A 61,707-nucleotide genomic window follows, 5' to 3' on the forward strand; every position below is an offset into this window, starting at 1 on the left:
TATGTGACTATACACATGCAAGTGCCTGCAGATGTCAGCTGGTGATGATTCCCAAGACACTAGAGTTATAGGCAGTTATAAATTGCCTGCTTTGGGGAGCCACAAACTGATATCAGGTACCTATAAGAGCAGAAAGCACTCTTAACCTATGAGTCATCTCTTCAATTCCCAGGCCTTTATTTATTCTTGGACAATTTCATACAATATGTTTTTATCATATCCAGTCCCTTCCCCTAACTTCTCCCAGATCCTCCTGTAGTGGATAGCCATCCCAGCATTGGCCTGGAAGTTCCAACCCCCATTGAGGCTTCGGTAATGGTCACGCCCTCAAGGAGGGCAGAGAAGAAAACAGAAGAGGGAGGATCGAGAGGAGGTCCCGCGCTTGGTTCCAGGACCCTGGACGCTGGAGGGAGACTGAGCAGAGTTCTCCAGAGAACACCACTTGACTGCACTATACCTTTGCCAGACCCTGCAACCTACCCCTTCATTGTAAGTTACCCCACAAAATAAAACCTCCCTTTTAACTAAAATAAAAGCCTGGCTAGCTCAGTTGGTAGAGCATGAGACTCTTAATCTCAGGGTCGTGGGTTCGTGCCCCACGTTGGGTGCCAGATAATGGTGAAATTATTTAGGCCACTCCATGTAGTTAAAAGGGATCCTCTCAATCCTCTGTCTTCCGTTTCCTTCTCCGCCCTCCTTGTGGGAGTGACCATTACCGAAGCCTCAATGGGGGTTGGAACTTCCAGGCCAATGCTGGGATGGCTATCCACTACATCCTCCTTACTTCTCTGTCCACTTAATTTTGAGAGCCCAACTCATGCTCATGTTCCTTCCCCCCTTTCTCTCTCCCCTCTTCCCTTCCTTATTCTCTCTCTCTCTCTCTCTCTCTCTCTCTCTCTCTCTCTCTCTCTCAAATAAAAAACAAACAAAAAAATGGAGTTCAGTTTGTATTGGCCCCAGGAGTGGGGCCTTCCCTAGAGTGTTGTCCTTATAGCAAGTGTCACTCCATTGAAGGAAAGTGACATTCCCTTACCCAGCAGCAATCAAATACCAATGGCTCCTTAGTGAGGAGTGAGACTTCATAGCCATCTCCTCCTACCCATGCTAGTATTTTGTCTAACATGAGCTTCTTCAGGTGTTATACAAGTCGTCACAATCTCTGTAGGTTCGTATGTGCTTCTGCTATGTCCTGTCTGGAAAACACCACCTCGTTGAGGTCATTGGCCACCTCTGACTCCTACAACCTTTCCACTCTCTCTTCCACACAGATATTTATTTAATCCAGGTAGTTAGTAAGGGACTATGGGATACGAGGGGATCTTTCAAGGACTGGAAAATAGACTATCGTGTTATAAAGGGATAAAGGAATAAAATGGATTAGGGGTGATTTAAATAAGGTGGATGATAGGAGAACAAAGTAGAGAAGAGAATCTAGGGATAGATAACTAACACTAAATGCTTTTTAGAAAAACCACATGGAAGTCTACTGTAGCAGGAATCTTAGAGGTCTTATGAATAAAATCAAACCTGAGACAGGTATTGGAGTGAATGCTGGAAGATCAGAGAGACAGAACAAGCTACAGCTTCCTCACCTCGCCAGTTCCTCAGCTGGTCATGTTTCCTCATATTGCAAACTTCTGAGTCCTCATCCAAATGAATCTCAGCTGAACTGTGCTTCTCAAAGCCTAAAGGCTTAACCAGCCAAATGCTTCTAGTCTCTGGTCTTCACGCCTTATATATCTCGCTACTTTCTGCCATCAGTCCCTGGGATTAAAGGCGTGAGGCATCATGCTTGACTGTATCCTTGAACACACAGAGATCCAGGTAAATCTCTGCCTCTGGAATGCTAGGATTAAAGGCGTGTGCTACAACTGCCTATCCCCTATGCTTAATATTGTGGCCGTACTGTTTTCTGACCCCAGATAAGTTTATTAGCGTGCACAATACTTTGGGGAACACAATACCACCACAATCTACTAGTATTATAGGAGCTTCCTAACATATATATGTACACATATCTTAAAATAGTTTAAATGCAGTTGCTTTTAATAGAGGACAATACCCCAAACAGATACCATATGCTATTAAATAAAAACCCCAGTGAAAGGAATGGAGTGTCTCATTTTCAGTTGTTCATCAATGACATCTATAATGCCCTCCAAATACTACAGCTATTGTCAATACTATTTGTTATCCTCAAGAACTTGGCACTAAGACCCTATTGTTGAAGATACCTCATACTTACATAAAAGCACATGGAGAAATCAAACTGGTACACAACTGGAAACCTCATCCTTACTAGACATAACCTCACAGTCCTGAGAGGTGCTGTACATATTTACTGCTAGAGAAGAAATGTAATCATCTCACCCAGCTGTGAACCCTGGAAGCTGCAATAATGAGCTGTTTGGTGAGATATACCCTTTGACAAAATAGTGACATGAATGCTATGGGAGCAAGCAACCACTCTGTTTTTAAGTTTCAATGAGATGGAACCCATACCTAACCCATTCAATGATGCCAAACTTAGGACAAGATATATTGTGAACCTCGGGGAGAAATAAGCTATTATCCTGCTAAATGGAGATAGAATTAAAATTATTCTTAATGGCATATTGCTGAACCCATAGATCAGTGCATTGCTCAACACTCATTAAAGAAGCTTCTTGTAGTAGATAGTAGTTAATGGAGAAATTCACAACTGGCCAACTGGCCAACTGGCCAACATGCAGAGAATAAGAGACCTTGGATTTCTTAACCTTAAATGGGAAGTCTATGTTGTATCCCTCTCTTTAAAGTTTGGTGCTCTAATTATTTCCCAAGAATTCCATACATGAGCACAGTGATAACCTCATTCCTTCCTCTCTTTTCCCAGTTCAACTCCTCCCTTGTCCTTACTCCTTCTCAAATCCTTGACTTATTCTCTAATTCTGTGAGATTAGAAAGATAAATGATAATAAAGAGATAGATAGATAGATAGAGAGAGAGAGAGAGAGAGAGAGAGAGAGTGGAGAGACAGAGAGACAGAGAGAGAGAGCCCCTAAAGTGTTCATTTGATGAACAAGACTGGTTACCCCTCTCTTTAATTTCCTGTGGCTCATAGATAGGACCTTGTGAGATTTTCCCACCCATGTTTACATGTCATCTGTTGTCACTGTTCAGGTTTTCTTTAGGAAGCTATATTGTTGAGATTTCATGGGCGCAGCTTCCCTGTCATATATAGCAAATACTACCTCATAGTATTGTCCTCACACTCAGACTTTTACAATCTTTCCACTCCCTCCTTTAGGATATTCTCTGAGCCTTAGATGTAACAGTATGTTATGAGTGTACCAGTTTGGGTTGGGTACCTCATGGTCAGGTGTTCTCTGAATTTTGAGCAGTTGTAAATTTCTGCGATGGTCCCTATCTGCTTCACCAAGAAGCCTCTTTTTTCGTTTTTAAGGGTTGAGTAAGGAGGGGTGGGTGGGTGTGGGTGTGAGTGCACAGGCATGCTGGGAACCCATAATCAGAAAAGTGTATCAAATCCCCTGGAACTGGGGTAACAGTTGGTTGTGAGCTTCCGTGTAGGTGCGGGAAACAAAGTTCTTTACAGGAATAAAAGTGCCCTTACCCACTGAGCTATCACTCCAGGCAGAAGTAGTTTCTTCTGTGAGAGGTAGGAGCTACACTTATCTGTGGATATAAGAATAAGTATTTGGAGGCCTGTAGCCTTAGCCAACACTTGAGGCTATGTTAGTCTTTGAGGGTCAAGCTGCCACCAGGGCCATACAGATTTGGGTGGCCTGTGCTACCACCCAGGGCCATGGTGTCATCTGAATCCAAACTGCAGCCAAGGACCATGTCTGGATCCATGCCCCTTCTGCAGCAGGTCTTTGTTGTCCCTGGCAGTGTGGATAGGGCTGCATAGAGTTAGTACCACCCCTCACGAGCTGTAGCACTAGAGAAAATTGGCCCTGCGTCTCACCAACTTCAGCACTCTGGAGAGCAGGTCTGAAACAAGCCTGAGCAGCACAGTAGAGCTGCCCTTGTTGGCCCTGAAAGTGGGAGAGTGGGAGAGCTAGCCCTTCTGTCTGTCATGGAATGGCATGGGTGGGGGAGACATAACCTTTCACCTCTTGCCTCTCACGGGTCACCACCTACTGCTGGTGGCAAAAGCTGGTCCCAAGGTCAAGAGAGTAGGAGAGCTGAACCTGCCCATCACAGGCTGTAGCACTTTAGGAAGTGAACCCTGGACCTCACCCATGCATCACAGTAAAGACCATAGCAAAGAACACTTGCAAAGAAAGATATATGGACTAAAGGGTACAGTGTGTGACTCACTGGGCCACACTACACATTCCATGCTGAGAATTTTTTGGTTGGTTTTTTTTTTTTTTGGGGGGGGGGTCTTTTAAATTTTGTTTTGTTTTGGTGGGGAAATTGCAAGGGCAGAGGGCAGATGCAAGGTGATGTGGAAATAAGTAGGGTCAGGATGCATGATGTGAAATCTACAAAGAATCAATAAAAAGTTAAAAAATATGTATATAGAATGCTGTTAGAAATTGTGTTGGTTTAGAAAAGTGGCCCCAGTAGGATTTTTTCTAGGGTCCATGACTTACCAGCCACTGGTAGTTGGCTAAGTTTATAGTGTCCGGCATGAAATCCTTCCTACTGAGTGGGTATTAAGTTGAATTAGGCAGCTGTTGGTTACCCCCAACATAATAATGCCATTATTACACCAATTGGTATATCTTGGCAGGCTGGTCATTATTGTACTTCATAGGCTTTATAACTGGGTAGGGCTATTGATTGCTTTTCTCTCATGGCATCTCACACAGTAATTTCAAACACGATGAGTGCCAGTCCTCAGGGGGGGAGACTTCCATGTCAATTCTAGCATGATCCCTCCAAGTCCTGTGTCCAAAGCGTGCAGTGTCTTCAGCAATGAGGTCTTACCTTCAAGTTATTTGAGGAAACTAGTGGCAACAGCAACAGCCTGTATTATCTGTTCATTTTCACTGACCAATAGCTCAAGAAGAAGTTTATCATGCCGGGCTCTGGTACTAGAGTTTTTGTTAAATAGTACATTGTTCTTGGTGAGGGCATTATCATCCCAAGAGGCACAATTTCAATCAAACTTCATAGGCATGTGTGCACACACATACTAATATAAGTGGTTTTTAAGTAACTACAAAATAATGTGTTTCCTATGGCTTTTTAAACATCCTTACTATTATTTATCCCTCCCTCTACCTCTCCCTATGTATTTCCCTCTTTGCCCAACTCCCATTAAACCCCAACCCATTTTCCCCCTCATAATACTATGCCCCTCTCTAATGCTCCTTCTCTTCCTCTCCTTTGTGATCCCTTTTTAACTAACCAGTTTCTGTGGCTACTCCAGTTTTTTTTTTATTTTTTTATTATTATGTGTTTTAATTCTATACATCAGCCATGGGTTCCCCTGTCCTCCCCCCTCCCACCCCTACCACCATCTTCCCCCCAGCCCCTCCCCTCCATTCCCATGTCCTGCAGGACCAAGACACCCCTGGGGATTCATTAAAACCTGGTGGATTCAGTACAGGCAGGTGCTGTCCCCTCCTTCCAGGCTGAGCATGTGTCCCTGTGTATGCCGAAGGTTCCAAAGAGCCAGCTCATACACTAAGGACAGGTCCTGGTCCCACAGTCTGGGTGCCTCCCAAACAGATCAAGCTATTCAATTGTCTTAATTATCCAGAGGGACTGATCCAGCTGAGGGCTCCACAGTCGTTGATTCATAATTCATGTGCTTTCTTTCGATTGGCTGTTTATCCCTGTGCTTTTTGCAATCTTGGATTCAACAATTCACGTTCTTGCAGTCCCTCCTCTTTCTCAACAGTTGGACACCTGGAGCTCCACCTGGGGCCTGGCTGAGGATCTCTGCATCCACTTCCATCAGTGATTGGATAAGAGTTCCAAGACGACTGTTAGGGTGTTTGGCCATATGATCACCAGACTAGGTCAGGTCAGGCTTTCTCTCGACCATTTCCAGCAGTCTACAGAGGATATCATTGTGGATTTCTGGGGACCTCTAGAGCACTCTGCCTATTCCTGTTCTCACGTGGTCTGCATTTATCATGATCTGTTATTCCTTGTTCTCCCTTTCTGTTCTTGATCCAGCTGGGATCTCCTGCTCCCCTAAGCTTTCTTTCCCTCATGTCTTGCCCTTCATTACTCCCACTGTCATCCAGGTTGTTCATGTATATTTCATCCATTTCTCTGTCATTGGGTGATCCTTGGGTCTTTCCTAGGGTCCCGTTTTCTAGGTAGCCTCCCTGGAGTTGTGTAGCAGTCTAGTCATCTTTGTTTTAGATCTAGTATCCTCCTATGAGTCAGTACAAACCATGTTTGTCCTTCTGAGTCTGGGTTACCTCACTCAGGATGATTTTTTCTAGATCCATCCATTTGCCTGCAAACCTCATAATGTCATTGTTTTTCTCTGCTGAGTAGTACTCCATTGTGTATATGTACCATATTTTCTTTATCAATTCTTCAGTTGAAGGGCATCTAGGTTGTTTCCAGGTTCGGACTATTACAAACAAAGCTGATATGAACATAGCTGAGCAAATGCCCTTGTGGTATGATTGAGCATTCCAACACCCATTAATGATAAAGGTCTTGGAGCAATCAGGAATACAGGGAACATACCTAAACATAATAAAGGCAATCTACAGCAAGCCAACAGCCAACATCAAATTAAATGGAGAGAAACTCAAAGCAATACCACTAGAATCAGGAACAAGGCAAGGCTGTCCCTCTCCCCATACTTATTCAATATAATACATGAAGTTCTAGCCAGAGCTATAAAAAAACACATGGAGATTAAGGGGATACAAATTGGAAAGGAAGAAGTCAAGCTTTCCCTATTTGCAGATGACATGATAGTATACATGAGTGACCCCAAAAATTCAACCAAGGAACTGATACAGCTAATAAAAACCTTCAGCAACATAGCAGGATACAAGATCAACTCAAAAATATCAGTAGCCCTCCTATATATAATAGAGAAACAGGCTGAGAAGGAAATCAGAGAGACATCACCATTTACAATAGCAACAAATGATATAAAATACCTTGGAGTTACTCTAACTAAGCATGTGAAGGACCTATATGACACTAACTTTAAGTCCCTGAAAAAAGAAATTGAAGAAGATGTCAGAAAATAGAAAGATCTCCCATGATCATGGATAGGCAGGATTAACTTAGTAAAAATGGCGATCTTACCAAAGCAATCTACAGATTCAACACAATTCCCATCAAATTACCAACACAATTCTTCACAGGTCTGGAAAGAATAATACTCAACTTCATATGGGAAAACAAAAAACCCAGGATAGCCAAAAAAATCCTGTACAATAAAACAACCTTGGGAGGCATCACAATCCCGACCTCAAGCTCTACTACAGAGCTACTGTAATAAAAAAAGCTTGGTACTGACATAAAAACCAACATGTGGACCAATGGAATCGAACTAAAGACCCTGACATTTACCCGCACACCTGTGAATATATAATTCTTGACAAAGAAGCCAAAAATGTACAATGGAAAAAAGAAAGCATCTTCAACAAATGGTACTGGCATAACTGGATGTCAATGTGTAGAAGGCTGCAAATAGATCCATATCTGTCACCATGCACAAAACTTAAGTCCAAGTGGATCAAAGACCTCAACATAAATCCAGTTACTCTGAACCTGATAGTAGAGAAAGTACGAAGTACTCTTGAATGCATTGGCACCAGAGATCACTTTCTAAATATAACACTAGTAGCACAGACACTGAGAGAAACAATCAATCAATGGGACCTGTAGAAACTGAGAAGGTTTTGTAGAGCAAAGGACATGGTCAACAAGACAAAGCGACAGCCTACAGAATGGGAAAAGTTCTTCACAAACCCCACATCTGACAGAGGGCTGATATCCAGAATATATAAAGAACTCAAGAAATTAGACATCAAAATGACCAACAGTCCAATTAAGAAATGGGCAGTAGAAGTAAACAGAGAATTCTCCACAGAGGAAGTTCAAATGGCTGAAAGACATTTAAGGAATTGATCAACATCCCTAATTATCCAGGAAATGCAAATCAAAATGACTCTTAGATACCACCTTACACCTGTCAGAGTGGCTAAGATCAAAAACACAGAAGACAGCTTATGCTGGAGAGGATGTGGAGCAAGGGGAACTCTCCTCCACTACTGGTGGGAATGCAAGCTTGTACAGCCACTTTGGAAATCAATATGACACTTCCTTAGAAAATTGGGAATCCATCTCCCCCAATACCCAGCTGTAGCACTCTTGGACATATACCCAAGGAATGCTCAATCATACCACAAGGGCATTTGCTCAGCTATGTTCATATCGGCTTCTCCAGTTTATACACTTATATCTAAAGATTCAGAGCTAGGATATGCAAAGAAGAGAGACCATGGGGTAGTGACTTTCTGAGTTAGAATTATCTCACTAGTTTTAATATTTTCTAGTTCCATACATTTACCTACAAATTCCATTATGACATTTTTCTTTAAAGATGAATAGAATTACATTGTGCATATATACTACACCTTTATTACCATTCCACCAGTTGAAGGAAATTTAAGTTGTTTTCATTTCCCAGTTATGTAAATAAAATAGCAATGAACATGGCTGAGCAGGTGTCTGTGAAATGGGCTATTGAGTCCATAGGATACATGCTAAGGAGTGGTATATCTGGCTCACATGGTAGATCTAGCTTTTTGAGGATATTCCACACTGACTTCTAAAGTGTTTTCAGAAGTTTACAATCCCACCAACAGTTAAGAGTTCCCTCTTTCCCACATTCTTGCTGGCATTTTTTCAGATTTTTTTTTATTTTTTTATTGAAAATAAAATTGCTTTCATACAGATATTCTGATCACAGTTTCTCCTCTCAGATCCTCCCTACTTCCCTACCCTTCCAACACCAGGCCTTCTTTCTCTTTCAAAAAAAACAGGTAAATAAAGATAAACAAACAAGGATTAAAAAAGAACAAATAAAAACAATTAATGAAAGGAAACAAAAAACAAAGGAAGACATACAGGAAATGAATATAGAGGTAAATACACACAAAATCTGTAGACACAAAATTGAGAACCATAATATACAAGCAAAAGACAAGTAAGGCTGATTTTTAAAAAAATGCCCCCCAAAAAACAAAAACAAGCCAGGAGGTGGTGGCATACACCTTTAATCCCAGCACTCGGGAAGCAGAGGCAGGAGGATCTCTGTGAGTTCAAGGCCAGCCTGGTCTACAGACTGAAGTTCCAAGAAAGGCACAAAACAACACAGAAAAACCCTGTCTGGAAAAAAAAAGTAAAATGAAATATACATAATCTCCAAAATACTGCTGAGTTAATTTTGAGTTGATCATCCCACTGCTGAGCATGGGACCTGCTCTTAAGTGTGTTTTGTGTGCCCAGTGAGAATCCCTTGGAGAAACTAATATTTCTTTTCATGAGCAGTTGTTAATTAGAGATATCTTCTTGGTGGGGAATGGGAACTCATATTGACTTCCCCATATGAATGCTGAGATTCTATCTGGTTTGTACTTGTGTTGGTCATGCATGTGCTGTCACAGTCTCTGTGAGTTCATATGTGATCTGCACTTTTGTATGTGAAAGACACTGTTTCCCTGATATTATCCATCCCCTCTGGCTCTAACAGTCTTCCTGCCTCTTCACTGCAGTTCCCTGAATCCTGAAGGGATGGGCTTCATGAAGGCATTGCATTTAGGACTGGGTGTTCCAAGGTCTCTCATTCTTTGTACATTGTCCAGTTGTGGGCCTCTGTGTTAGTTCCCACCTATTGCAGGAGGAAGCTTCTCTTATAATGGGTGAGTAAGGCATAGGACTATGGGTATAGCACAATGGCATTGGGAATCACTTTTATTGCTATATTCCTTTAGTAGAAGAATAGTATTGGTTTCCTATAGGCTAATGGAGTCCTGGGATTTTTGTTTAACAAACTGTGGCCTCTGAGAGCAGCATTATCCACTTGTTAAACTGTAAAAATTATGTTAATTGTATGCATGATTTTAAGACTACAATTTGGTATTGGATAATCAGTTGATGTGCTCTTCCCTGGATAAGACTACTTCTCCTGCTTCCAGTATTCCTTCATTGCTTGTGGTTCTTCATTGAGTCCTCTGGGCCTTTTCCCTGTCCATTTAGCTCATGTTTCAGCAGTCATGTTGATGAGAAAGCATTGGCTTAGCTTCTTTGGCTCTTACTAATTTTTTTGTTGACTCATCATTATATAGACTGAGCAGCTTGTATTTATGTATGTAAGAACATATGCATATAAATATATATATATATGTAAAAATTAATAACAAAAAAGAGGTCATGGATTTGAAAGAGAGTAAGGAGGATTATATGGGAGGATTTAGAGGAAGGAAAGAGAGGAGGAAATGGTATAGTTATAGTTTCAAAAAACAAAATTAATAATTTTTAAAAAGCAAACAAAAATAAAAATAAAATTAAGCAAAAAAAAATTGTGGCTTTGACCCTGGTAGACTAATTGTCCCCTTTATTTCATTCATAAAGACATAGGTTTCTATATCATTTTTTGTTTATCCCTCCCCATCACTAACATTTTCCCTCATCCTGCCCCAATGGCCATTCAAACATTTCAACCCTAGTATTTGTACCCCTATTTCTGCATCATGTGTGTTTCATGCTTCCTCCTCTGCAAGTCCTTTCCTTTCTCACACCTTATCTGATTCCTCTCTTGCTATAGGGGCTCTAAAGAGATTTTAACTTAAATACAGAAATGTGAAAATTTAAAGCTAGGACCTACATGGGAAAGAGAACATACAGAATTTGTCATTCTGCACCTGGGTTGCCTTAATCAGTAGTCTAGACTCACCCATTTTTATAAAATTGTTTGGTTTCATTTTTCTTTATCATGAAATAAAATTATGTGTATTAACATATTTCATTTTACATTTACCAGTCAATAAAATCATTAGAGAATTCCATTTCTTAGCTAGTGTGAAGAGAGAAGCAACCAACACAAATAAACAGATATCTCTGTTGTAGATTAGAATCCATTGAGTAGATGCCCAGGAGTGGGTCATATTGTTCTATTTTTAGAATTTTTTAAACCCTTATTTCCACAGTAACTATATTAGTTTACCCTTCCACAGATGAATAAGGGTCCCCTTTCTCTGGATCCTCATCAGTGTTTGTTGTCATTATCTCACTAAAGTTGAACGATAGAGTAAAGATCACTGCAGTTTAGAAAGAGTGAGAAAGGGGAGGAACAGAGATACTTGGGATAAAAAAAACTTCCAAAATATGGTTCAATAGGACAAATACATTCTAAACAGAATAGAGTGACCATAGTTCATAATAACTTATTTTAGATACTATAAAAAATTAGAACAGGATTTAAAGATTCTAAGCACCAAAAAAATGATGAATCTATAATGTCACAGAAATCCTTATTACACTGATGTTATCATACACATTGTCTACATTTTTTATTACACTGCATCCATTTCATTGATATATAAATATGCTAATTCTGATACAGAGTATAATTGGCTATCTCAATTTAAATCACTTAGAGAAAAGAAATCTACATGAACTATCACTAGCTATTCCTGTCTAAAAATAGAAAATTGTAAGACTTCTTTAACCATTGTTTGACCATATTTGACCCAGGAGCTTTCTAATAACCCTTTTGACCTCTTCATATATATTATTTTCTTATATGTATTATCTACATGCATGGTACATTGTACTCCACTCAGAGATATAATTACAATTCAATGAAAATTTGGTGCAAATAGGATATAATTCACTATCATCATTTTAACCATTTAAAAAGGAGAACAAGTGTCCATGAAACAGCACTATACATTGTTTTTAAAAACACAAATCACCAGGTTTATGCATCACCAGCTTTACACATTTGACCCCAGAGCTTCTTCATAACCTTTTTGACCTCCTCATTTCTGAGGGTATAGATTAATGGATTCAACATAGGTGTCACCAGAGTGCAAAACACAGTCACGGCTTTGTCAGTGGGTAAGGAGGTCATAGGCCTTAGGTATAGATATGAACAAGGTACAAAGAATAAGACAACAACAGTGACATGAGACGCACAGGTGGACAGGGCTTTGCGCCGCCCTTCTGAACTGTGATTCCTCAGGGAGTGAAGGATGACTATATAAGAAGTAACCAGCATAGAGAAAATGAGTAAACACAGTGACCCACTGTTGGCAGCAATCAGTGGCCCTAGAGTGTGAGTGTCAGTGCAGGCCAGCTCCAGGAGTGGTATTAAATCACACATAAAGTGGTCAATGATATTTGGACCACAGAAAGGTAACTGGGCCATAAATAAAATCTGTATTCCTCCATGGATGAATCCCAAGACTATAGCAGCCCCCACAAGAAATACACACACAGGACGGCTCATGATGGTCATGTAGTGCAAAGGCTTGCAGATGGCTACATAGCGATCATAGGCCATGGAAATCAACAAGATGATTTCAGCTGCAGCAAAAAAATGTTCAGCAAAAAGCTGAGTCATGCAGCCATTGAAGGATATTCTGCTCTTCTCAGAGATCAAGTCATAGATCATTTTGGGTGCTATGGAAGAAGAGTAGAAACCATCTATGATGGATAAGTAGGACAGAAAAAAGTACATGGGAGTAGCGAGGGCTGGGCTGATGAAGATGGTGACTGAGATGAGCGTGTTACCTGCCAGTGTGATCAAATAGATTATTAAGCACACAATAAATAAGAATTTCTGCAGATCTGGGTCTTGAGTCAAGCCTAGGAGGATGAATTCTGTGACATTGTTCATTCTTTCGAACAGTTTAGTTCAGGCTGTGGTCATAAAGTCATCTAAAAAAAAGATAGACTGTCCCATTAATAATATTTTAAATACTAAATTGAAATAGTTTGTCATCTCATTGTTGTAACTGCTAAAATGGAAAAGCTACATTTTTACTTTTACACTTAAGATAACTTTGCAGATAATTTTTAAGATGAAAAGTAGGTTAGCTTGATACTAATACTTTATTATAACACTACAACAAAGCAAAGTCTAATTATAGTTGTTGGCTGAAGGTTAACAATCAACCTTTAAAAAGAAAATCCTGGGAATAATCTCAAAGGTGGCCTTTATTTCGTGTTTTTTTTTTCTTGTGGGACAAATAGCATGAATCTCAATTTATTTGAAATTAGATTTGTGCATGAACGTGAATGTTAGAGGTCTATGAACACAGTGTTTGTGAAATTCATTATTACACTAAAGAACTAAAGCATGAAGCCTTGCTGGATGTAAGGATCCTGTGTTCTGTAGGTATGATTTCTCTTTATCATATGATACACATGAACTCAGGGACAGAACTACAGGGAGAGTTTCTTATTTTCTTGATGACAAAAGGATTTTTTTTACAGCTCATTAATATAATTAATTCTAGAACAGCAACTTTTATTTTAGACTTCCCACTGCCCCTTCTTTCGTGTTCTCTGACTTTGTATCATTGGATGCATACATGAAAAGACTCCAAAGTCCTTCTAAGTCCTCACAGCATTTTATAAATTTACTCAGATGTTTAACTATTTCCTCATTTAGGATTATGTTCAGGGTTAAGTAAAATTCTCCTGGGCACTCACTGTAAATGGAGTTACATGCGGTGAGGGCACCTGTGAGAGGCCTGGCTAAGAAAATATACTTTCTGTTTTTGGTATACATCCAATCAAACTAGATGAATTTATAGTTTTCACTGACAACTGGTGCAAATGTTGATGCTATACAAAAATGTTTTCTTCCAATTTCTGTCCATGTGGACTTTTACTAGCACATCAGTGTTTTTACAAAAGAGGAGAGGTTTTATTCTTTTTCTTCCCCTTTCTGCCTATTTCCACAACACCTGTCAAAAACCAAGCAACATAATTTCCTTCCCATAACATCCAAATTCTTGACAGAGTCAGCTTCAAGACCCCTAGTTACAATACAAGTGAGGAGAAATACATTTGGTTTTTACAGTGGCTTAGTCTCTGAGTACTTCTCTTTTATTCATTGAATCTGAATATGAGGACTATATGGTTAATCATTCTTAATGTATTTAACTTAAAGTTCTAACTTCAATCAAGCTGTTAAAAACCAGAGTTCAGAATCAGTGTATTTAGTGAGACTATTGGACATAGCATTTTAAAAGTGACTTCAGTCATTCAATATCACCTGACTTGGGAATTCCTACCAATTATTTAATTTTATGTGTTTCATGCATTCATTTCCATAGCAAAACTTTACACTCTGAGCCCAATATAAGACTACAAGGTCCACTTCAGTGAGAACAAATTGTGCAAATCAAGTGAATCTGATTAAAAGTTTTAAACAGTGTTCACCAACCTGGGTGTAGTTGAGTGTAGAGATGTCTCTGTCTGTTGTTTAGTGCAGTTATTGTTTCTTCCCCTCTAGGCACATGCAGCACAGCTTTTGACAGACTCTGTGAGCTGACGTCTCTCTAAATAGTTCTCCAGTGTGCATGCTTTCATTTTTTTGATTCTCATTGTCACAATTTACTCAGAAATTAGCTATTTTAGCCATGGGTCCTATGTACTTTACCACTCTCCTGAGATATATTTATAGCCATATGTTTCCATAATATGGAATATTAAACTTCAAGTTAAAAGCACTTGAAATAAAGCCAAATATCTCAAAGTGGAAAGCACTGTAAAATGTAAAAATGTGTAAATGAATAGAATAGCTTAAATGCTCCTGGTTTTCTCTACCACTTTGGGAACGTGTTTTGCTTCCTGGTAGCCCACAAACGTTGTACAGAGAGAATTTCTTTCATTTCTAGGTCAAGTTTTCCTGTAACTAACCTGTGTAGGAACTCACTGAGACCAAGTAATGTCTCTTAAACAAATCTTGTTATGCCAACCATTGGCTCACAAACCCTCTGGACTTCATTCTTCCTTGAATCTATGCCAACATTATAAAAGAACTGTTTAAATAGACTTTAGAAAGAATATAGGCTCTGGTAATGTTTTGGCCTCTCAAGTACCCAAAGGACTGGTAATTCTTTCTGTTGAAATCTTTGCCAAGACAGTAGTCATGGTCTTCTGAGTACTCCCATTTGGTGACTTCAAACTTCATTAGTAATGACTTATTTTAGGCATGCAGTTGGATTGGGATTAAATAAGTGTGTACACTGCAGTTTAGGATAATACCTGTATGATACACTCTTGAAAAATCCTTTATTAAAATTTTATAAAAACTTCTTTTGCTAATTATAGCTTTGTTGATGTTGACATAGTATATGGAGTAATTTTAGATATAGTTTAGAATTTAGAGAATAGATTTCTCTCAAAAAACATGACAAGTCTAAAGGATATTGTTACTTAAGGATTGAAATGACAGTATCCAAGCACTAGAGATGGTGACATTTTCATTAATGGCCCAGTTTAGTCAACAGGGTGCTGCTGGACCCTTAGCTACCACAGAGTGGACAGGAATATTTAAAAAGTCAGAGACACTATTTTCTTCAGTGTGATTGCCTACCTCATGTTGTGTCCTGTGTAACTAAGGAGCCTGGATTTTTTTCTCTACTCCACAAAGATCAGATACTGATTCTTAGGTGCCATGTTCTCAATAAGCAGGCATTGAGAAAGTCACACACAGATAATGATTCATGTATTTATATGCACAGAGTTGGGGAACAGAATCACTCTACAAAAGAGGTTCTAATAGCTCCTGAGATGATGTCAAACTCATTGAACCATCACATTTAATCACATTTCGGTTGATGTTATCAGTCTTTGCATTTAAACAGGGTAATATACTTCTGAATTCAAGTACCAGTGAAGCAAAGCGTATCTTCCAACTCTATTGTGAATAGTCAACATTTATTGCCTTTGTTTACTACCAATCTCAGTCATGGACCTCTCTATATTTAACTAATTTAAGTGCAAATTTAGTTTATTGCCAGTAGGTATATTAACATTATTGTAAACCATCTTCCTCATTAGTATCTATGAAATATTTTGTTCTTCCAAACTGTATTATTTGGTAACTGTCTTAGTGAGGGTTTCTATTGCTGTGAGGAGACACCATGACCATGGCAACTATTATAAAGGAAAACATTTAATTGTAGTAGTGGCTTATAGTACAGAGGGTCAGTCCACCACAATCGTGTGAGCATGGCAGAGTGCAGGCAGATATGGTGCTGGCTAAATCTTGATCAGAAGGAAACAGGAAATAGACTCAGACACTGGGTGGTATCTTGAGCATATATGAGACCTCAAGCCCTCCTCCACTGTGACATACTTCCTCCAACAAGACCACACCTACTCCAATAGGGCCATACCTCCTAATAGTGCCACTCATTGTGTGATTGTGGGGCCAATAACATTCAAACTACCACATTTCACACCTGGCCCTCATAAGCTTGTAACGATATCATCATGCAAAATGCATTTAGTCCAACTTCAAAAGTTTCCATAGTCTATCATAGTTTAAACAATGTTCAAAGTCCAAAGTTCAAAGTCTCTTCTGAGATTCATGTAATCTCTTATAAAATCAAAATCCAAAAACAGATCCAACATATAACGACACAGTCTATATGTTAATTCCTGCTGCAAAAAGTAGAGAAGGGAGCATAGTGAGGAACTACCAGACCAAAGCAAGACTGAAAACCAGCTGTGCAAACTCTGCATCTCCATATCTGATGTCTGTTATGCCTATATCTCAGAGACCCTTCAAAGACCACCATGGAGACCAAATCCATATGTAAAAGCAAAGAACCATTATTCAAGCTTGAGCTTGGGCTCTGTCTGTCTGAAACAGTGGTGAGAGCAGAGAGTACCAAGACCTGTCATATAGGGTTTTTAATCACAGCAGAGGTTGAGGAGAGGGGATTTCCAGGGTTTAGGACCCTGATTGGCTGACATTTATCTAGGGTTATCTTGACAAAAGGGGATAGTTGTGTGCTGGGCTAAAAGATATCTGGCATTCTTATCTATAATGGTTGGAATGTTAGGTTATTTTCCCCCTGGATGGGAATGTTAAGTATTTACCCTTTGGATGCTGATTGCCTTGTTCCTGGGTGGTGGCAATTTGTGGTTTTTCCTGGAACTGGGTGTTGCTTTACAGTAAACTGAAATTTAGGCCTACTCTCTAGCTGGTTTTTATTGAGCCTGTCATGGTAGCAGTGTAGCCAGGCTGCCCTGGGCCCCACAATGTCAAAATGCTCTTCTGATCTCCAACTCTGCTCAGCTTTGTTAGCTACAACACACTTCCTTCTCTTGGGCTGGTTCTACCCCGTTACCAGCTTTACTTGGCAGATATTCCACAATTCTGGCATCTCCAACATTTTGGGGTCTCCAAGGCAATCTGAACTTCAACTTCACATCTTCACAAAATGGCCTACATTCAGGGACACCCCTGACACATGGCTGCCCTCAGTAACTTTCCTTAGATGTGGAGGCAAATTCCATACGCCATTTCTTCTGTCCTTAATTCTAAAGGCAGAACCATATGGCCTAAGCTGCCAAGTTCTGCTGCTTTGTGGTCCTTAATTCTAAAGGCAGAACCATATGGCCTAAGCTGCCAAGTTCTGCTGCTTTGTGGGGCTAGAACATGGCCCCCCTCATTCAATTACATCTTCAACAGCTTTCTGTCCTTTAATGCCTGAAAGCTTGACTGTCCTGAAACTGGATGTCTAGACCAGGCAGGCCTCAAACTCAGAGATTTGCCAGCCTCTGCCTTTTTAGTGCTGGGGTGAAAAATATATACTACCACACCAAGCTCTAAGCTTTTCTTTAGTTCTTTTTCCCAAGTTGTAAACTTAGTTGGGTAGGATCTTGTCCTGTGGTCACCACTCTCTTCATTCCATTTCTTAATCTTTTTATCTCCTTGAACACAGGAGGTAACTCCATTTCACTTACTGGTACTCTTTTTCTCCTCAAAATTTACATTTTGCAATTTACCCTACTCAGCTTGCTCTTACTCATTATAAATCTTCATTAGAGTTACCACTAATAAGCACACAACAGAGTCTATATTAGGCTGTTTTGAGATTTTCTCTGCCAATTGAATAATCCAAAACTCTTCATGATTGCAATAGTTACTTGCTATCCTATTCTGCTCTTAATATCTACAATTTAAAAAAAACTGAGGTTATAGATATTGCAGAATATTTGTTTACACTATGAAGATGTGTCTTTGCCAAGGCACCATCTGACTGGTTTAATAAAGAACTAAATGACCAATAGCTAGGCAGGAAGAGGTTAGGCAAGTTGGAGACAGAGAAGGCTCTGGGAAGAAGAAAGGTAGGGTCTCAAGCCAGACACAGTGAGGAGACAGGAGGTGCAAGATGGAAGTAAGGTAACACCATGTGGCAGAGATTAGAAAACATGCGGGGCGGTGGTAGTGCAAGCCTTTAATCCCAGCACTCGGGAGGCAGAGCCAGGAAGATCTCTGTGAGTTTGAGGATAGCCTGGTCTGCAGAGCAAGATCCAGGACATGCACCAAAACTACACAGAGAAACACTGTTTCAAAAAACAAAACAAAACAAAAAAATGGGTTAAGTTATAACAGCTAGTTGAGACAAGCCTAAGCTAAAGGCCAAGCTTACATAATTAAAAATAAATTTCTTGTTCATTATTGGCAGTTCAAAGATAGTCTTACAAGAACGTTTACTACATATGGCATCCAATGTGGGGTATGTATTTCCACATAGGACATGAGAAAGCTTTTTTGAAAACCCTTCCAAACACACAAACACAGAGCCAGACATGGCTTCCTAGTCCCAAAGTCTCTCAGGTAGGCCCTGATTATGTACAGAAATGTGGCTCCCAGCTGCTGCCTGTGGTCCTGAGCCAAGTGGTGGGTTTAAGGCTTGGCTCACATGGTCAGAGAAGGCTGCAGGTACACAGTAAAGTAGTCTGGAATGAGAAAACATTTAAACGAATACAGTAAAAAAAATAGACATAGTCATAGGAAAAAATAGCTTAGAAATAATAAGGTCTTTAAAGAGAGAGTAAAGTTATATATAAAAAATGAGCCATGTAAAGATGGGAAATACACAGGGAATCTGGATCCTGTATGTTGACTGAATTTTTTTAATGCTGATGAGCAAATGGGAGCTGTTGCAAGATAGGACTATGGAAGGGATTGATAAATTAAACCAGTCTACATACTTTAGGAATGCCTTGGGTCCAAAATAAAAGTTCAGAATGGAAAATGTGTTGCATTGGGGGAGAGGTTATACCTTTGTTTCCACAGGAAACAAAAAGTTACGGTTCTCTTCAAAATTAATAAAGAACAGATTTGATGTGGGGATATCTTCTGAGGTTCTTGGCTACAGACATGAAGGAAAAAGCCAAGAAAGACTACAGGACAGGTGACATATATGCTGATATCTTGACATGGGAGCAGCTTGGAGACTGAATGACATATAATAAATCTTTTGGCTACAGAATCCTCATGACTTGTTTTTACATGCCATTGTTTCATATGGATGGATGGAGATTTATATTATGGTTTGGTTATACAGTCCAGATGAACTTATAAAGTTCATAGACCCCTTTTACCTACTCAAACATAAAACAAAAACAAATTTTACCCAACTTGTGCATACCACACATTCCATACTTATGTTAATGCAGATATATATGTTGCCTTTAAAACTTTATGTGTTTTTAGAAAAAAAAGTACCAGACATTAATAAAAACAAATATCCCAGATGATTCAGCCTCTCAGAATGCCTCTACTATAGTTTCTTAAAAAATTAGCATCCAGAACAACTTCAAAGCTGCTAGCTGAGATAGTCCAGCCTCACAGACTATCCATCCAATACTTCAGATAAGCTCTGCACTTTCCCATCTCCCAGAGACTAAACAGAAAACAATACAATTAGCTCTCCCAGGACTTGACAATTATTCCAAGTTTCTCAGGGTCCCCTAAAGATGTTGTCGCCCCCAGACAAAAGGACACATTCTAAAGAACATGACACCCACAGTTCTAAGAATTGGAGTGAATGGTTTTTGGTCATTTGGTGTGTTATGGCTGCTTGTCATCATTTAGTGGGGGTTGGTTACAAGTGGTTATTGTTCATGGTCAGTAAAAAAAGCTAAACAAAAGAAATTAGATTCAGAAATCTCTTTCTAAAGGGAGAAAGGGGATATAGTATAGAAATGATCAGATAAAGGTTGGATTGGGGAGTATACTTTTGAACAACCACTAGTCTCAAATATTTTACATTGATATGGAATTTTGGATATTGATAAAAACTTAAGTTTTTTTGTTATACTGTATCTATGTTTCTACTTTTATTTAAGGTATTGTACTTATACAGTTCATTTAAAAACATAATGTAAATTTTTAGTCCTTGAAAGCTATTTAGGATGATAAAGAAAGACAGGTTAGTAGTTATCCATCTATAAAAATCAAAGTATGCTGAACATTTTTAAGATATTTCTTCACTTTTTCTTTTCTTTTGAAACTCTATGTTCAAGTGCATAACCATTTTTAACTGAGTTGTTTTTTTTTTCTTGACTCTTTATGGTTTTATTTGGTTTTGTTTTGGGTATTTTTCTGTAGTCTCAATATTAATCCTCTGTCAGTTGTAGAGTTGTCAAGGATTCTCTCCCTACTGTGAGTTTCCTCTTCATTCATTTTATTCTTTTCCTTTGGACATTTACTGAATTTTATTTTCTAACTTTATCTTATTGGAAATTATTTCTTTAGTTTTTTCTTTTTCTTTTATTCTTTTAAATCTTTTCTAACTCTTTGTCTTTTCTAGAGATTCCATATTTTTTGTGCACTTGATGTCTTCTTCTTTCCATTTACTTAACTTGCTTTTCTGTTTTTCCTCTTTCTCTGACTCCTTGTTTATCTTATTCACTTACTATTTTGACATTTACCCCAAAATAACTCACAACTTCTTAATACAACAAGATATTAACGTGAAACCAAAAACTTTGAAACTGTAAGGGAAAAATACTTTAAGATATAGACATAGAAAAATACTTTCTGAACGTGATTCTAATAGCACAGGAAAAACCCCAAGGACTGACTAATATGATTACAAAGTACCAAAAATCTTCCACAAAGCAACACATACCATCAGCACAGTGAAGGTACAGCCTACAGCAAAGTATGCATCAGAGGAATAATATCTATAATATTTTAAAATGCAAAAATGAAAAAGAAAAAGTTACCTGATCAATAAATGTACTAATGATCTGAATAGACTGTTCTCAAAGAAGAGTTATAAATACCAATAATATTTGAAAACCGTGTTCAACATGCTTAGCCATCAGGAAATGATCCTTTCAGCATCATTCGTAATAGTTGATATATGGAATCAGTTTAATTGTCCATCAAAGTATGAAGGAATAAAAAGTGACACAGAGAGATTGAGAAAAGGGGGTCCGGTGTGTGTGTGTGTGTGTGTGTGAGAGTGAGTGTGTGTGTGTGTGAGTGTGTGTGTGTGAGAGTGAGTGTGTGTGTGTGAGAGAGTGAGTGTGTGTGAGTGTGTGTGTGAGAGTGAGTGTGTGTGCGTGTGTGTGAGTGAGTGTGTGTGTGAGAGTGAGTGTGTGTGTGAGTGTGTGTGTGTGAGTGTGTGTGTGAGAGAGAGTGAGTGTGTGTGTGAGTGTTGTGTGTGTGAGTGTGTGTGTGTGACTGTGTGTGTGTGAGTGTGTGTGTGTGTGAGAGTGTGTGTGTGTGTGAGTGTGTGTGTGTGAGAGTGAGTGTGTGTGTGAGTGTGTGTGTGTGTGTGTGTGAGAGAGTGTGTGTGTGAGTGTGTGTGTGTGTGTGTGTGTGAGTGTGTGTGTGAGTGTTGTGTTGTGTGAGTGTGTGTGTGAGTGTGTGTGTGTGTGAGAGAGTGTGTGTGTGTGAGTGTGTGTGTGAGAGTGAGTGTGTGTGAGTGTGTGTGAGAGAGAGTGTGTGAGTGTGTGTGTGTGAGTGTGAGAGTGAGTGTGTGTGCGTGTGTGTGTGAGTGTGTGTGTGAGTGTGTGTGAGAGTGAGTGTGTGTGTGTGAGAGTGAGTGTGTGTGAGTGTGTGTGTGAGTGTGTGTGTGAGTGTGTGTGTGTGTGTGAGTGTGAGAGTGAGTGTGTGTGCGTGTGTGTGAGAGTGAGTGTGTGTGTGTGAGTGTGTGTGAGTGTGTGTGTGTGAGAGTGTGTGTGTGTGAGTGTGTGTGTGAGTGTGTGTGTGAGTGTGTGTGTGTGTGTGTGTGTGAGAGTGAGTGTGTGTGTGTGTGTGAGTGTGTGTGTGTGTGTGTGAGAGAGTGTGTGAGTGTGTGTGTGTGTGTGTGTAATGCCATTTTGTCTTTAAAATGAAGGAAACATTGCCATTTGAAGCCGTATTTATGGACCTGGAAGGCATTACATTAAGTGAAAGACATCAAATGAAATTCAAATACTATATGATCCCACCTATTAATGGGTGCTAAAAACAGCCATGTCAAAGACGTGAGTAGAAAGGTAATTGCCAAAGACTTAAGACCGATGAATTCTGGAGAGGCAATTTACAGCCACACGATTATACTTAGTGATTCTATATTACACACGTGAAGCTTGCCATGAGGGTAGTTGTTTCTTACCATAAAAAAGCAGTTTGCCCAGATGCTAAATTCTTCACTAAGATTGCTTGTTGTCACTATGTTATATTGTGTACATATAAAAGAACACTAATTAGTAAATCTTAGACTACTTTTATAAAATATATTAAACTATGGTTGGAAAGAATACCAACATTTGGAGGAAAGTAGTTTTAAGGCTCCCATTAGTGCCCCCATTACTTTAGCAAGAAAGAGTGCGTTTTCAGAGAAACTTTAATGCTTCTAAGAAAACTGAAGGTGCTGCGGTGCTGTTGCTCAGCAACAACAAAAGCATCTCCACCTTGAAGTTGTGCCACCTTGATACCCATATGACGTTTGGATTTCTTAGCCCTTGATAACATCGAGAAGGGAATGCCACCAGCTTTCGTTCCAATTCAGAGAATACAATTCCCCACCAAACAACTTTTCCCAATGGTGTCTCTCCAGAATATCTGCTTCCAAGACAAACCCTTTCCATCAAAAGAGATAATTAATCCCAGGAGAAAAACCAACAGCTACAAGACAATGCCTCTGCATCTTCATGGGCCCTCTTTAAATATCTGTCTAGTCCAAGATAAAAACAGCTTTTGCTGTTAATATCTCCAGGTCAGGATTCATCATGAGTGGAGTGATTTGTCTACATATATTTCCTCCACACTATCTGCTTTCTACCCTGCAGGAACAACAGTTTTTCTTTGACTATCATTTCTCTCTATAAATCTATTAAAAATTCCAATCTCAAGTTTTCTGTAACATTGTTATGAGGCTTTAGGCTAGGAGAGATTTGGATTAATAAAGACTCAACTTTTGATTTCATATCAATTTATCTAAGTGAATCTTTTTCTAAGTGTAGTATATGTTTCACATTGAAATAAATTATTCTAATAGAAAGTCAATTTGAAGATGACGTTGCATATGGATATTCCCAGACATTATTAGAACCATCTAAGGTAAGTTTTATAGCGGGATTTATAATTATAAAAGATACTTACTTCCCTTGTATTATGGTAACATTTTTAAAAGTTTTCAAATATATTTATATATTATTTTATCCTCACCTTAAGTCTATGACATTTAAGAATTAAGATCCATTCACATTACAATTGAAATTTAAATTTTTAAATGATTTATAGGACATAGCTTTCTGAAGCAAAATACCACACATTTGTCATTTGTCTGAAAAAAATCAAAACAAATTATGAAAGAAAGTTTCAGTACTTTCCAAATGCACAAAATATTTAAATGCAAATAATATGTGACATAATTACCAAAGATTTACTCCATGCACACAGAAAACCCTTCCTGGAATTACAGCTATAGATAGCATGAGTTTATGGTATCTTGAAAAGTGATATTTGTAATGACTCCCCATGAGCTTATCAGAGGGTTAAATACTTATCTATGGTATTGTTCTACTTTTGATTCTGTGGTACATTTTCCTATCTATTCCTTGCAATAATTCTCATAACAATTTTTAAAATGTATCTTAACATCTTCACTTCATAGGTGAGGAAATAATAACATAACATGCCAACAAATGCACCTAACATAAAAGAAATTTCACAGGGAAGAAGCAGGATTCTAATCTGGAGTTTGGATTCTAAAATATCCCTATAGCTACTGTTGGAGAGCTTTACAACATTTTGAAGGACAATCTTGAAGCCTTCACTTTACAATTATACTAGAGGTGAGTGGGATGATGAAAGAGGCCAAAATGCAAGACTCTATCACTAAATGCAATACCACAGTTTTCTTAATACTTAAGAGTGGGAAGATTGACATTGTGTGAATGGGACAATGTGTTCCATATAAATTTACTCTAAAACAGTATGAAAATAATTATATTATTTTGGTCATGATAAAGAGATTAAATAAAAATAATTAAAGTTTAATTATTATAACAATATAGAGTATAATCAGCAATTTAAAGTAAAATAATAAAAACATAAAAATAACTTGAATTGTAAATTTGACTATTCCTTATTAATTCTTTGACTTTTGGACTCAATTGCTACTTTCTGTAGTTCTATTTTCTAGTATTTTAAATAATGTAAAAATAACTATTGTTACCATTTCATGAGAGTATAATTAGAAAGAATCAGGAAATATCTACAAATTCATAATACACTCAGTGATTAGTCATTTTAGCAATTTTGTTCTTGTTGCTATGACAAATTACATTTAATCTTCATGATTCATGCCTCATTCGAGAAATGGATAAAATGATGTCAACCACATAAATTGTTACAAACATTAAGGAAGGCACATGTGCACAAGAAACTGGATATCATGCCTCATAAAAACTTGATCACATAAAAGTATACACTACTAATGTGAAATTATTAGATTTAATAAGCATAATTTTTAATGTTCTCAATTTTATCAGAATACAGAATATCAGGATTCATTATGTCATTTTTCAAGGAAATAAATTTTTCTGGATGTCCTCTTCTCATCTTCCACATTCTGTCCCCACTTTTTGACTGCCATCACAGTCCTTGTATCCTCCGTTTTCCCAGCAATTACACCCTAGAACTTTTTTGTCACCTACTCTAAATAGGGTCTGAACTCCCCTCTCTGGCTTCCCTTCTAGTACTCAACTTCAGACTTTCTCATTAGTATCCAATATTTCTACTTCTTCAATTTCCTTTTTAGCTTTCCACTCATATTCATATACCTGCTAAGTTTCATTTCATATAAACATAGAAAGCATGCTTCAGCTTTGCATTTGTGGTCTTTTTGCACATCATCTACCTCCTTATTAAAGTTCAGCTTCCACAAGCATAAAATCTACTATAAATTAGACCCTGAGTCATAACAGATGGACAAGTATATTCAGTTGTCTTTGACCATACACACTCATAAAAATTCCTCATATTGATCTCTTAAGAGAGTTATCAGCCAGATGGGGCCCTTCCCTGCTGCACCATTAACTCATTGCTTATATTTAGAGAATTTAGAGCCTAAGTAAATTGTCATTAAACAATAACTTCAGAGGCATGGTGGGGCATAACTGTCATCCTAGCACTTGGGAAGCTGAGGCAGGAGATGAATTACTATGTTACCAAGGGAGTCCTTGTCTCAAAAGACAAAAAATAAATATACCAAAAAATACCCAAACCAGTTTCTCACTGAAAGATCTGTGAAAATGTTTTAGGAAACATAGTATTAGGCAGCTGTGTAAATCAACTATCTCCATTACCATCTGAAGCATCACAAAACATTGGTCTTTCATTTCCATTTTTTCCATCCTCCCACCCTACGTGTTGTTCATCTGATTTAATGTTGCATAAATATGCATTGTCTAATGCCTGTCTGTTTTGGAGGCTGTGTCCTGAGCTGTAACAAAATGTTGCGCTTTTTTTTTTATGGGGTATCTGTATACAGCATCTTGCTTTAAATTAGCAGATTCTGAAATAGCTTTTCTTGCATGTATAAAATAAAGTATTTCATTTAAGAGAGAGAGAGACAGAGAGAGACAGAGAGAGTTATCACCTGAGAAGCAACTTGAAGAGTTCAGAATCTTTTTTAGAACACAAATAAAAATCTCATGAAAATTCACAGATAAACAGAATACAGAGATTTGAGGCTTATTAAGGTGGAAAATTTTAATAGATTTATGGTTGTATTGATATTTTTCAGGTGATATAACCAGGTATCACATGAAATAAAATGGAGAATCAAAACAATGTGACAGAGTTTATTCTTCTGGGGCTCACAGAGAATCCAAAGATGCAGAAAATTGTGTTTGCTGTGTTTTTTCTTATCTACATCACTTCTATAGCAGGCAATGTGCTCATTGTGATCACCATAATTTCTACATCATTATTAGAATCTCCCATGTACTTTTTCCTGGCTTACTTGTCCTTTATTGATGCATGTTATTCCTCTGTTAGCACCCCTAAACTGATAGTAGATTCACTCTGTGAAAAGAAGACCATCCTATTCAATGGATGCATGACTCAAATCTTTGGGGAGCATTTGTTTGGAGGTGCTGAGATCATCCTGCTGACTGTGATGGCCTATGACCGCTATGTAGCCATCTGCAAACCCCTTCATTATGTAACCATTATGAGTCGACGACTATGTAGCCTGCTAGTGGGAGTGTCATGGTTGGGAGGTTTTCTTCATGCCACCATACAGATCCTGTTCATTGTCCAATTACCCTTCTGTGGCCCTAATGTCATAGATCACTTTATGTGTGATCTTAATCCTTTGCTCAAACTTGTCTGCACCGATACTCACACTCTTGGACTCTTCGTTGCTGCTAACAGTGGCTTCATTTGTCTGCTGAACTTCCTCCTTCTATTGGTCTCCTATGTGGCCATCCTGCGCTCCCTAAAGAACCACAGTGCAGAGGGAAGGCGCAAAGCCCTCTCTACCTGTATTTCACACATCACAGTGGTTGTCTTATTCTTTGTTCCTTGCATATTTGTGTACATGAGACCTGTAGCTACCTTACCTATTGATAAAGCAGTTGCTATGTTCTATACTATGATAACTCCTATGTTAAATCCCTTGATCTACACCTTGAGAAATGCTCAGATGAAGGATGCCATTAAGAAATTGGGCAGCACAAAAGTTCTTTCAAGTAATAAATGAACATACCTGGAGCATGGTATGAATCAAATTTAATCATAAAATAAAACAGGTACTTTCTATAATTTTAGCAAGGCACTTTTATTGGACAAGGAGAAAACTAGTTATGCAATTTATTTACAATTTCTTCACTAAAGAGAGTAGAAATAGGTGTAAGAAAAGACAGCATTCACTCCATGCACATTTAGGAAATTCTATTAAATTCAGAGTTTTTTCACTCACTCATCCTTGTATAAGTAGGCACATGATTACCATATGGTAAAAAGTGAAGAAATAATACATCTTAGAGGTGAAATATAATCTCTCTGGCAATCCAAAGGTGGGTACTGATAGTCTTCCCATTTTCAGAGACTGACAGAAGGGAAAGTACCAAAACCTTAAGAATGAGAAATAGTTGCCAGAGTAAGACTGGCTGTCCAGGCCACTCTTCTCCCTATGCACTCTGTGAGCTGATGGCAACAGAAAGGTTAGATAAACGTGGATTCTCAGCAGATGAATGATGATGCTGCCTTAATATTCTCTCTGCTCTCATCGAGATTTCATTTTCTGAAGAACAATTCTCTCTCTTTCAATCACTTCACTCTAAGTAATATTCTATTATTTAAAACTGTTTTTTAGTGATCTTATCCTTGGGGATGATGTGAGGGAGGGAGATATAGAGATTTGGTGGTAATGGACAGATGGATAAAGCTGAATTAGAGGTATAATTTCTTATGTTCTATAGCATGTGGGTGATGCAAGTTTTATGACAATTAACTGAATTGTCTAAAATATCCACTAAAGAGTAATTAAATGTTCCTAGTACAAAGACATGATGTATATCTGTGGTGATAGATATACTGATCTTATATTATACATCATATATATGTAATGAAGTATCATATGGTGCCCCATAAACATGTGCAATTATTGTATGTCAATTACAAATAAGATACATTTAAAATGCATGTGTCGCCTGTGGTGGTTTAAATGAGAAATGTCTTCCATTGGCTCAGATACTTGAACACTTGGTCCCTAGTTGGTTGTGCTGTTGGGGGAAGTGATGCAGCCTTGCTGGAAGAAGCACATTATTGGAGCTGGGATTGAGATTTCATAGCTTTGCCCTACTTCCAGTTTATTCTTTCTGCTTCCAACTTACAGCTGCAGAAGTGAATTCTCAGTTTCCTCTTCCTGTAGCCTTATCTGTCCCTTGTGTCTATGTCACCCACCATAGTGGACTCTTATTCTCGGGAAACATAAAGTAAGTTAAACCATTTCTTCCATGAGTTGCCTTTGGTTATGGTATTTTATCACAACAATAGAAAAGTAATGGATACATACAGCTACAAACACACACACACACACACACACACACACACACACACACACACACACACAAATTCAGAATAAATGCTTTCAGGTTTTTATGTCTTTTATGCACTAATCAACAATTACTCAGAGCCCAGTGAATCTATCAGAAACAGTGACATTTACTACTTTTTTGATGGAAAATAAGGAAAAATCCAGGTCTTCTCTTGACTTAGATTAGTACCTATTAGGACATTTTAAGAATTAGAGAAAATTATAACATAATAATATAAATAACTAGAAAGTAAAAGTGCAATATGCATTAGCACAAAAATAGATAACCCAAGAAATAATTCCTACATAAAGAAATAGCAATATGGGGCAAAACATTACAGATGAAGTCAGGAGCTGGATGATGACCCACTCACAAAAGTGTTTGCTGTGCAAACATGAGGACTTCATTCCAGCGTCCCAGAACCCAATCAGCAACTAAGCAGAGTTAGGAACATGAAAAATGGTCTTCCCCAGAAAAAAAATCACACCCATGGATTGTCCAATACCAAATGGTCATGCCTAAAAACATAGAGCATTATACAGTAGCATTATACAGACTTAGCAGATTGTATTTATATATTTAGGAATATACATGTATACACATAAATGTATGTAACAAAAAATAGTGAAAATTAGAGATGATTAATTTAAAAGAGAAAAAGAAAAGGTATTTGGGAGAGCTTGGAGAAAGGAATGGGAAAGGGGAAATGATGTTTATATATTTTATATGTTTATATATCATATATAAAATAATGAAATTATATTGTAATCTCAAAAATAAAAGAAAAATTTAAAATGTTGGGCATAGGTTGCATGATTCTGTAACCTCAGCACTGGTAGACCAGAGAATCTCAGAGCTCACTGACAGCCAGTCAAGCTAAACAGTGAGCTCAGGGTTCAGTGAGAGACCCTGCCTCAAAAAAAAAAAGATAATGACAGTGGAAGACACTCAATGTCCACCCCTGTCATCCTTACACAGATGCATATATATGCACATGTACCTATATACATTCAAAAACATAAAGACACATACTCTTAACTCACACATACATAAAGGTGTCAGTAGAATGCATAGGCATGATGCTGATCTGAAAGTATTTCATGAAGAAGGAAACATTTAAAAGGCTTTCTATTAGAGATTGTTTCACAGCAGACTTCTTGGTGTTCTGGCTCTTAAAATCAATCTCAGTATCTCCACCTATGTACCTCCACCTAAACTAATTGTCTGAGAAAACTCAAGGAATATGTACTAGTTATAAACAAAAGATCTTGATATAGTATGAATGGTAGAAAAAGTCATAAATAAAACAGTTTTTTGTTTATGTCACTGGAGAATGAGAGTTCTTAAAATGTGTATAAGTCATGAGAATTTTCTTATCTAATAGAAAAAGTCTCATCCAATCAATTAAATGCATGCATATATCAAAAAGACAATAAATAAATTCCTCCATCAGTCTGGCTTCCTATGATCTGAGACATCAGCCGTCTTTCCTGTCTTTAATTTGTACTGTAACAGCAGCTCTTCCTGCCAGCATTCACTATGAAACTGCACTGTTGGCTGTCCTTGTTCTGGTATCAGTTTTGGACCATAACTATACTACAAATTCTGCTAAGTCTCTAGTCATTTGTAGACCATGGAGTTTTTAAGCTTCCATAACTGTATGAAAGATTAGAGATATGACTCCAGGGGACTGCTGTGGAATAACCCTCTTGTATACTGTAAAGATTTGTCATTCAAATTGGTTTAATAAAACACTGATTGGTCAGCAGCCAGGAAGGAAATATAAGCAGAGCGACCAAACTAAGGATGATGGAAAGGAGAAGGGCAGAGTCAGGGAGATTGAGAGAGTTGCCACCAGATGCAGAGGGAACAGGAGATGAATGTGCCATGCTAATAATGGAACAGCCATATGGCAGAGGGTAAATAAGGAATGTATGTTAACTTAAAATGAAGGAACTTGTTAGTAATAAGCCTGAGCTATTGGCCAAGTATTTATAACTTATATTAAGCCTCCAAGTCAATTATTTGATAAGCGGCTGCCAGGTATTTGGGAATGGTCAGGTGGGTGAGAAACATCCATCTACTGGAGACAGCACTTATCTCTCATGCACGAGGCCCTGAATTCAATCCCCAAACCCATAAAGAAAGTTACATAACCACATGACCAAATGTATTATAATAAACATACATTCCTTATAGTAAGTAAATTTCATGTAATTTATTATAATTAATAAATATGCTTTTTTTCAGGGTCTTTTGTTCATCAGTTTTTGCTAGAGTCATGAAATCAATAGGAAGTGATAGATAGATGGATACAGGCATGCATAGACAAAGAGATGAATAGTCTGTGTGTTACTTATATGTATGCTTTCAGGACTGACTGGTATTATATAACCAATTGGTGTGCTCTTCCCTAGAGAACACTTTTTCCCACTCAACATTCTTTAGTTGGCCATAGATCTTTGAGTAGGTTTCAGGCTTTGTGGCCTTTTTCCCATCCATATTGATGTATCTATTCATGTCATCCTTGCTCAGCTTATTCTTGGGTGATCACATTGGTGGGACTTTATGAGTGTAGACTCTTAAATTCATAGGAGCCCAATGTCACAGGAAACTCCCTGATCCTGGCTCTTGCAGTCTTTCTGCACTATCCTCTGCAATGTTCCTTGAGCCTTAGGGGCACAAGTATTTTATAGATGTGTCCTTGGACTAGTCTCCACAACTCTGCATTTTGATTACTTTTAGTAAAAGCCATTTTTAAAGTTAGAAAAGAAAATCTAATTACCAAGAGTACTGGCTAGTTTTATGTTAACTCAACACAAACTAGAATCATCAGAGAAGAGGGAGCCTCAGTTGAAGAAATGCCTCTGTAAGAGTGGACTGTAGGCAAGCTTATTTGTTTAATTAGTGATTGATGAAGAAGGGCCCAGCCCATTATAGGCGGTGCCATCCTTGGGCTGCTGGTCCTGGCTTCTATAAGAAAGCAGCCTGAGCAATCCATGAGGAGAAAGCTAGTAAGCAGCACTCCTCCCAGGCCTCTACATCAGGTCCTGCCTCCAGGTTTCTGTCTTGCTTCTGACTTCCTTTGATGATATACTGTGATGTTGAATAAACCCTTTCCTCCCCAAGTTGCTTTTGTTATAGTGTTTCATCATAGCAATAGTAACCTTAACTAAGACACCAAGACATCAGCAATTCATTTAAAAGTCCCTAGGTAAGGAGCCTTCCAAAGTTAATTCTGAGCCCTTTTCTATCTGTCTTTCTGTCTGTCTTTTAATGTTTTTAAATATGTTTTCATTCCTCAAAATTTCATACTTTTATGTAATATATTGATCATATTCATCCATCACTATCTCCCTCCAACTCCCCCTAGTGTTCCCATCTCATCTCCCTCCCAACTTGATGCCCTTCTCTTTCAAAGCATCTGTTTTAGTGCAGAGAGAGGAATCAAGACAACAAAGGAGAATCTACTTCAAGGAGAAAAACAGAAGAATTCCTGGAGCCAAGAAAAATATGCCAGCAACCTATGAAGCAAACTTAAAAAGAAAAGCCAAAGAAGCACAAAGCAATTCAGCCTCAGTGTTGGGTCTCTGGATTGGGATAAATGGGAGAATGCAAACAACCTTGAAAGCAGCAGCAGATGAATGATTCTAACTGCAGGAAAAAGCCACAGTCCCTACAAACTTTAAGTTTAGTTCAAATCTTTTGTATAAAAGTGATTCCTCCTACATGACAAGCTAGCTTTTGGGAAGTAATGCAAAATGTCACTCATCAGACATTCAGAGTGTGGCAATTGGGAAGAGTCCTATTGTTAAGGACTGAGCTGATCTGAGGACTAGAAAACTCAGAATAAGAACTGTTGTGCATATCTACATCCCAGCTTCTCAGTAGGCTGAGGAAGGGAGACTACAAAATGAAAACTGACCTGTCTCAATGAAGGCTAAGGGTGTTAGATCAGTGGTAAAGATGATCTGGCAGTTTTAGACTCTGGGTTCAATCCCCAATACCAAAAAAGAAATGAACAATCATAGTCCAACATCCCCATGGACATACCACCACATTAGCTGGGTAAAGAAAGCCTCATGGGACAGTTGTGGTTTTGAGAGATATTAGAAATAACTCCTCCCTAATATCTTGGATGGGTATAAAACATTATTCAAACACCATTAAACACTCTTAAAATGACTACAGTGTTAATTATAAATCTTCATTGTATCCATTCCATTTGTGTGTGTTCAATGAATAAGCAAATATGTTGGGAGTATGGGGTAATTTGATTCTCTAATTAACAGATACTAAATTCTTCCCTGGAGCCATGCTTGATATAAGCAAAGGACTGCAAGTCAAGCAGCCAGCCAATTACCATATACTACTAGCACTGACCATAGTAAGATTCATGGATGCCTTGTGGAAACTACACAACAACCACAGCTGTTTTCTGCCAAAGCACTGCTCAGGAGCCTGAAGAAGTGGCTGTCTTAGTTACCTTTCTATTTCTGTGAGGAGATATCATGACCAAGGAAACTTATCCTTCAATACTCCAAAGCCAGAACTCTGTGGCCTATGCTACCAAGTTCTGCTGCCTACTTGGGATAGAATCTGGCCCCCTTCTTGAATCACATTTGTGTAAGCTTTGATTTTTTTTTTGATGCTTTCTATAATTGAATAAATCGTCCTTTGCTTTAAAAGCAGATTTCTTAGGCATTTCCTCTTTATAAGTTGGGAAATTTGCTGGGTAAGATCTTGCCCTAAGGGCATCACTCCTTTTATCCCACTTAGCAGCCGGCCTACTTTAAACTTCTCATCTCTTTGAGCACAAGACTTGGCCCCAACATTACTTTCCCTGGTGTCCTTTTTCTCCCCAATTGTACATTTTATATTTATTTTCCCTGCCTGCTCTTTTTCATTGTATATCTGTGGAAGAGTGATAATAACCACAAGAAAGTCAATACTAGGCTGTCTTGAAATCTCCTTTGCCAATGAAATCAATCCAAACTTTTCAATTTAGTAGATTCTTAGGATGGGGGGGAGCAATTTCTTTGCCAAAATATCACAAGAATGATCTCTAGCCCAGAAGTGAGTGTTGTTCCCCTCTGATACCACTTAAGCTGGGCCTCCACACTGCTCTACTCACTGGTGTTCTCAGCACCTGTCTTCCAAGATCCTATAAAGGGTCATCCTTGTGGATTCCTGGGGATTTCCCTAGCATCTGGTATCTCCCTATCTGCAGGATGTCTCCCTCTATCATGGCATCTCCTTTTCTATATTTATATTCCTCCTCCCTAATTCGTTTTTTTATTTCCTTTTTTCTGATTTCCCAGGTCAGATCTCTTATACCCTGCTATTCCCCTCTCTATTGCTCACAAATGCCCCACTCCAACAATGATCCCTTTTGATTTCCTGGGTTCCAAAGTTACTCCATAATATACACTCATTTCTGAAGATGTGGAGCTAGGAGCCTCCAATGTGAAAGATCATATGATGTTTTTCCATTCAGGGTCTGGGTTTCATCATTCAACATGATCTTTTCTAGTTCCATACATTTACCTGAAATTTTCATTTTTCTTGAATTACCACATTTTGTTATCCATTCATCAGTTGAAGAACAAAAAGGCTATTTCCATTTCCTACATATTGTGAATAGAGAAACAATGAGCATGACTGAGCAAGTACCTGTTGAGTAGGATGCTGAGTCCTTTAAGTGTTTGCCAAGGAGTGGCATACCTGGACCATATGGTAAATTGATTTTTAGCTTTTTGATAATTCTCCAGACTGATTACCATAGGGGTTATACAACTTTGCAATTCCCTTTTCTCACACTTCTTCCTACGTTTGTTGTCAGTTGCATTGTTGACATTTGTCAATCTGACTGGGGTAAGATAAAAAAATCTCAAAGTTGCTTTGATTTGCATTTCCTTAATTGCTAGAGACAATGAATATTTTTGAGATATTTCTCATCTTTTTTTTTCTTCTTTTAAGAACTCTCTGTTGTAAACAGAGGATTTTCTGTCCCACCATGTCCCACTGCCATTTGAAAATAATCATCAGGGACCCTAGCCTTTAGTTTTCTCTTGCTGTTGCTTGCTTTCATATTACCTGATTTTCTTATTAAAGTGATACTGAGCCAGGCGGTGGCACATGCCTTTAATCTCAGCACTAGGGAGGCAAAGCCAGCCGGATCTCTGTGAGTTCGAGGCCAGCCTGGGCTACAAAGTGAGTTCCAGGAAATGAGCAAAGCTACACAGAGAAACCCTGTGTCAAAAAAAAATAAAGTGATACTGGCTTAATTAGAAGAAGTTTGGGAGTGTTACTTTTAAACATAGTTTAAGATTGACTATAGATCTTTTATGAAGATATAATTCTGCTGTGAACTCATCTGTCCCTGGAATTTTTTTAGTTGTAAATCTTTTTATTACAATTTCCATATCCTCATTTGTTGTGGGACTGATTAGTTTATAAATTTCTTCTTGGTTTGGTTTTGGTGGTTTGGCTGGATCTAGAAATTCATCCTTTTTTTTTATGTTTTCCTACTTAATGAAGTACAGGTTTTTTGTGGTGTTTCATTATCTTTATTCTTGTCTCATACAAAACATCCAACCTCAGCCTCCTCTCCCTCTCATCCTTTTATCCCCACCTCCCCTCTCCCCCAGATCCATCTTCCTTCAAAAAAAGAGCAGACCTCCCAGTGATATCAACCAAACATGGCATAACAAGATTCAAGAAGACTAGGCATAAGCATAGCAAGCCTGGACAAGGCAACCCAGCAGGAGGAAAATGGTCCCATAAACAGGCAAGAGAGTCAGAGACACCCCTACTCCTGTTGTTAGGAGTCAAGCTAAAGAACCACAACATGTATGCATTGGGCCTAGCACAGACCTGTGCAGGTTCCATAGTTGCTGCTTCAGTCTGTTAGCCCCAATGAGCTCTGCCTTGTTGATTCTGTGGGCCATGTCCTCCTGGTGTCCTCAACCACACTGGCTCCTACAGATCTTCATCTCCCTCTTCTGCAGCATTCTCAGAGCTGTGGGCCTCTGTATTTGCTCCTTTCAGTGCTAGAAAGAGCCTCCCTGATGACGACTGGGCTAAGCACTGGTCTTTGGCTATAGTGGAATATCATTAGGAATCATTTCATTAACTTTTTTGTTGTATTTATCAGTCATGTTTGGTTCTACCCTAGGTCTCTGAGCCATCATCCAGCTTCTGGTTCTGGCTGTCCAGGCAGTGTCAGGAACAGGATCTCTCTTGTGTCTTGTACCTCGAGTGAGACCAGTCATTGGTTGGTCACTCCCACAAGTTCTGGGTCACCATTGTCCCAGTTTTTAGATATTCCCTTATAATAATCTGAGTTTATTTGATGTCTATTGTAATGTTCCACGTTCATTTTGATCCTTTCAACTTGGGTCCTACCTTTCTTTCTTCTGACAAGTTGAAACAAGAAATTGATTATTTTGTCTATCTTCTCAGAGAAGCAACTTTACAGTCATTAATTCTTAGTATTGTTTTCTTTTGTTTTTATTTCATTGACTTTGATTCTGATTTTTATTATTTCTTGCTGTTGTGTGGGTTTAAGTGTGGTGTGTTCTTGTTTTTCTGACTTTTTGAGTTGCACCATTAGGTCATTTATTGGTGCTTTCATGATTTTTAATGTAGGCACTTAAAGCTATAAATTTCCCACAGAGGACTGCTTTCAATGTGTCCCAGAGGATTTGTTGTATTGTGTTTTCATTTTCATTTAGTTCCAGGAAATTTAAAACACACACACACAAACACACACACACACACACACACACACACACACACACACACACACACAGTTTTATTGGATATTCTGCTTCACACAAGTCTTTACTTTTGTTTATTTATTTATTTGATTGTTTTTTGTTTGTTTGTGGTTTTTATTATTGTTGTTTTTGAGACAAGGCTTCTCTGTGTAGCCCTAGCTATCCTGCAACTTGCTCTGTAGACCAGACTAGCCTCAAACACAAAGATCCACCAGCCTCTGCCTCTGCCTCCCAAATGCTGGGATTAAAGGCTTTCACCACCATACCAGGCTACAGGAAATTTTTGTCTGGGTTTTTTTGTATATTTATTTAGATTGTTCCCCTCCCTCCTTTTCTCCCAGTCACCCATACACACCATAACTCTTCATCCCCCATCCACTCCTCCTCATTTCTCTTCAGAAAAGGGACTTCTCCCATGAAGAACAATCAGCCATGGTATATCAAACTGCAGTTAAACTAGGCACCTCCTCTCCTATTCAGGCTAGACAAGGCAACTCAGTAGGAGGAAAGGGTCATAAAAACAGGTAGAAGAATCAGAAACAGTCCCTGCTCCAACTATTAGAAGTACCACAAAAAGACTAAGATACACAACTGTAACATATATGCAGAGGGCCTCACTCCCATGCAGGCATCTTGGTTTTCAGTTCAATCTCTGTGAGCTCCTATTGGCCCAAGTTAGTTGCTTCTGTGGGTTTTCCTGTGGTATCTTTGAATCCTCTGGTTTGTACAACCCTTCCTCCCCCTCCTCCATGGGTTTCCCTAAGCTCTGCCTAATGATTGGCTGTGGGCCTCTGCATATGTCTCCATCAATTGCTGGATAAAGCATCTCTGGTGATGATTGGGCTAGGTACCAACCCACAAGTATAGCAAAATATCACTAAGAATCATTTCTTTTTTTTTTATTTTTGCCAGTCATGTTTGGTTCTATCCTAGATCCCTGGGCTATCTTGCTTCATAGTCCTGGCCCTCCTGGCAATGCCAGGGGTGGGCTCTCTCTCATGGTATGAGTCTCAAGCTGGACCAGTCATTTAGTTGTCCACCCCTACAATTTCTGTGCCATCTTACTCTGGTACATCTTGTAGGCAGGACAAATTGTAGGGCAATGGTTTGGGGGCTAGGTTGGGGTTCCAATCCCTCAACTGGAAGTCTTTCCTGGTTACAGGAGGTGGCCTGTTCAGGTTTTATAGCTATCATTCCTAGGGGTCTTAGCTATGGTCACTCTCATAGATTCCTGGGAATTTCCATTGCACTAGGTTTCTAGCTCATCCCAGAGATGCTCCCCAGTTAGAGTTGTCTCTCCTAGTACTCTCCATGCTCCATCACGTGATCCCTTCTGTTCCCATACTCAGCCCCCCCCATTCATAGCCCTGCCCACTAGCCCTCCCACCCAATCTACTAGTCCACTAGTGATGTCTATTCTAGTTCCCCTTCATAGTGATTCTATTTCCTTTTCACAGTGAAACAGGATCCTTGTTACTTAGCTTCTCTGGGTCTGTGGAATGTAGTACGGTTATCCTTTACTACTAAAATTCTCTTATAAGTGAGTACATACTATGTTTTATTTTCTGTATCTGGGATACCTCACTCAGGATATTTTCTAGTTCCATCCATTTGTCATCAAATTTCATAATGTCAATGTTATTAACAGCTGAGTAATACTCCATTATGAAATTGTACCACATTTTCTTTATCCCTTCTTTGGTTGGAGAACATCTAGGTTGTTTCCAAGTTCTGGCTATAATGAATAAAGCTGCTATGAACATAGTTGTGCAAGTTTCCTTTAGGTATGGTGGAGGGTCCTATGAGTATATGCCCAGGAATGGCATAGCTGGGTCTTGAGGCAGATTGATTCCCAATTTTTTGAGAAACAGCCATATTGATTTCCAAAGTGTCTGTACAAGTTTGCACTCCAACCAGCAATGGAGAAGTATTCTCCTTGCTCTACATCCTAGCCAACATGAGCTGGTTCTTGTGTTTTTGATCTTAGCCATTCAGATAGTGTAAGATGGAATCTCAGACTCATTTTAATTTGCATTTCCCTGATGGCTAAGGATGATGAACATTTCTTTAAGTGATTCTCATCCATTTGAGATTCCTTTGTTGAGAAGTTTTTGTTTATATCTGCACTGCATGTTTTAATTGGAATATTGGTGGTTTTGATGTTTAGTTATTTAAGTTCTTTATATATTTTGGATATCAGCCCTCTGTCAAATGTGAGGTTGGTGAAGGTCTTCTCCCATTCTGTACAATACCATTTCATCCTATTGACAGTGTCCTTTCACTTACAGAAGCTTTTCAGTTTCATGAGGTCCCATTTATTATCAGTACCTGCATTATTTGTGCTATTTTCAGGAAGTTGTCTCCTGTGCCAATGTGTTCAAGGCTACTCCCAATTTCTCTTCTATCAGGTTCAGTGTATCTGGTTTTATATTGAGGTCTTTGATCCACTTGAACTTGAGTTTTATACAGGATGATAAATTTCAATCTATTTGCATTCTTCTACATGACAACATCCAGTTATGCCAACACCATTTGTTAAAGATAGTTTCTTTTTTCCATTGTATAATTTTGGCTTCTTTGTCAAAAATTAGGTGTCCATAGGTGTATGGATTCATTCTGTGTTTTTACTCAATTCTATTGAGCCACCTGTCTGTTTTTATGCCCATACCATGTGGTTTTTATTACTATATCTCTGTAGTAGACATTGAAATCAAGGATGGTATACCTCCATCAGTTCTTTTATTGTACAAGATTGTTTTAGCTGTTTTTTTTTGTTTTGTTTTGTTTTTCCATGTGAAGATGAGTATTGTTCTTTAAATGTCTGTAAAGAATTGTGTTGGAATTTTTTATGGGAATTTCATTGAAATTGTAGAGTGCTTTTTGTAAAATAGCCAGTTTTACTATGTTAATCCTACTGGTCCATGAGCATGTGAGATCTTTGCATCTTCTGGTATCTTCTCCAATTATTTTCTTCAAAGACTTGAAATTCTTGTCATGCAGGTCTTTCACTTGATTACAGTTACCCCAAGATATTTTATATTGTTTGTGGCTATTGTGAAGGGTTTTGGTTCCTTGATTTTATTCTCATCCCAGTTATCCTTCATATATAGGAGAGCTACTGATTTTTTTTTTTAAGTAAATTTGTATCCAGCAACTTGACTGAAGGTGTTTTTTGGCTGTAGGAGTTTCCTGGTAGAATCCTTGGGGTCACTTATGTACACTATCATATCATCTGCAAATAATGATACTTTGATGTCTTCATTTCCAATTTGTATCTCCTTGATCTCCTTACGTTGTCTTACTGCTCTGGCTAGAACATCAAGTACTATATTGAATAGATATGGAGAGAGTGCATAGCCTTGTCTTGTTCCTGATTTTAGTGGAATTGCTTTGAGTTTCCCTCCACTTAATATGATGTTGACCATCAGCTTGCTGTATATTGCTTTCATTATATTTAGGTATGTCCCTTATATCCCTGATCTCTCCAAGACTTTTATCAAGAAAAGATGCTGGATTTTGTCAAAGACTTTTTCAGCATCTAGTGAGATGATCATGTAGTTTTCTTCTTTCAGCTTGTTTATATGGTAGGGTACACTGACAGATTTTCATATGTTGAACCATCCTTGCATCTCTGGGCTAAAGCCCATTTGATCATGATATGGTGGATGATCTTTTTTATGTTTTCCTGCATTCAATTTGCCAGTATTTTATTGAGTATTTTGAATCAATGTTCATGAGGAAAATTGGTCTGTAATTCTCTTTCTTTGTTGTATCTTTGTGTGGTATGGGTATCAGTGTAACTATGGCCTCATACAATGAATTGGCAATGTTCTTCTTGTTTCTAGTTTGTGGCATAATTTGAGGATTGGAATTACCTTTTCTTTGAAAGACTGATAGAGGGGCTAGAAAGATGGTTCAGAAGTAAGAGCACTGACTGCTGTTCCAGAAGACCTGGGTTCAATTCCCAGCACCCACATGGCAGCTCACAACTGTCTGTAACTCCAGTTCCAGGGGCCTGGACACCCATGCCAAAACACCAATGCACATAAAAATAAGTAATTTGCTGGGCAGTGGTAGTGCATGCCTTTAATCCTAGCACTCGGAAGGCAGAGGCAGGCAGATCTCTGTGAGTTTGAGGCCAGCCTGGGCTAAAGAGTGAGTTCCAGAAAAGGCACAAAGCTACACAGAAAAGCTCTGTCTTAAAAAACCAAAGAAAAGAAGAGAAAGTCTGATAGAATTCTGCATTAAAATTAACTATCTCTGTGCTTTGTTTGGTTGGGAGACTTTTAATGGCTATTTTTGTTTCCTTAGGGGTTATTGGTCTATTTAAATTGTTTATGTCTTCTTGATTTAACTTTGGTAAGGGTATCTATCAAGAAATTTGTCCATTTCTTTGAGAATTTCCAATTTTGTGGAGTACAGGTTATTGAAGTATAACCTAATGATTCTCTGGATTTCCTCAGAGTCTATTGTTATATTCCCCATTTCATTTCTGATTTTGTTAATTTGGAAATTCTCTCTATGTTTTAGCTAATTTGGATAAAGGTTTGTCCATCTTGTCTATTTTCTCAAAGAACCAACTATTTGTTTCATTGATTTTTTTGTATTATTCTCTTTGTTTCTATTTTATTGATTTCAGCACTTGGTTTGATTATTTCTTGCCATCTATTACTCTTAGGTATGTCTGCTTCTTTTTCTTCTAGAGCTTTCAGAAGTGCTGTTAAGTTGCTGGTGAAAGAATTCTTTAATTTCTTCATGCAGGCACTTAGTGTTATGAACTTTCCTCTTAGCACTGCTTTCATAGTGTCCCATAAGTTTGGGTATGTTGTACATTCATTTTCCTTGAATTCTAGGAAGTCTTTAATTTCTTATTTCTTCCTTGGCCCATTGGCAATTAAATAGAGAGTTGTTCAGTTTCCATGAGTTTGTAAGCTTTCTGTTGTTTCTATTGTTTTTGAAATCCAACTTTCACTCATGGTGGTTTTATAGGATACAGGGGGTTACTTCAGTTTTCTTTTATCTGTTGAGACTTGCTCTGTGACCTAGAATATGGTCGACATTGGAGAAGGTTCCATGAGGCACTGAGAAAAAGGTATATTTTTTTCTGCTTGGGTGAAATGTTCTGTTGATATCTGTTTGGTCCATTTGAGTCATAATTTCTGGGAAACAGTAGACCTATATCAACATAATAAAGGCAATTAGAAAGACCCCAGCCAGTATGATTCTAAACAGAAGAAAAAAAAACCACAAAACATTTTCACTAAAATCAAGAATAAGACAAATGTGTCCACTCTCCCTCACCCTGTTCAACATAATAGTTGATGTCTTAACTAGAGCAATAGGAAAGTAAAGGAGCTAAAAATAGGAAATGAAGAGTCCAAAGCATACTTAGTTGCAGATGATGTATTTCTATAAATAAAAGACTCCACCAGAAAACTCTTACAGCTGATTAATACACTCATCAAAGTATCAGAATATAAACTCAACACAGAAAAATCAGTAGCTTTACTATATATAAATGACAAGCATGTCAAGGAAAATATTAAAGAAATAACACAATTTACAATTGTCTCAAAAAAATACAGAACACTTAAAGTGAATCTAACCAACAAAGTGAAGGACTTTGAATGGACTTTGAAGGACTTTCATTGGACTTTAAATCCAATGAAAATTTAAAGCACTTTGGATTCAACACAATCCCCATTTTAAAAATCCAATAACAGGAAACACATAAAAACCCAAAATCAAAAGCTATACTATATACTCAAAGGACCTGTAAGATAAAAAAAAAATGCTCTGACAAAACATTATGGGACAAAAAACCCTAAGAATAGTATTGAGTTCATTTTGTGTTGGCCATTTATACTTTATGATAAAAAAACTATTTTCAATAAAAGAAAAAAGAAAAGAAATAAAATAAATTTTAAAATTTCAATATTGTTCTTTGGAGAATTTGAAAATACAATCTTAAATTTAATATGGAAATACAAATGACACAAGAAAATCAAAATAGCCCTGAACAGCAGAAAAGTTGCTGAAGGTATAACCATCTCAAGTTATATTACAGAACTATAGTCATAAAAACTATATGATAGTGGCATAAAAATAAGCTCATTGATCAATGAAGTAGAATTAAGGGCCTTTATATAAACCCACATTCCTACAGCCACCTGTTGTTGTTTTTTTATAAAGATGCCAGCATTATAAAGATAGCATCTTGAATAAATGGTGCTAGTCAAACTTGATAGCTACATATACAAAAATAAAATTATGTCCTCTTCTCTCATCCTGAACAAAACTCAACTCCAAATGGATTAAGGACCTTGACATAAGACTTTTGTAGAGGATAAAGTAGGGAATATGCTTGAACTTATAAATACAATAAGGAAGTGTCTTACAGGACCCCAGTAACACAAGCATGAAGACCAACAATTGATAGAAGGGAACACATGAAACTAAAATCTTTTTGACAGCCAAGGATACCATCATTTGAGTGAAGAGGCAATCCACAGAATAGGAAAATGTCTTTACCAGTTATACATCTAGCAGAGGGTTAATATGCAGAATATACTATTGGAGATATGGGAAAGGGCTGGCAAATTTGAAGACATGGTTGTTCAATGTCCATCAAACAACTATTTATGCTCTCACCTTTCTAGATCTCAAGAAAGCAGTAGTGAGTTTTCAGAAAAGATATAATATTGAAAACAGAACAATTCTCTCAATATAAGTTAACAGAAAAAATACATTACAAATCCACACACTGTATTTATGGCCCTTTGTTATTCACATGGCATCCACTTTCTTAATAATGTGGGTTCATTGAAGACTTAGGTTCTATGTAGGGAATATTAAGTCCCCATTCAAGAATAGGTTCCTCCTTGAACATGTCTCTCCAGAATACATAATTTTAGAAAAACAATAAATAAAACCTTTCCATCAAAAGAGATAATTAATTCCTGGGAGAGAAATAACAATGTCCCTGTACCTTTCTGGAACCTTTGTAACTATCTGTGCAGTGTAAAGTGGAAGTGTTTTGTTGCCATTTAAGATTGATCAGGAATGAGGTGGCTCATACAAAACCTATGCATCCTGTAGACTTTGGTTTCCTACTTAAGAGAACCAGAGCCATATGCAACAGTCCTTTATGTATTACAAGTAAATTCATTCTGATTCAAAGTCTGGATTTGTATTAAAATGTTTTAATGACTAGGCTAGATGGAGTAATTTTTATTTTTAAGAATATTTTACTTTGTATTACACAGATTCACTTCTTATAACTGATCTACAAAAATTAACATGTTTAATGTATATGATTTCTTAATAACTATTTATTTAACATTGAATTTTCTGAATAGATTCTTTCTCAACCATGTGACATCTCTAACAACGAAACTTACAAATTCCAAACAGAGTTTGATTTCAGATGGTATTTGTTCCCAAGGTCCCTAAACAGAATTAGGATCACCATCCAACTACTAAAATGACTAAGGTAAGTGTTTCAATTGTGTTGATCTTATTAAACCTTTCCACTTTTCACACAGTAAACATCATGTTTCAACCCTTTAAATAGAACCTTCCATTTTCATCCAGTTCTTCAAAAGATGGTTGACAAATATTATTAACCTAGTTTTGCAGATAAAAATTTGGTGCTTAGCAAGATTAAGTAATTTGTAGGATGCAGCTTCCTGGCATGTTTTATTTGCCATGAAATATTTCCCTGTTAATCAAGACTAATCATGGGAAGTAAGAAAACATTTAAATATACTTCATACACACAAAAGTTATAAATGTGAATAGTAAATATACTGAATAGCCAAGTTTTAGGAATAAACACAGGCAACCCTTCCAGGGATTCGCTGTTGCAGATGGGTTTCTGTGCCTTCTGTGAAAGCAATTGTGAAGATGATGCTTCCTGAATCCATTAACTCTTTAGCTCCTATTGCTGATTCTTCATATTTTAGGAATAGACAGCTCATAAAAATAAACAAAAATTTCATATGTGTCAATAGCACTATGTTATGTATTCTCATATATATTCTATTAATTCCTCTAACAATTTTTAAGGTTGTGTTGATATTTTTACTTTGTAAAAGGCAGGATGAAAGATACCACAAAATATTTCTTAGGAAAAATCAAGACTGTAGCAAATATACTTACAATTCTAAATCCAGTATACTTGGGTACTGTGCAAAAATTATTAAACATTTTACCAAAGAATCAGAAGACAACAGTTTGGAAGGGATTTTGAGGAGGGAAAAATAGGGTTTCAGAGAGACAAATATAACAGAGCCCACATTTTCCAAATATTTGGGAATTCAAAGATGTCATTATTAGCATTCATGTGTGTGTACATGCATGGTAATAAAATTTCTCCGTGAACCTATGTCCTGTATAGAATAATAAATGACTACAGGTATTCTGGCTATATTAAAAGGAAATTACTTGCTCAGGATTATTTGTTTATGATAAAGAACCTAAGTTTAGAATTTAGAGGAAAAATTATTAACTAGTATAATATCACCTAATTGGTCTACGAATTTTGTTAGTTGCTTGCTTTCAGACCTGACACTTAGTTGCTTTATGTATTTATTACCTAATATGTAAAATTAAATACAAAAATTATATTATTATCTATTTGATTTCAATAGTGAATGTTTGTAAAGTGTTTGAAACAGTGCCATTCAAAAAGATTGAATTCAGATCACTATTGTTATCATAGCCTTTCATTTCTAAAATTCATAGATAATGATTGTTATTGTGTTCGTACTGTAATTAGTCTCTGAAATCATTGCCTCATCTGCAAACTACATGAAATGCAATCAACCATATGAATTGTTACAAGTGATGAATGAAGCCATAAGTGCAAAACCTTTGCTACAGTGCCCTTCTCAGAGAAATTATTTCTTGAAAGGTATATATTTTAACAATGATTAGGTTAACTGGATTTAAACAATAAATATTATGAACTGTTTCACATTCTCATCACCAATGCCTACTTACCCTTATGTCAAGTGTTTTAAATACCCTCCCCACTGAATTTCACATCAGTTCATCCAAGAGAAAGAAGACTATCCCAACATTCCCACTTGCATCTTGATCCACCTGTTCCTATTCTCAGTAATCTGGCCCTATTTTCCTTTCCTAGAATAAAGAGTATTGAAAGGTGTTTTTAAAGGAGACAAAGTTGGGTGTGCAAAGAAGAGGGGATCTGGAAAGAGATTGGATGAGTGAATATGATACAAATACACTGTAAAAAAATTCTTAAAGAACTAATAAAATATTATTTAAAAAAAAAAAACTATAAAGAGCAAATTCCATACCTTTTCCTCTGTGGACCTCATAGGTCTCCCATTGCAATTTTAACTGATTCTATGTACCTAATCAACTATTTCAAACTACACTCTTAGCCATCCCAAATAATGAAGTGTGTACAAATGACTTCTTACACTGACAGAAGGAATAGAAAACAATTCGAGAAATCTTCAAGATCTCAGAACATTTACTTCCCTCTCAAGAAAAAAATGCTTTAAAAAAATCTCATACCTCAGTACAATTGAAGCATTTGTTACTTGTTTTCATGACCAAGTATACAATATTTTTTCAGGTAATATAATTGAATAACACACAAACTACATGGAAATTAGGAACAACGTGACAGAGTTTGTTCTCCTGGGACTCACCAGAAACCCGAGCATGCAGAAAATTGTGTTTGCTGTATTTGTTGTCATCTACATCATCTCCATGGTAGGCAATGTGCTCATTGTGGTCACTATCACTGCCAGTCCATCACTGGGATCACCTATGTACTTTTTCTTAGCCTATCTCTCTTTCATTGATGCCTGTTATTCTTCTGTCAATACTCCTAAATTGATAATAGACTCACTGCGTGAAAAGAAGACCATTCTCTTCAATGGATGCATGACCCAAGTCTTTGGAGAGCATTTCTTTGGAGGTGCTGAAGGCATCCTGCTTACTGTGATGGCCTATGACCGCTATGTGGCCATCTGCAAGCCCTTACACTACACAACCATCATGAGCAGAAGGGTATGTGGCCTGCTGGTAGCAGTGGTATGGGTAGGAGGTTTTCTTCATGCAACCATACAGATCCTTTTCATCTTTGGATTGCCATTCTGTGGCCCTAATGTCATAGATCACTTTATGTGTGATCTGAACCCTTTGCTCAATCTGGCCTGCACAGATACCCACATCCTGGGGCTCTTTGTTGCTGCCAATAGTGGTTTCATTTGTCTGCTGAACTTCCTCCTTCTATTGGTCTCCTATGTGGTCATCCTTCGTTCACTAAGAAACCACAGTGCAGAGGGAAGGCGCAAAGCCCTCTCAACCTGTGTCTCTCACATAACAGTAGTTGTCCTGTTTTTTGTGCCCTGCATTTTTGTGTACATGAGACCTTCGGCAACTTTATCTATTGATAAAGCAGTTGCTGTGTTCTATACCATGATAACTCCCTTGTTAAATCCTTTAATCTATACCTTGAGAAATGCTCAGATGAAAGATGCCATTAGGAAATTGTGGAGATGAAAAGCTATTTTCATCAAGTAAATATTTCTAAAGTTCAGCATTTGAGGCAACTGTCAAAAAGAGAATAATCAGAATGGCATTGCATTTGAAATCAACAAAAAAAGTTTATGGATAAAATAAAAAATATATTATAATTCATATATTCTGCCTTGGAGTTAAAAATGAGTCTAAGAAATGTGCAAAAAATTAACCCAGGACTTATTCCAAATTCTCTCAGATTAGAAATCAGTTTCACAAGTGTTGATAGGATTTTTTTTATACAAAGAATAACAAAATGTAGTAATATTGAAGAATAATCTCTACAAAATTTTGTACTGTCTCCATTTTACAGATGAGGGGCAAGACAGAAAAAAAAGGTATCAAAATATATATTGATGATCCATTAAACAAAGTGTGACTGATTTTTACAGGCCGTACTCTTAATTGCGATGATGCTCCATCACAGAATAATGATAAGCAGGTCAGAGAAATATACTACTTACCATTTTGTACTAAGAGACTGGGATGATATATATATATATATATATATATATATATATATATATATATATATATATATATATATTAGACCTGATAATTTTTCATTACTATCTCTACTTTTTTTTATAAATAATAATAGATGGCTGTTAATCTTCCTGACCTTTCTAGTATCTAACTAGTATGGGATATAACACCAATGGGCTAATATCTAATAACTAAATATGAAATTTACAAGCATCATCTTTTTAAAATTCCTTGGAAACTTTATAAATGTTTTCTATTATTCCTGTCACCTACATTACACTGATACTCCATCCAAAAAGACTGTTGCTTCACAAGAAAAGAATACTATATATCTAGCAGAAATTTCTATATATTAGTTATACAATTATGTTCTATAAAGTACTTGCAAATACAACTTCTACAAAATAGTACAATGTCTAATGCATAAAAAATAGGGAATAATTGAATGGAAATATTAGAGAAGACTAATTCTACAACATTTAGAGACAAAATAATATAAGCAAGAGAATTTTTTCTTACTTTTGTTTTTGTTTTTCAAGACAGGGTTTCTCTGTGTATCTTTGTGCCTTTCCTGGAACTCACTCTGTAGCCCAGGTTGGCCTTGAACTCACAGAAATCTGCCTGGCTCTGCCTCCCGAGTACTGGGATTAAAGACATGTGGCACCACCATCTGGCTTTTTCTTACCTTTTCAATATTAAAAACATTGGGATAATTCTAGTTAGACTACTTAGAGAAACAATAATTTGGTTAGATTGAAAACTAAAAACAAAATTGAAATAGATCCTCAGCATATGAGAAAATTATTTGCCTTGAAATTTTCTCTGTCCTCAGAAAAATATCATTATCCTGTGATTCTGAGATATTTGGTTATGATTTCCATTCTGTTAATTATTCTGATTTTTGGCAAATCTTATTATAAAAAACTATAAAAATATGTGGCTTAACCTATAATCAAAACCATATCAGAATAAAAAATTATTTTTCCTCTTTGTCCCTCATTCATTTAGCAACAAAGTTTTGGAGATTAAGGACTGTATCAAGCACAGTGTATTTGCAAAGTGTATGTTTCAACACCGCTAGTCACCTAATGATGAGTTCCTTGTATTCAACAAGTTGTTTTTCTTCAGACACATTCATTATTTTTTTTAAATCAGCTTTTGACCACTTGACTATAGTATGTGTTGGTATATGTTGTTTGGAATGATTCTGTTAAGTGCCCATTGAACTTCCTGGATCTTGATTTCTATCTTCTTCTAAAGTATCCTGGAAAAAAATATAAGGTATGCAGGGATTAGACCACAGAGGCTATGTATGACAATCCAAAAGTTAATATCATATACAACAGTAAATGTTGTTTTTCCTCTAAATTTAGGAGCAAAATAAGGATGCTAACTTTCCCCACTTCTGTTCAACATCCTAATGAAAGGAATCAGGCAAAATAAGAAATAAAAGTCATCTAAACTGGAAAAAAATCAAGTTACCTGTTTGCTGATGATCTTGAAAATTGAGAACCCTAATGATTCCACACAAAAACAAACAACAAAAAACTTATAACCAATAAACTTAATGTGATTTCAAAATCATTACATCAAAAATTTCTGCTAAAAAATAAATATTTCAAAAATAAAAATTTTAATTCTATTTATAATAGCGTAGAAAATTAAATGTTTAGGAGTACATTTAATTGGAAAGATAAAAGATAGGAATATGTGTATACTGAAAATTGTAAAACATTGTTGGGTTTCAAAGATGATATCATACACAAATGCAACAATATTATATGTTCATATAGTAGAAGAATAAATATAATCAAAATATGCACATTTTACAATGTAATCTAGAGATTTAACACAATTACTATTAAAATGCCAATATCAATTTCATATAAAAAGAAAACATCCTAAAATATTTATGGAATTATAAAAGATCACAGATAGTCAAAGCAATTTTAAGCAAAAATAATATCTGGAGGCACCACTCTCCTGAATTTCAGCATAACTTACAAAGCTATATGATCAAAATGACATGTTAATAGCATTTACATGTATGTAAAAGCATAAAGTAGATGAAAATGAAATTCCAAAAATGAATTCAAGTGTATAGTTTACTGATGCTTTACAAAGGAGTTAAGAACACGTAATATAATAAATGACGGGACAGTGACTATCCACATGAAGAAGAATGAAACCGAGCACCGTTTTCTATCATGAACAGAAAGAAACTCAAATGTAAAAAAAATAAATAAATAAAAGACTTCAAGGCTTAAATACTGAGTCTTTAAGCTTTAGGCCTACATTGAGCAATATCTTGGTGATACTGATCACCAATTTCATTAAACTAACAATACAAAACCTCTCTCATACACGAAAGGAAAAAGTTAACAGAGTGAAGAAAGCAATGGGCATAATGAGAAAAATAGTTGCAAACAATACATATGACAAGAGACCAATATCACGTATATATGAAACATTCAGACAAACCAATATTTTAAAGTGGGAAAAGGAATTGTATTTATGTATTTCAAAATGACCAACAAGTTTACATGTGTTAGGGGAATAGTTACGACTCTTCATAATATGGGTCATAACATTTGGTTATGGGAAAACAGAACCACAGTGGGCTATCACCTCACACCTGTTAGATGGCTGTCATCAAAAAGACAAAAGATAGTGCATATCTGTAAGGGTATGGTAGTAAAAGAACTTTTCAAAATTTTATGGAACCAGAAATTAGTAGAAACCAGTGAGGAAATTCCTCACAAAATTAAAAACAAAATGACCAAGGAGTGTCAGGCTACATGTCCAAACATACATGAAAACATTTTTTTAAAATAATATTTGTTGCCTCATTTCTATTACATCATTATTCATAATAGTCAAGATAGTGATCAACCTAAGTGTTCAAAATGAATGAATAAATACTGTGGAATCTTGTGTCTTTGCATGCATATAATGAAATACTGTTCAAACATAAAAGGTAAAGGAAACTGTCATTTTCATTAACATAGACAAACCTAGAGGACATTATGTTAAGTGAACTAAACCAAGCTCTTTTAGATGAATATTGTGTGATCTCACTCATTTGTAGAAGCTAAAAATTTCACTTATGAAGGCAGAATGATAGTTGTCAGGGCTTGAGGTATGGGAGTAACAGGGACATTTGATCAAAAGATTAATACCAAATTTTAATTAAACAAGAATAGTATATTCTGGATATCCAATATACAATATGGGGCACATAGCTAATAATAATAGGTCGTGTTTGAAATTTACTCAGAGAACAGATCTTAAATCTTTCCAGAGCAAAAACATAATGTAGGAGGTGATTGGTTTATTAATTATCTTGATTATGCTAATCATTCCAAAATTTATACACACACACACACACACACACACACACACATGAAATATAGTTTTACTTGATAATGATAGCCCAATAATATTTCACATAACGTTATTTTATAGCACATATTTAGATTTTTAGCTTTTAAATATCAATAAGTATGATTATTGTCTTCACAAATCCAATTGTTCATTAAAATACAAATTGAGAATAGTTTGGTTTATCTCTGACAGCTCATCACAATGATTAGCATGAAATCAAAGTACAAAAACATGCTAGATGATCAGGCAATGGAAGCACAGAGGGTTAAAAAGTCTTCACATGGACAAACAAGAAAATGGATATTAGCTGTAAAGTAAAAGATAACCATGCTACAAAGAAGCTAAGAAACATGGAAAGGTCAAGGAGGTGGGGGAGGACACATGAATCTCACTGTAAAGAGGAAATAGAAGAGACATCAAAAGTGGCCAGGGGGAGGAATCTGGATTGGGGTGGGCATGGTAACAGGAGGGATAATGGAGGAAGGATGGGGGACAGAGTACTAGGAAAGACAACTGGAATCGGGCATCTAAGGGATGAGCTAGAAATCTAATGCAAGGAAAATCCCAGGAATCTATGATGGTGACCCCTAGCTAAGAGTCCTAGCAATGAGAGAGATATGGAGCCTGAATCTGCCATCTCCCATAAGCAGGCAAGACTTCCAGTGGAGGACTGGGGTACCAACCCAGCCATATAACCTTTGACCTACAATTTGCCCTGCCTACAAGATATGCTGGCATAGAGGTGATGCAGAAATTATAGGAGTGGCCAACCAATGACTGGTCCAGCTTGAGACCCATGGTAGGCCTAGAGAGAAAGGACCCAGAGGCTACAGAGGCTAGACATCCCAGAGACCTGGGATAGAACCAAACATGACTGGGAAAAAAAAAAGCAAACAGTCAATGAAATGATTCCTAATTATATTCTACAATTCTACTATACTCATAGATCATTGCCTATCCCAGTTGTCATCAGAGAGACTTTACCCAGCAACTGATGGAAACAGATACAAAGAGCCACAGCCAAATATTATGCAGACCTCAGGTAATCCTATGAAAGAGAGGGAGGAAGGATTATGAGGGCCAGAAGGGCCAAAAACACTACAAGAAAACCCACAGATCAACTAATTGTGACTCATATGGGCTCACAGAGACTGAACCACCAACCAGAGAATTTGCATGGGACTGATTTAGGCTCTCTGCACATATGCTACAGTTGTATAGCTTGGTCTTGTTGGGGCTCCTAACAGTGGTAGCAGGGGCTATCTCTGACTCTGTTACCTGCTTTTGGCACCCATTCCTCCTACTGGGTTGCCTTGTCCAGCCTTAATAGGAGAGGAGATGACTAGTCTTACTGCAACTTGATATGTCATGGCCGGCTAATATACATAGGAGGCCTACCTTTTTCTGAAGAAAAATAGATAGGAGGAAAGAGGAAAAGATTGGAAAAGAGGGAGGTGGAGAAAATGTGATCAGGCTGGGAAATAATTAATTAGTTAATTAAAAAATTGTGAGCTGCAATAAACTCTTCATCCTGAGAAAGAAAGGAGAGAGACAGAGAAAGAGAGATGGATGGAGGGAGAGAGGGAAAAAGGAAGAAAGAAAGAAGAAATGAAAGAAGAAAGAGGTAGTGAGCTATTCCTAAGCCACAGCTTGTAATTTCTCATGGAAATTAAAGTAGTCATCCTGAAATACAAGAGACTAGAATCCCCAGGGAATAGAAGGCAAACTGACACACATGAGATAGTGCTGAGTGCATGGATCTCATTATTGTCTCCTGATGACCCATCCAGACATGTCAGTGAAGAACCATAAGAGGAAGCATAAGACTGCAAAGGACCAAACCAGAAGAACATTGCAGCATTGAGAAGAGGAGGTGGACACTAATTCCTACTTCTGATCAAGAAGTTATTTGCAATTGACAACTGCTGGGAAAGGGAGAATCAGTTCCCTTCAATAAAGTGTCCCTGCAAATATCAACCATGCTCCAGGGTAGGCCCCATGCCCAGGAAGGAGTAGCTGGTCAAGACAAAACACACTCCATATTTTATTTTGTTTGGTTTTGTATGCTTTCTATGCATTTTGGTTTGGTTTGGTTTCTCTTATTTTTTTTTTATTTGCTATAGAGTTGTTCACAGCATCCCCAGGCTGCATTTCTACCCAACATTCTCAAGTGTCTTAGGTACCCTGGTGTCTTATTGATTTACATATATATTTTGTACTTCTGCCAGATTTATTTTCATTCACCTTTTGTAGTCAGACTTTCTTTTGGACTGCCAACTCCCCCAATAATGATATGGAGACTCTTTATTAATCATGAATGCTTGGCCTTACCTTAGGCTTGTTCACAACTAGCTCTTAAAACTTAAATTAACCCATTTATATTAATCTACATTTTGCTACATGGATCATTATCTCTCCTCCATGCTATACAGCCAACTTCCCCAAGTCTTGCTGGCAAATTGCCTGCACCTCAGATTCCTCTGAGAGTTCCTATCTCCTACAGAAGTCCCATATATCCTCTCCTGTATAGCTACTAGCCATTCAGCTGTTTATTAAACCAATCAATAACAGTGACACATCTTCACACAGTGTACAAGATTATCCCCCAACAACCTTTGATTATTAATTCTGGTTTCAACCATCCCTATCTGTGATCTATATTTTATTTGTCTATACCTTATTTGTCTATATTTTATTTGCCTTCTTAGAAGTGGTGTCCCACCTTCTGGTTCCAGATTCTAATTCCTGCTTATTCATCAACATTTTTTATGAAGGAATGGAGACTAAGCCTTCACCTTTGAGTGTGCAACATAACATTTGCATCTCTTCTACAAACCACCTCTAAATAATGGTTCATCATCTGACTGTGCATTTTCTGTGAAGGTAAACAAAATGCCAAGATATGCCTAATCAAAAACTTATATCTTTTCCAGTTCTAAATGTCGTTCTGCTTGCATTTAATTTTAGCTGTAGTTTCTAACAATGAGTGTGTTTGTGCAACAGAGGAAATATCTACTAGAACTAATTTCATTGAATTACATTGATATCTTTATGGGTAGGTTCGAACTGAGTTCATTTGTTACCTTTGTAGGCATATTTCAGTAATTGCCCTAGGTCCCTTTAATTTCCCAAGTCTGCTGGTCTGCTCTGTGATGAGTATATTTGGCGAGTATTAGTCCCTGCAGATTAGACTGTCAATGCAAGAAAAATCTCCCTGTTCAGTAGTTTCAGTGCATATTTGCATGAGCACATGCACACACAAAAACACAGGCATCATCATCATCATCCATCACAACCGTCATCATCCCAGTGGAAGGCTTGAAGCTTGTTAACTTCTCAGAGGAGTTTATTTTGTACTAGGTTCTATCCAGGCCTTAGGAAACACAATGAATTTCATTATTCAGCGGACAACCATGTCTTTCTCAGTTATTGGAATCCTACTGTTCATGAGGAGCCTCATCTAAAAAATACATATCTTTCTTACAAATTTGTCATATAATATCAGAATGTCATTACTGCTCTATCATAAACACCCTAATAAAATTATTCATTATTAGAAAATTTTATCTGTTCAAGTCAAGAATGCTTTGTGGTCTGTCTCCTGATTGGGTTTCAACTGATAAAATATAACAGAATGGAAGGCTTATAGGTATAAAATGAACAGTGTATCTTTTTGCTACATGACCAATATTTAATAGACAACAAAATTTGCAAAATAAAGAATAAATGTGGACCCAAGAATCTAAAGTTAAACATTAAGTATGTTAGTTTCATTATCATTAATGATCAGCAATCTCAATATTACATAAATTTATTACTATCAAACTAACATTCTAAATTCAAACATTTAGAATCTAGAGATGTTTCAGATTTTCAGTCACTTTGCAGATATTTGCTGATTCAGAAGCATTTAGTTGTGATGACAGAGATATGAGACAGGAGAACATAAATATGGATGATAGCTCGTTTAAATTTTTACTGAAATAGCTATATCCAAATAATATCCAATTCTACATTATAGTTGACATTCTCATCTCCAGAGCAAAAAAAAAAAAATGATGGCCAAGAGTCCATGTATTGTCTCTCTATACAAAGTTCAATAATGTTTAATTTTTATCTGAACTTACTTTTTTTCTCCAGAGTTTCCTTATTGCATTTTTTACCTCAGCATTCCTCAGGGTATAGATTAAAGGATTCAGCATAGGAGCCACCATAGTATAAAAGACAGCAACAGCCTTATCAAGTGGCAGAGTGGTTACTGGACGTAGATACACAAATATACAAGGGATAAAGAATAAAACCACTACTGTGATGTGAGACACACAGGTGGAGAGGGCTTTGCGCCTGCCCTCTGAGCTATAGTTCTTTAGAGAGCGCAAGATGATCACATAGGATCCCATCAAGAGGAGGAAGTTAAAAAGGCAGATGAACCCACTGTTGGCAGCAACAAAGAGACCAAGGGTGTGCGTGTCCATGCAGACAAGTTCCAACAATGGGTACAAGTCACACATAAAATGGTCTATGATGTTGGGGCCACAGAAGGGCAGCCAGACTGTAAAGAGGATCTGAACAGTTGCATGGATAAACCCTCCAGTCCAGGCCACTCCCACCAGGAGAATGCAGAGTTTGTGGCTCATGATCGTCATATAGTGCAGAGGTTTGCAGATGGCCACATAGCGGTCATAGGCCATCACTGTCAAGAGGATGATCTCAGTAGCACCAAAAATGTGCTCTGCATAGACTTGTGCCATGCATCCATTAAAGGAGATGACTTTCTTCTCTTGAAGGGAGTCCACAATCAGCTTTGGAGCTGAAGAAGAAGTGTAAATTGTATCTATCAAGGAAAGGTGGCTCAGGAAGAAGTACATGGGGGAGCTCAGAGCCTGGCTGTTGATGATGGTGACCACAATGAGCAGGTTGCCTGAAACTGTTAGCAGGTACAGAACCAGAAATATCACAAACACTGCTTTCTGCATTTGAGGGTTCTGTGTAAGACCTATCAAGATGAACTCAGTCACATTCCTTTTATTCTCCATCTCTGTGTGGTATGGTTAATATTTTTAATCCAATAAGAAATATTTTATCCTTAGGAAAAAAGAAAGGAGAAAATTGTAAAATATTTAAATAGTCCCAAACTCTAATCTTAGGAATTCTACCATATCACACATTAGAACCAGTCTTCCCAAATCTCCACAAAATATGTCAAACATTTTCTTAGTTCACTTTCCCAGTCTTTATTTTTTTTAATTCAAATAAATTCTTAAAAGACCTAGAACACTCCAAAGGAAAGTCATTACCTACAATCAGAGGATCAGTTGCAACTTCAGTTTTATATCAGAATGAGGTAACAAAGTAATCATTAACAGCAAAAATTTTGGAGATTAGCAACACATAGATATAGATAATATAGATAGATATAGATATAGATAGATATGTGTGTGATAAGGTAATTTATAACCATGAAATAGTCCTTAAATACTAGTTCTAGTTATGTAAATTTAACAGAAGTAAAAAGTTAATGGTAATAATTATATAATTAGTATTTAAAGATTCTGTCAAATACTAATATGTGTATTTCAGGAATAATATTAAATTTTGAAGTTTTCACATAAAATTTTATATAGACTGTGAGTACTGATGTTAAAACACATGTATATTTGTTCCATTTTCCTCACATCTTTGCAGAAATGGAAGGAAATTTAAGTGAAATAGTCAAATATTAATATCATACATTCTCTATCATAAGTGGATGCTAGAGCCAGTGTTAATCTAAGGGTACAAGTAGTAATGGAAAACAAGGGGCTCAAGAACAGGTACTAAACAATTAAATACCCAAAGATAGTGCTGACGTATGTTCCACAGCACAGTTGGATAACTACAGTTCACAATAATCTATTATATGTGTTATGAAGATCTGAGAGGAGCTCCGTCTCCAAATATAGAGGTGAAAATAAGAGGGGAATATTAATGGCCCTGACTTGATCAGTACATACTGTGTAAATATGTTAAAAAAACACATTGTGCCCCATTAATATATGCAATGTTAATTAAAAATAAGGTAGAAGCTGAAGGGACTGCTCAGTGGTTAAGTGTGAATGCTGCTCCTGCAGAGAAGCTCAGTTCAGTTCCCAGCACCCACACCATGTGGTTCACAATCAAATTCAACTCCAGCCCCAGGTAATTCCGAATTCCTCTCATCAGAGAAACCCTCATTCATATGTGCACATACAAATAGACACATACAAAAAGACACACACACAAAATTTTTCAAAAAAAATAAAAGCATAATAATGTCTCATAGCCACTCAAAACATTTACTAAAAAATTAATTACTTAAAATATTGAGGGCATTTACTCCAAAATATAAGATTATGAGTGACTTTTGTTATTTCTTTCTTTAATTTTTCATCATTTTCAAATTAGCATAGACTGCATTACTAATTTTATGAACAGAAAATAACTTTGATTTCTGTATTTAGTACTATACTTGAAAACATGAGTATTCAAAGCTGAGTAAAATAAGACACAACAAATATAAAGTATTATACCTTGGCACGATGTGGAAATCTGACTAATAGTATCTGAATGTAGCTAAAAGTTAATGGAGTGTTCTCATAAAACTGTGCTTGTCAACTCACCAAATGAGCATAAGACAAGGGCATGAATGAGGACTAGTGAATTGGCACTCAGGACAGAGGATGAGAGTCCCTGGTCACCCCACACAGAACTTAGAATCACCCTGAATGTCATCTTTATTCTACAGTCAAATACAGGCTTTCATTTGAACTCATCCCATTAGTCAACACTTTACTTGAGCAGTAAATAAGTCAAGCCTGAATAATCAACCAGAATTCACTTAATAATAAAATCTGTTTCATTTACTTGATGAAGAATGAAGATATCACTCAAACTTCATATTACTTAAAACTGGTTTGTCATCGCTTTTCATTTTTTCCTGGGTGTCAGAGTTCTTTTTTTTTTTTTTTTTAATATCTCTATGTGTTCAGACACAGGAGAACTATGGAGGTTAAGATAAATTTTCCCCATCACATGTGGTCATGAAACATACTGAAGTCTATGGGAAAGAGTTGCCTTTCTGAGCAACTTCAAGAATAATTCATTGAGATTCAGACCTTACATCTCTAAGCCCAAGATTAAGCCTCCCTTCTAAATAGCCCAAAGTATCAGAGAATCCTCCCAGGAACAAGAACCCCTGGGAATAATAAGGAGTGCATTTATTTAATTGCCAGGTCTTCTCTAGAGGAGTTAATCCTTGGGATAACAAAGACTGGACTAATAAATTTTTATAAATTCTAGAATGTAAATGCCCAAATCATATTTCATGATCAAAATCAAACATAACCCCAAATAGAATCCATTTAGTTAATAATTACATTTCCTACAAATTTTCAAGTAATCTAGTTTTATTTTAATTCTTTTAAAGTATTCAGGTTCCCCCTTTTCCCTCACACCATGGACAAGCTGAACAACTCAGCCATATGTCAAAACTGATGTCTTTGGTGCTCTATGGCTGGTTAAAGGAATACATGAGTTTTGTTCCCGGCCCTGGTCTAAAAACTAATAGCATACCGTGTGGTGTTTGAAGAGGAACAAGAAGACACTGATCTTCCACAAAAGGAAAGACTGCAACGGAGAGGCAAGGACATACATGGACAACCACATCTCACGCTGAAAAAACCTGGTCACTCATTTCAATTCCTGTGCTCAGATACTGGGGCATGAACCCTTTGCTGTACTCTGCTTTTCCACATTTGTGGCAACATGCTGAGGCTTGCATGTCCTGCACAAGCTTCCTGTGGGACATCCTTACACTGAGCACTGGCTGCATAGTTGGCACTGTACTAAGTCATTTGTGTGTAGTATTTCACCTATTCCTCACAATAATGTCAAGAGGTTTAGACACCTTTAAATTGAGATTTTAAAGAAAAGAAGACTAGACTGTGATTAGAAGATAAAGAATTTACCTAAAGTTCCAGTGACAAAATGTGAAGGAGCCTGTATCCAAATCCAGGATGTCTGTCTCTAGCTCTTTAGCATTTACTCAGTGCCTGCATCTCCAACGAAGATCAGTTTACTTTGAGGGTCAGCATTGCCAGAGCTCAAAGAAGTGAGCTAGTACCTTAAAGCCACCCGCGGTGGTCACAGGGGACCTCCACCGTCCTCTGCTAATCTGCAAAAGAAAGTCAGATAGTAATGAGTTCAGGTCTCCAGTCTGCAAGCCTCCAGAACTGCTCTGCATCAGAAATCCCCGGGTACCTTGTAATTTATCAACTTGTATGTACTTTAAAGTTGAGGAGCCAAGGGCCAGGCAGGGGAATTTCAAGAAACCAGAGATTGTCAGTCAGTGACAGAGGAAAAGAACAGCCTGTGTCTTCTAAAATCTAACACTGATATTTTCTGCCTCTGCATCTCACCTTTCACAGGATGATACAATATAATGATATACAATGAAACAAGAGATCTAAAGGAGAGAGATTAACTTCCACTTCATATTTATCAATAGCTGTCTTAATTCTATAAAAATGCTGTATCTCAGTTTAAAAATCACAATTCCTACTGTAGAGCTGGGACTTTATCTACTGTAGCAGAACACATCAGCCTGGTTAGTTCAAAATACAAGAATGGCCTAGAAGATCAAAATTAAAGGTGTCTTTGATCCTGAATGTCAGTACAAATTTCCACTCATGGTTGAAAGTATAAACTTTTCTCTCATAGACAGAATTTTTAATGCATTAACCTTTGGCTATGCTTCAGAGTTGAAAGGGTTCTTTTGAAAAGAGAGTTCAAAAACAGTTAATCCTCACATTCTGACCTGTCTCCATGGCCTTGAAAGCCATATATCTGTCTTAGCTCTATTTTCCACAAGCATTTAAAATTTTCAGTTGTGTCTCGTGTCTACTTCTACTGATAAATGGTGAGGTTTCCCTCTCAGCCATCCTGAAAGTTGCTAGATTTTTTTTTGTTGACTCCCCATGGGAGGTCTGCCCCTTTCTGAAAGGAGATCTAGGAGGATTGGATGGGGTAGGGGGTAGAAGGGAGGTGGGGGAGCGAACAGGAGGGGAGGAGGGAGGGGAAACTGTGGTTGGTATGTAAAACAAATGAAAAATTTTAATAAAAAACAAAGTAGAAAATACCACTAAAAAAGAATATGCATGACTTTGTATAAACTAATTAATTACACAGACCTTCATGTAGAGTTCACACATCATATATAGGAAGAAATGTTCTGTCACCCACTCTGCTACTTCATCCTCTTTGTACCTGTTATACAAAACCTAGATTCCATAAATTGTATTCTCATATGTATCCTTATTTATAATTAGGGGATCAAATATTTGTGTATGATCCCCTGAAACATCTGAAAATGTTCAAATGTAATGCTTCAATTATTTTAATTGCAAATTCCGTCCTGGGAGAAAATGAAAATATGATACATTAACTTAAAGACCAGAATTCTGGGTAACCTACCTTGGCTACTGCTGCAGTTGAGAGTGGCCAGTGTGTTCAGAAACACTGAGTAGTTATTACAGATAGCTTCTTAGACAGCATTTCAGTTAAAGTGTGCATCCCAAATTCATAATGAATAAATGATACTCCAGGAAGCAGAGAATGTCAAATGACACAAACCTCTTCAAATGGATGTAAGAAGTACTTTCAAAGCTTTGACGTCTTTGCAATTCTTTAATAAAAAACAAAGTAGAAAATACCACTAAAAAAGAATATGCAGGACTTTGTATAAACTAATTTCAAAAAAAAAAAATGTGCTGTTGAATTAGACACTCTTGGATCTCCCTACTAAAGGGGATCTTCTAATCTTCCTTAACTAGATCAAGTTACAAAGCAAGACACAAATGTCGACCCTTTAATTTTTCCAGTGGAAGAAAAAGAATGAAACCATGTATAGAAAGGCTACTAAGCCCTTTATTAAAGGGCAAGTCTGTCTCACTTTTACCCTCCCAGGATTAATTATTTCTAGATTTTGGAAGAGTTTGCCTTAGGAACAGATATTTGGTAGTACTTATCTCTAAACAATTCACTTGATTAATTATTTTTCCTGCAGTTGAAACTAATTTATGAACAGTCCATATCTCTGGTATATTGTTATGAAGCACATATCGAATAAGCCCTTGAGGACCATGACTGGGACATGAAGGACTCTCACTACTTTATGGATAACAACCTGGGGTTTTGCTCACTGTGTATCCCTGGGGGGAACTTCCTCACAGTCTGAGATCTTATGTGAGACAGAGACACTTAATCCCTCAACTGTACTAGAATGCGTCAGTACTCTTTCTGTCCATAGGAATGAGGTTTGGAAACTGATGGAGTTTTAAACAACATGATATCTACTGTCTAATTTCCCGGTATAGAAACCAAAACTTTGTCCTGTTTTCATTACCTTCCCATTGACATTGTTTTAGAGGTCTAGACATTCCAGTGACTCCTCAATGGAAGAAGCATTACTTGTACAAAAAGATGATAAGCAGGTTCCATTTATGAATGTATGTACATATACATATGCATGTTACATATGTATACAAATGTTACAACAATTAATGAAAAAGAGTCCATGAATTTGAAAGAATTCTAGGAAAGATATATGGGAAGGTTTGGCAGTATGAAAGAGAAGGGGGAGGTCATGTAATTATATTATAATCTAAAATGTAATAAAATTTTATTGTATATAAAAAATTTTAATTTTAAAAATTCTAAAAAAAAACGAATTTTCTTCATACAAGACCATAGATGTTTCCATAAGTGTCCCAACATCCAGAAAACACATAGTATGACACTTTCTCTGCATCCTGAAGCTTATTGCTAAATCATCTACCATAAAAGTTTAAATTGCTGTTATCATTTCTTATATGGTTAGGGAGTAGATGGAGAGCAAGTAATAACAGCAACAATAGCCACTGTGAATGTTCATTAATGCAAT

The 61,707-nt window shown here is 37.2% G+C and overlaps 4 protein-coding genes and 1 non-coding gene across 5 annotated transcripts; 3 read left to right on the forward strand and 2 right to left on the reverse strand.

Annotated features, from left to right (window-relative positions):
- Positions 1-535: 535 nt before the first annotated feature.
- Positions 536-608, forward strand: Trnak-cuu. Its single transcript has one exon. It is a non-coding gene; the product is annotated as a tRNA-Lys (tRNA).
- Positions 609-11,926: 11,318 nt separating this feature from the next.
- LOC118581824 (olfactory receptor 4C45-like) lies at positions 11,927-12,859 on the reverse strand. The gene has a single exon (XM_036184254.1). It carries the CDS (start codon positions 12,845-12,847, stop codon positions 11,927-11,929), a length of 921 nt encoding a protein of 306 aa, XP_036040147.1. The 5' UTR covers positions 12,848-12,859.
- Positions 12,860-26,270: 13,411 nt separating this feature from the next.
- Positions 26,271-27,200, forward strand: LOC118582395 (olfactory receptor 4C13-like). The gene has a single exon (XM_036185247.1). It carries the CDS (start codon positions 26,271-26,273, stop codon positions 27,198-27,200), a length of 930 nt encoding a protein of 309 aa, XP_036041140.1.
- An 18,756-nt stretch (positions 27,201-45,956) lies between these two features.
- LOC118581133 (olfactory receptor 4C46-like) lies at positions 45,957-46,862 on the forward strand. The gene has a single exon (XM_036183086.1). The coding sequence runs from the start codon at positions 45,957-45,959 to the stop codon at positions 46,860-46,862; it is 906 nt and encodes a 301-aa protein (XP_036038979.1).
- A 7,993-nt stretch (positions 46,863-54,855) lies between these two features.
- LOC118581132 (olfactory receptor 4C12) lies at positions 54,856-55,801 on the reverse strand. The gene has a single exon (XM_036183085.1). The coding sequence runs from the start codon at positions 55,784-55,786 to the stop codon at positions 54,857-54,859; it is 930 nt and encodes a 309-aa protein (XP_036038978.1). The 5' UTR covers positions 55,787-55,801; the 3' UTR covers position 54,856.
- Between the last annotated feature and the right edge of the window lie 5,906 nt (positions 55,802-61,707).

Source organism: Onychomys torridus, chromosome 4, assembly GCF_903995425.1.
Source record: "Onychomys torridus chromosome 4, mOncTor1.1, whole genome shotgun sequence".
In the NCBI taxonomy this organism is placed as follows: domain Eukaryota; kingdom Metazoa; phylum Chordata; class Mammalia; order Rodentia; family Cricetidae; genus Onychomys; species Onychomys torridus.

What these genes read in the sequence shown, in the direction of transcription:
- LOC118582395 (XM_036185247.1), top strand. Translation starts at nt 26,271, where the DNA reads ATGGAGAATCAAAACAATGTGACAGAGTTTATTCTTCTGGGGCTCACA.
- LOC118581133 (XM_036183086.1), top strand. Translation starts at nt 45,957, where the DNA reads ATGGAAATTAGGAACAACGTGACAGAGTTTGTTCTCCTGGGACTCACC.
- LOC118581824 (XM_036184254.1), bottom strand. Translation starts at nt 12,847, where the DNA reads ATGAACAATGTCACAGAATTCATCCTCCTAGGCTTGACTCAAGACCCA.
- LOC118581132 (XM_036183085.1), bottom strand. Translation starts at nt 55,786, where the DNA reads ATGGAGAATAAAAGGAATGTGACTGAGTTCATCTTGATAGGTCTTACA.